Source organism: Hemitrygon akajei, unplaced genomic scaffold, assembly GCF_048418815.1.
Source record: "Hemitrygon akajei unplaced genomic scaffold, sHemAka1.3 Scf000096, whole genome shotgun sequence".
Classification (NCBI taxonomy): domain Eukaryota; kingdom Metazoa; phylum Chordata; class Chondrichthyes; order Myliobatiformes; family Dasyatidae; genus Hemitrygon; species Hemitrygon akajei.
The window spans coordinates 2,846,165-2,918,253 of record NW_027331982.1 but is presented as its reverse complement, the minus strand read 5'-3'; the positions used below and the strand labels follow the sequence as shown (position 1 = coordinate 2,918,253).

Genomic DNA, 72,089 nt, shown 5'->3' with positions numbered 1-72,089 from the left:
ACAACTTGACAAGTGTGACAGGTTCTGCAAAAGCTCACAACATCTTTCCTCAGATTAGGCCAGTAGAATTATTTCGCAATCCTGTTTACCGTTTTATTCACTCCAAAATGGCCACCTAAGAGCATACTGTGGGCCAAAGTTAAAATTTCAGTCCTATAAACTTAAGGAACTACAACTTGGTGAACAATTGCCCATTCCTCACTCGCTGGTATAGTAGGTGGCCTCCACTTCCGCATTAACACACCATCCTTGAGATAATACCCTGCTGGCACTTTCTTAATCTCATCATCTGAGAGAGCTGTTTGTTTTAAAGCTTCAATCTCAGGGTCTCGGTTCTGTTCTGCTATAAACTCCTTCCTAGACAGGGATAAACCTTTCTCATCAGACTTACGACCTGAATCCTGTTGAAACAATGAAAGCAGAAAAGTCCCTGACAAGTCATCATAACCTGAATCCCGATTTTGGCTATCAGGGGTATCAGAATCAAGGTGTACAGACCAACCCTGACTGTAAAGTTACCTTGTGCAATGGCACAGAAAGCATGCCACGCCCAATGCCTTTAATAAGATTTACCTCACCAGTGTTAGTCTCATCACCAAACTTTAGAACACTGTCTAATATAAGTGACTGAGAAGCCACAGTATCTCGAAGAATTTTCACTGGAACTGGGGTTCACCCTTCCTTTACTAATAAAAATCCATCTGACATAAAATGATCCAATCCCTTCTTAACTCGGTCAGACCTCTCAGACCTTAACTGAGCTTCAATAGAATTTTCAAGACCCTGTGGGTTTAGAGGTGCTTCAACATACAGAACACAGGCATTTGGGACTTCCTCCTTTTCCTTTTTCTTCTTCAGGACAGAACAATTAGCCATCACATGACCAGCTTTCTTACAATAGTAACAAGTAAGACCAGAATATTTCTCCTTCAACTGTTTCCCTTCATCCTTACTCTTGTCACTAGTCCCAGCTTTAATTTCTGGTTTACCCTGGTGATCCCTGCTACTCTTTTGGAAGCTCTTATTCGGGATAAACTTAACCTTATCAGTTAAAGCAAACTCATCTGCTAATCTAGCAGACTCCTGCAAAGTGGCAGCATCCTTTTCATCTAAATATGTCTTTATGTAATCAGGGATGCACCTTTAGAATTCTTCAATTAAAACCAATTCTTTCAAGCTGTTAAAATCATCATTCACATTTTTATATGTGTACCAGCGGTCAAAACACACAAACTTCTCATAAGCAAATTCCACAAAAGTCTGGTTCACAGATTTCCTCAAATTTCTGAACTTTTGCCTGTATGATTCTGGGACCAAATCATAAGCTTTGAGCACAGCCTGTTTCGCTATGACATAATCATCTGCTTAATCAACTGACAAAACAGAATAGGCTTGCTGAGCCTTCCCCTTAATTACACTTTGTAAAAGAATAGGCCAAACCTCTTCTGGCCACTTTAAACTCTGAGCAACCTTCTCAAAATGCTGAAAGTATTTATCAATCTCTGCCTTGTCAAATGGAGGGACCAAATTAACTTCCCAACTGCCCTCAAATTTATCACCAGAGACTAACGCTAGACCCCTTTGCTGCAACCTCTTTATCTTTTCCAGCTCAAACAGCCTCTGTCTTTCTGTTTCCTCCCTCTATTTTTCTGCCTCTTCTCTCTGTTTTTCTGCCTCTCTGGCCTCAAACTGCCTCTGCCTTTCCGCAGCCTCCAGCTTTAATTTTTCTCAGTTGTACTGGAGCTCAAGCTCACTAGGTTTACTTTCAGGAAACACCTCCAACTCCTCCACTTTAAACACACCCTCAGATACATAATGTTCACCTATTATCCTCTGCCTCTGTGCCCTCCTCATTGTCAATTTCATCTCAGCAAGTTTTAAACTTCTAGCAAAGCTCAACAACTCAATCCTTCTGGCATCCTCTAATGCCTCAGAGGTTGGTGCTTACAGACATCTATCAGCATCCATTGCTGCTGATTTTCCACACACAAAGAAATGAAAAGGGATGAAATTGATAATTAATGAATATGCCCCCAAATCTGTTCATATACTGGATGCAGGCCCCAATTTTGTTACGAATCGTAACGTTTTAGAAATGAACCAGCAGCAACAGACTATAACTGGAGTCTGTTTTTGATGCTAAAACTATCTTTATTAGAATCTACTTGTAATATAGTAACTTAAGCAAGATAAACAAAAGCTAACAGTGTTATGTGTATATGTGTGTTTAAATAAAACTCCCAGACTATTGAGCTCGGGGGAAACAAGGCTTGGAGTCTTGGGATGGTAAAGTATGAAAGTTCAGTTCATCCATGGAATAGGTGATGAGAGAGATATTTGTAATCCAAGGAAAATGTTGAGAGAAGGCAATTATGTCGAATTCCACAGGTTCCATGGTAGTAAAACGAGAGAACAGTCTCTGTAGATTTTATTTGTCGTCGTTCCAAACCCACATACGATTTATCACCGAAAGTGACTTGTCACAAGGTGTATCGTCTTCAAGTGAATTACCACACCACACCCAGGCAAGGGTTAACACATCAGTGGTCTTCACAGGACACCCCAAATCAGATCCATTCCTATGGATCAAATGAGGTGACAACTACACATTCAATGTACGGTGAATCGATAATTAACACACCCTTGTGGGCATAGGAAATTTCCAAACAGTGACGCTTGGCCACTAGTTCCCTAGTTTCAATCCTTCGATTTTGCCTCCTTCGTCTCCATCTGTCTCTGAGTGTCTGTGTCCTCGGTTAAATCTAAACAAGCTGCGAGCAATGTAAACAAGCTGCAAGTCAGACTGATTCACCTTCTTAATCTCTCTCGCTCTCTCTTAAAATGACAGTCCAAAGCAAACGCAACCCAGGGATTCATAACAACGGCCCGTCCCCACTGTGAACTGACTGGTGAGCAAGTAGTTGGGACGACTGAGTGAATCCCTTCCCACAGACTGAGCAAGTGAACGGCTTCTCCCCAGTGTGAACTTGCTGATGTCTCTGTAGGTTGGATGATCCAGTGAATCTCTTCCCACATTTTGAGCAGGCGAACGGCCTTTCCCCTGTGTGAACTCGCTGGTGTTTAAGTAGTTGGAATGACAGACTGAATCGTTTCCCACAGACTGAGCAAGTGAATGGCTTCTCCCCAGTGTGAATTCGCTGGTGTGCCTGTAGGGTGGAAGATTGAGTGAATCTCTTCCCACATTCTGAGCAGGTGAATGGCTTCTCCCCAGTGTGAACTCGCTGATGTCTCTGCAGGTGGGATGACTGAGTGAATCCCTTCCCACATTCTGAGCAGGTGAATGGCTTCTCCCCAGTGTGAACTCGCTGATGTACCAGTAGGCAGGATGAATCTGTGAATCCCTTCCCACATTCTGAGCAGGTGAACAACTTCTCCCCAGTGTGAACTCGCTGATGTTTCTGCCGGGTGGATGAATCAGTGAATCCCTTCCCACAGACTGAGCAGGTGAATGGCTTCTCCCCAGTGTGAACTCGCTGATGTCTCTGCAGGTGGGATGACTGAGTGAATCCCTTCCCACATTCTGAGCAGGTGAACGGCCTCTCCCCTGTGTGAACTCGCTGATGACTCAGTAGGCTGGATGACTGAGTAAATCCCTTCCCACATTCTGAGCAGGTGAAAGGCCTCTCCCCATTGTGAACTGGCTGATGATTCTGTAAGTTGCATAAGTGAGTGAAGCTCTTCCCACAGTCTGAGCAGGTGAACGGTTTCTCCCCAGTGTGAACTCGCTGGTGTCTCTGCAGGTGGGATGACTGACTGAATCCCTTCCCACATTCTGAGCAGGTGAACGGCCTCTCCCCAGTGTGAACTCGCTGATGATTCTGTAGGTTGGATAACTCAGTGAATCTCTTCCCACATTCTGAGCAGGTGAACGGCTTCTCCCCAGTGTGAACTCGCTGATGACTCAGCAGGTGGGATGATTTAATGAATCTCTTCCCACAGACTGAGCAAGTGAATGGCCGCTCCCTGGTTTGAACTCGCTGGTGAGCCATTAGGTCAGATGACTGAGTGAATCTTTTCCCAGAAATTCAGCAGATGACAAGCCTCTGCCTGGTGTGACCTGACTGGTGTGTCCACAGTGGGAAAACTGAATGAATCCTTTCTCACGCACAGAACAGGTGAATGGCCTTGCCCAGTGTGAACTTGCTGATGTACCTTCAGTTGAGATGACCGAGTGAATCCATTCCCACTGTCTGAGAAGGTGAACGGCCTTTCTCCTGTGTAAAATGACGGGTGTGCCAGTTGGTCAGTTAACCGAGTGAATCCATCCCCACTGTCTGAGCAGGAAGGATGGTCGATTGAATCCCTTGCTCCACTTCTGAAATACCTAGACAGAAACAGCAAAACTGGTGTGTCATGTTTGAGCTTCCTGGAGACAAATTCCTTCTCGTTTTTAACCTGTAAAAAGATTTGCAAAATCCATCAATGGGTTTAGGACAATATTTCAGTTGAAATTACTTGAGTTGCCAAGGTTTGATCTGGTATCACACTGTTACAGTGAGGTTCAGCCCAAGCTGGACAGAGAAATCATCTCCTGACTGGGCAGAGTGCTGGTATCTGGAATGACCATCAATTCTCTGATGCTCTTCCTGTCTCTATAGCAATGGGGCATTTTGGCCTTCTCCAATTTGAACCCTCACTCAGTTTGACTCTCTCCATTGGTATTATTCCCCCCTCCTGCTGAACTGCATGGGTGCCTGGCCCCACAGTAACAAAAACAGTCTCACACAAATAGTCTTTCTTGACGTGCATCTGGGATTTTCTTTTATGTATTATTAACTTAAAGTGCCACAGTTTTAACACCATATAAAAAATTCCTGCTGAGATGAATGGTTGGTCCGCACGTCGGTTAAAAGGATTTAGAGTGAATTTTTGTATTATTTCAGGTTCTTGTCACAGTCATAGAAAATTACAGCAGAGAAACAGGCCCTTTGGGCCATCTAGTTTATGCAGAACTATTTAAATTGCCCACTCCCAAACCCTTACCATCCAGGTACCTGCACGAACCTCTTAAATGTTGAAATTGTGTTTGCATGCACCACTTGTGCTGGCTGCTCATTCCACACCCGGATGACCGTCTGTGTGAAGAAGTTTCCCCTCATGTTCCCTTTAACGTTTCAACTTTCACCCTTAACCCATGGCCTCTGGTTGTAGTCCCACCCCCATCTCAGTGGAGAAAGCCAGCTTGCATTTAAACTATCTATGCCCCTCTATCACAATCAAATCTCCCCTTAATCTTCTACATTCCAAGGAATAAAGTCCTGATTTGTTCAATCTTTCCTTATAATCCAAGTCCTCCAGACATGGCAACATCCTTGTGAATTTTCTCTGAAATCTCTGAACTTCTTTTACATCTTTCCTGTAGGTAGGTGACCAAAACTGCACAGAATACTCCAAATAAGGCCTCACCAATGTCTTCTACAAGTCAACCATCTATTGTCAGTATATGGTTCATGCAGGCCAATGAACTAAAATCTTTCCTTCCATCTCTATCTAACTGTGATACCACTTTCAGTGAATTAAGGACTTGTATTCCCAGGTCCTTTTCTTCTACAACACTCCTCCGTGCCCGACCAGTCACTGTGAAAGACCTCCCTTGGTAGGTCATACCAAAGTGCAACAACTCACACTGGTCTGCATTGAATTCCATTTTCCATTTCTCAAACCATTTTTCCACCTGGTCCAGATCACACTGCAAGCCATGATAGTCTTATTGCAGTCCGCTGAACCCCCAGTCTTGTTGTCATCCACAAATTTGCAGATCCAGTTAACCACACTATCATCCAGATTACTGATATAGATGACAAACAACAACAGATCCAGCACTGATCCCTGTGGCAACCACTAGACACAGGCTTCCAGTCAGAGAGGCAACCATCTGCTACCACACTCTGGCTTCTCCCAAAGACAGTGTCTCATCCAATTTACTGTCTCATCTTGAATGCTGAGTGACTGAACCTTCTTGACCAACCTCCCATATGAGACTTTGTCAAGTGCCTTGCTAAAGTCCATGTGGACAACATCCTCTGCCTTGCCTTCATCCACTTTCCTGATAACTTCCTCGAGAGACTCTATAAGATTGGCGAGAGCCATGCTGTCTATCCTTTATCAGTCCACACCTATCCAAATACTTACAGTATATACTTGGTTACTGCACACACATTCCAATAACTTTCCCAGTACTGATGTCAAGCTCACCAACGTATAACTTCCTAGTTTATTTTTACAGCCTTTCTTGAACAGCAGAACAACATTGTCTGTCCTCCAATCCTCCAGTACCTCACCTGTCACTAAGGATGATTTAAATATCTGTGCTTAGGCCCCGATAATTTCTGCACTTGTCTTCCGCAGGGTCCTAGTGAACAACTTGTCAGGCCCTGGGGATTGATCCACACTAATTTGCCTCAAGACAGCAAATCCCTCCACCTCTGTAATCTGTACAGGGTCCATGAAGTTGATGCAGCTTTGCCTCACTTCTGTAGACTCTGTGTTCAGCTCTTGAGTAAATACGGATGCAAAAAAAATCTCCCCGTCTATGTTATCCCTTCTTATGGATTACCATTCTGATCTTCCAGAGAATTAATTTTTTCCCATGCAATCGTTTTGCTCTTAACATATCTGCAGAATCCCTGAGGATTCTCCTTCACCTTATCTGCTGGGGCAACCTCATGCCTTCTTTTATTTCTTTCATCAGTGTTCACTTGAATTTCCTGTATTTCATAAGTACCCCATTTGTTCCTATCTGCCTGTACCTGGTATGCACCTCCTTTTTATTGATCTGGGAGAGGAAAGCCAAAGGGGTGATAGAGCTGCATGCTGGGAGTTGGGGGTAAGGAGGATTAACCTAAAGTAGCAGGGGGAATGGGAGCCTGAATAACAGAACAGATAGTAGAGAGGTTGTGGAGACAGATGTTCAGGCCTCAGACAAAGTCAGGAAAGAAAAAGTTGAGCATGGTGCAGTGAATATGCTGAGCCCTGTATATTTCAATGGAAGGAGCAGCGTAGGAAAGGTGGATGTGTTCAGGGCATGGATCAACACCTGGAATCAACACTAGGATCTGGCAACTGTGGACTGGGACAGGCTGCTTTATGGCAAAGGTGTGCTTGGTAAATGGGAGGCCTTCAAACCAAAATTTTGAAAGTACAGAGCGGGTATGTCAGAATAAAAGGTAAAGATAGAAACTGTAGGGAACCTTGGATTTCAAGAGATATTGAGACCCTGGTAAAGCACAAAATGGAATTGCATAACAGGGATAGGCACTCAGTTTCTTATGGAGTATAAGAAATGCAAGAGAACACATAAGAAATAAATCAGGATGGCTAAAAGATGTCATGAGGTCGCTGTCACAGAAAAGGTGAAGGATAATCCTCAGGGATTCTAGTGATAGATTAAGAGCAAAAGGATTGCAAGGCACAAAGTTGGTCCTCTGGAAGACCGGAATGGCAATCCACGTGTGGAAACAAAGCAGATGGGGGAGATCTTAAATATTTTTCCATCTCTATTTACTCAGGAGATGGACAAAGGGTCTATGGGAGTGTGGAAAAGCGGCATTAAAATTGTGGACCCGGTAGAGTTTAAAGAAGAGAAGTTACTTCACTGTTCAAAATGGAACATAGAAATCTTCAGCATATTCCAGGCCATTCCGACTAAAATGTTGTGCCAATCATGTGACCTACTCTAGTAACTGCCCAGAATTTCCCCAGCACACACCCTCTATTTTTCTAAGCTCCATGTACCTATCTAAGAGGCTGTTGAAAGACCCTGTTGTATCTGCCTCAACAACCACAGCTGGCAGCACATTCCACGCACCCACCACTCTCTGTGTAAAAAACTTACCCCTGACATCCCCTCGGTATCTATTTCCAAGCACCTTAAAACTATGCCCCCTCATGTTAATCATTTCAACCCTGGGAAAAAACTGCTGGCCACCCACACGCTCAATACCCCTCATCATTTGACTCCTCTGCCAGGTAATTCCCCCCAACAGCTTCTAAAGTGGTCCACCTGTTGTTGTGGGGGATGGCCACTAGAGTACTCTGTGATGCCTATTTAACCTCATTTTCCTTCCTGACTCTCACCCAGTTTCCTGTGTCCTGCCCCTTGGGTGTAACTCACCTCTCTTCGTGTCAGATCTATCACCGCCTCCAACTGCTGGATGATCTAGAATTCACCCATTTCAAGTTGCAGCTCATTGAAGTGCAGGGTTACAAGCTGCAGCTGGATGCACATCTTGTAGGTGAGGGCATCAGGGCCACTGGAGGTCACCCCTCCTTCCCTCCAATACCCCTCTAATTTGTAATAATCTCCCCTCTAATTTGTAATAACCAGTGTGTAGATAAATCTTGTACTGTGCATTTTTTTACCCAGTGACAAGATGTGCACAGTGAATTTTATATAGAGAGGCATTCATTCTAACAGCTGGCAAATCACTGTCAATAGGAACTTTGATCTCCTCTGGGTTTGATCCAGTTCATCTGCACTCTCACACAACCTATGTAGCAGGCCTGGAACGGGTAACGGAGGATTTTCTCACCAAAGCTTTTGCACATTGTCCATATGTGGTTTGCTTGCTAAACTATGCTTTAAAAAGTCAGATTTCCAAATATCACGCCACTTCTTCCCACTTGCAAATTCTCCAGTAACTTTTGCATCACCAAAATGCAAACAGGGATCCCCAGTTTCTGTACTCTACATAAATATTCCCCCTGAACCCTCCCCCAATGACTGATGGTGGTGAACTCAGTGATGGTAATGCCAATGAATATGAAGGGAAGGGCAGTAGTTTGTCTCATCGGAGTCAGGCACATTTGTGATGTGAAAGCTACTTGTTGCCCAGGGCAAAGGTGTTTGATATCATTACATACCCAGAGAGAATGGGACAAAACATGTCGTCACGGGTAGAAAACTCCAGAGCAAGAGGAGGTAGAACAAGCAACACACACAAAATGCTGGAGGAACTCAGCAGGCCAGGCAGCATCTATGGAAAAGAGTACTAATGCTGAGTTCCTCCGGCATTTTGTGTGTTGCTTGGATTTCCATCCGCTGCAGATTTTCTCTTGCTGCGGTTGGAGGCAGAACAAAGGTGATTTCCTCAACAGCTGATAGAAAGATTTTGTTCTCTTTTTCCGAGTTCCTACTCTTTGCATTCAGATTGCTAGAGCTCAGCTCTGTCTGTGAGATCTATCTGCTCCCATTCTCTGATCAGCCGGAAGCTCTCCGGGGCCCGTATACAGATCGTGGGGCTCAGAGAGAGGAAAAAGACCTGCCTGTGCCGAGTTTGCGGGCCACAGTCTCCGGTTCTCACAGCAATTGTCACTCAATTAGAGTCGAAAAAGCCCTTACCTTTCCGCTCCTCCCGACATTTTGTATACTGCGCGCATGCGTAATTATCACAGCCGGCAGCAATCCTGACGCCTGCGCATTTGATCGGTGCTTCAAACGACAGCGAAATTTTAACCGCGGCGCTTTATGGGTAATCATGGTGCCATTAAAAATTTCTGCAAGCATCGGTTCCATGTCCATATCTCAGTTTTTTTGTGTGTGTAGAAAACTCAGCAGCTTTCTTAACGCAGAAAGCGGCTCCCATAAACGATACACTCATTATCAACATGCATTTCGTGTATCTAATGCCAAAGTACAATCCTCTTACAAATACAGATGTGAAACAAAAGAGATTCTGCAGTTGCTGGAAATACAAAGACACACACACACACACAATACTGGAGGAACTCTGCAGTTCAGGCAGCAACTAAGTAGAGGAGTACACAGTCTAGACATGCTGAAGGGGCTCGGCTTAAATGCTGCCATTTCTTCCTCTCCACATTTGCTGCCTGATCTGCTGATTACCTGCAATGTTTTGTAGAAATTAACCATTTTGTTTTTCAATTAACCAGTTTCCAAATGTTTCTCATCTTTCATTCATAGCCACATCCTGCTGGTCTTGTTCCTCTTCCTCCTCCTGTTCGTAACCTCCAGACCCCATCTCTTTCCAGAGCCCCAAAGCCCTGATTGGTGCTGGTAACTCTTTGGTTTCTGACTCTGCTCCACTGAAGATTCACTCGCTAGTCTGCTGTCAGGCTTTAGAGGTGCATTGCAGCAACCCAGCTGTCTGAGGCACAGTCCTTTGAAATTGGTGAAAATGACACAAAATTTGAAAAGAGCAGGGAAATAGGAGTTTAACCACCTTAGTCCAGAGCCCTGGGGAAGGTCAAATACTCACTGAGCTCATCGTGTTAATTAGCCTGGGGGAAATCATGCAGGAAATTCATGCAGGTGTACAAGATGATGAGAGGCATTGATCGTGTGAAAAGTCAAAGGCTTTACCCCCCCCCCCCCCCCAGGGCTGAGATGGCTAACACGTGGGGGGCATAGTTAAGGTGCTTGGAAGTAGTTCAATGGAGGTGTCAGAGATATATTTTTTTATACAGATGGTGGTGGGTGTGTGGACTGCACTGCCAGCGATTGAGACTTTTAAGAGAATCTTAGAGAGGTACATGGAGCTTAGGAAAATAGAGGGTTCTGTCGTAGGGTAATTCTAGGCATTTTCTAGAGTTGGTTGCTGTGGGCCGAAGGGCCTGTAATTTGCTGCAGATTTCTCTGATTCTAAGAAATTCAAGGGAAATCTCTTCTCCCACGGAGTGGTGACAAGTTGCAACAGGGAGAGTGAGAGATAATTTTTAAAATACGGATATGAAACAGAAACCTGGGCAGAGAGCAGATAGACCGAGTGGCCTTTCTGGTGTACATTGTGAGTTTGGCAGTGACAGTAAGTACCTGCGACATGGGATTTGATACAGAATTGATTTATCTTTCACAGATCCACAATATTAAACGCCAGTGGGGCGCTGTCTTCTCCCGCATCTCCAACTCCACATTCAAGGATCGGTGGCATTCAAACGCTGGGAAAGGCAACGCGTACAACACACTGGAGGAACTCAGCAGGTCGGGCAGCATCCATGAGAACGTTGTGTAGAGGGGGTTTCTTATTAGTATAAGAGGGTTTCTTCTTTGTGAGGGTTTATTTTTCTTTTTTGTTACTGCGTATGTTAATTAAATGGCTTCTTAGTTTTGTTATAAAAGAGTGCTGGAAGCTTGTTTGAGTTAAATTTACTGATAACGGGAATTGTATTCATTTGTTAACCAATTGGAATTAATGTTATTCTCTCTTCTGGGTCTGTAAGCTATTGTTGGCGGGCTTTTGGGGAGATCGCCGCGAGGGGGTGACAGAGAAAGAGGACGCGATGCTGTAAACTGGGTGAGGAACGAACCCCGAGTGGGGGTCCGAGGCCAGGATGTTCGGCGAGGAGAGAAGACGAAGATAGATTGGTTGATCACTTCGAGTGGTCCTGAGCTACGAGTCGAGGAGTTCGGAGGGGATCAAATAGTGGCCAGAAGACTTTGTTAATTGAGCTCCAGCGGTTGTACACGAAGTGGTTTGGACTTTGATAAGTCTTGGCGCCTTTTCTTTATTTTCTTTTCCTTTATATATATTGTATCATTATTAATCACATAGTTCTAGTAATATCTATAAAGTGTTATCATTTAATCGCATATGGTGTACTGTCTATTATTATTTATTAAACCCAGAGTTTCGAGCTGCTTGCGAGGACTTGTGTAATAGCCACGGGCCGGTACCGAATTCAAACGAGAGCCGGTGGTGGTACGGCCTGGGGCAAGTATCTGAGGGTGAGACCCTCTTAGTGGACGCTCCGAAATACCACGAGGGAGGGGAGTTGACCGCTGAAGACACCTCGGTGAGAGAGAGAGAGGTCGCGGCGACTGGGCCCTGAAGCCGTGTGTGTGGAGTATAGTGCGGTGAAGAGCCACACTGTCATTGATCAGAATACGGCCCTGAGGGCCGAAGAGGCGATGGCCTGTCTGAGTGGTGCGAAGTGGTTTAAGGTGCTGGATCTGAGGAGCGAATGTTGCCAGATCCCGATGAGTGAGGCCGACAAGGAGAAGACGGCCTTTATAGGTCCCCTAGGATTCTTCCCGTCCGGAAAGATGCCACAGGGCATATCCGGAGCCCTTGCAAACTTCCCGCGGGGCATGTGGAAGACCATGGGGGATGTGGAGGTGTTTGGAGTTTTGGCGTATGTGGATGTTCTCCTGGTATTTGGATTTGCCTCGGGAGAATCTGAAGCGAGACTGTTGCAGGAGCGACTGAGAACTAAAGAGCTAAAGCTTTCTCTGGTCACGTGTCAGATCTGGCGAAGGTCGCAGCTTGTGAGTGACTGTCTCTACGGAATCAAGTTTGATGTGGAGATGGAGAGGCCAAATTCTCATCAGAAACCGGCGAAAGAGATCCGGAATCAGTTGGAAGACCAAGAAAGTTATCTGATTAAGAGTAACAGCAAACCGAGAGCCCAGAGACGGGAGTTTGAGGAGGTGAAGCAATTGCGGACAGATCTTGGAAGAGGGAAGCGGAAGCTTGAAGGGAACCTGAAGATGACCATCGACAGTCCAAATGAAGTGGAAACCCTGAAGGTTGACCTTGAAGAAGTCATCAGGAAGGAAAAGCTGCAGATAAGCGCAGTGAATACAGAATTGTTGAGACTGTGGCGGGAGTTGGAGGAGCCAGAGGGGAAGCTGATCTCTCGATTGCGGGAGGCTGAAGAGGCTGCGGGAACAGTGCAGGCCACGTGCTTCCGTTTGGAGAAGATCAAACAGCAGCTACCGATCGCAGAAGTGAGGAAGAATACGGATTCGAAGGATGATGCGCTGCATGTGTGGTACATGCTGCCTTTTGCTAACCCCCTCGTTTGAGGAAGAGACCTTTGGTCCTTCTACCACTGAGTCAGGTGTAGTGGGGAGGGTTGGCCGTGGACAGCAGAGGGATCAGAGTTGCAGTGGGGGCATGAGTGAGAGATTGAGAGAGGAGTTGGCAAGCGGAGCCGAGGTATCCCCGGTTGTGTTCGAGCCTGGAGGGTTTTGCTGAAGGGGTACGGAGGTCTCGGAGGGTTAAGGAACTCCCAGATAAGTTGACCTATGTAGCGCCTGAGGAACAGGGCGTGAGGTCTACTGTTTGGGGAGCAATGTCACTGTTTGTGCCTGGGTTAGGGTGTGTATTGGCAGGAAGAGTTGGGGAGTTATTTAGAAGTCATGAGGACATGACTTTTATTTGGTGGGGGGAGAGTGTAAAGGGCGTTTCCTCTTTGTTACTCCGTCTGTTAATCGAAATGGCTTCTTTGTCTTGTTAAAAGTAAGAATGCTTCTTTGTTATAAAAGAGTGCTGGAAGCTTGTTTGGGTTAAAATTTACTGATAACGAGAATTGCATTCATTTGTTAACCAATTGGGATTAATGTTATTCTCTCTTCTGGGTCTGTAAGCTAGTTTTGGCGGGCTTTTGGGGAGTCGGCCCGAGGGGATGAGGGAGGGAGGACGCGATGCTGTAAGCTGGGTGACGGAACCGAGGCCAGGTTGTAGATGTACATCTGTACAAAAATGACAGGAAGAATATAAATGGACCGTGAGCAATGGCTACAACCGCGACAGCGCAGGGATCTACCTGCAAATTAACTGTGATTGTGCAGGTAGCTCATTGCATTAGTTTCCATTCAATAGTACCGATTACAGAAACAATTACAGAAACATCTCGATTTCAGACAAAACCTAGGTTCAGCAGCAGATTCTATTGGTGCCAGATATTGTTTCAATCAGAAACTATTTCTGCCCAATCAATTCTAAGTGCTGACTATAGACAGCGCAATGCGACAGATTATGTGAACACAGGACAGGGCCTTTCTGTGAAGTTTCTGTCCATATTCCACGTCAATCGACCGCTTCAACGTCGAAGTTTTGCAATTCCCGCGATGTGCTCTTCGGTGAGATTAAAGAATGTTACAGTGTCATCAGGGACAGTGAATATGGAGCACAGAAACAGATATAACGGCGGTCTGAAGTTATTTATTTATAAGTCAATTTGCCAGATATTTAAAATATTCATTTTAGTAATGCAGTGAATAATGTTCCATGTTTGCCGGAGCATAGAGAGCAGGTGTTAATGAGGTTAAAGTAATGGAGAGCCCTGTCTGTATACCTATGTCAGTAACCGAGGGATATACTGTGCCCATGATTGTAAGCAGGTTCCTCAAAGTCGTTCTGCACAGCAGCCGCTTCATGTGACGTCACCGCCGACTGTGCAGTGAAGCTCCTGAAGTTTTGAGAGGTAGTTATGTCTCTCAGAATGCAGAATTCTGAGCAGAGCCAGTGTGACCACGGAGTTAATGTTGCAATCCGCAGCCGCTTGCCATACTACAATTACCTATCATGGAGCATGAGAGTCTGTGGAACGCTCTGCTACAGTCTGCGGTGGAGGACAAGTCTTGCTTACATCTCAAGCGCAAGTCTATCGTTTCCTGAACGGTCAGAGCATCAAAGGATATAGTGTGAATACAGGTGTATGGAGTTGTGTGGAATCCGGGATCAGCCATGAACTGGCGGAGCAGTCTCGATGGGCTGAATGGCCCAATTCTGACATTTCGTCTTCTGATCTTATGGTTCTTTGGAGCTAGAACTGGAATATGGAGAGTCCTTCATATCCCTCCCGTCCATGTGTATTTGGTATTAGATTAATAAATCGGGAAGATGGGGAGTTAGAATCTCTGCTGAAATTAGAGAAAACACGTTCGACAATTTACTCCCACTCAACAGGAACAAATGTTGTCAATTATTTTCTCAGTGACTCTAGAACTAAAGGAGTCTATTCACGTTCATTATTTAACACAAACATTAAGCGATTATAGCCATACCATCCGGACAACTGCTGTCGCAAGAAACCCCCTCCTCCGCGGTAAACAGCGTGTTTTATTTCACAAGCAGGGGTTGTTGCCCCCACCCAACCGGAATCATTTGTGGAATTTGTCTCCCTGAAAGTCCACAAGACAAAATGACCATAAGACATCGGTGCAGAATCAGCCCATCAGATCCATCGAGTCTGCGCCGCCATTTCATCATGACTGATTCCGTTTCCGTCTGAGCCCCAGTCTCCTGCCTTCTCCGTGCATCCATTCATGCCCTGACCAATCAAGAGACGATCAAACTCTTCCTTAAATATACATAAAGATTTAGCCTCCACAGCAGCCTGTAACAAAGAATTCCACACATTCACCGCTTCCTGGCAAAATAAATACCTTCCAGAAGGACGCCTCTCCATTGTGAGGTTGTGTCCTCTCGTCTCAGACTCTCCCACCAGAGGAAACATCCTCTCCACATCCACTCCGTCAAACTCTTCAGTCAGGCTTCAATGACATCACCTCTTATCCTTCTGAAATCCAGTGAATACAGGTCCAGAGTCAAACACTTTTCATACGACAAGCCGTTCAATCGCCGAATCGTTTTCGTCAACTTCGTCTGAACTCCTTCCAGGTTCACAGCACTTTTTCTAAGGTAATGGCCTGAACTGCTGACAGTGCGGCCTCACCAGTGCTTTACAAAGTCCCAACAGGACATCTTTGCTTTTATATTCTATTCCTCTTGAAATGAATGCTAATATTGCACCTGCCTTCCTCACCACGGACTCACCCGGAAAACTAACCTTTAGGGAATCCTACACAAGGACTCCCAAGTGCATTGGCGCCTTCGTGTTTTTTCGTAATTTCCCTCCGTTTCGAAAAACTCAATCCTTCCACTTCTTCAACCAAAGTGCAGTACATTTGTGGACACTGTATTCCAACAGCCACGTCTTTGTTCATTCTCCTAATCTGGCTGTCCGTCCCCCCGTACCTCCTCAACTTCCTCAAAACTACCTGTCCCTCCATCCTTCTTCATCTCACCTGAAATTTTTCAACAAGGTAATCAGTTACATCATCCAAATTCTGGCGTACAACGCAAAAAGAAGCAGTCCCAGCACATGTCCCTGTGGAACACCGCTAGCCCTCGCCAGCTAACCAGAACAGGCTCGATTTATTCCCCCTCTTTGCCGCCTGCCAATCAGCCACTGATTTATCTATGCCAGAATCTTTCCTGTAATACCACGAGTTCGTAACTCGTTAAGCTGCCTCACTATAGGAAGGATGTCGAAGCATTCGAAAGAGTACAGAGGAGATTTACCAGGATGCTGCCTGTTTTAGAGCGTATGGATTATGATCAGAGATTAAGGGAGCTAGTGCTTTACTCTTTGGAGAGAAGGAGGATGAGAGGAGACATGATAGATGAAGAGATCAATACTCCCCAATGCCATTCGGCTTTACAATTCAACCGCCAGGAGTAAGACATGTTAAAGTGCCGGGGTTAGGACTCAATGTATTTAAGTAAACTACTTAAGAACTTTTTAAAAGCTATTATTAATGCTTTTTGAGAGAGTGATTTTAGATGCATATCATATTTTTACTGACTTAAGTATTGTATATAATTAGTTTTGCTACAATAAGTGTATGGGACATTGGAAAAAAGTTGAATTTCCCCATGGGGATGAATAAAGTATCTATCTATCTATCTATCTATCTATCTACAAGATATTAAGAGGAATAGTTAGAGTGGATAGCCAGCGCCTCTCCCCCAGAGCAGCACTGCTCAGTACAAGAGGATATGGCTTTAAGGTAAGGGGAGGGAAGTTCAAGGGGGCTATTAGAGGAAGGTTTTTCACTCAGAGAGTGGTTGGTGCGTGGAATGCACTGCCTGAGTCAGTGGTGGAGGCAGATCCACTAGGGAAGTTTAAAAGACTACTAGACAGGTATGTGGAGGAATTGAAGGTAGGGTGTTATATGGGAGGCAGGGTTTGAGGGTCAGCACAACATTCTGGGCCGAAAGGCCTGTAAAGTGCTGTACTATTCTATGTTTTATGTATGGAATCTTGTCAAAGGCCTTCTGAAAATCCGAGTACACAGTTTCGATCGATTCTCCTTTGCCTTTCCTGCTTGTTATTTCTTCAGATAATTCCAACAGATTTATCAGTCGAGATTGTCCTTTGAGGAAACCATGCTGACGACGGCTTATATTATCACGTGATTCCAAGTACCGTCAGAGCTACTTAATAATAGACTCCAACACCTTTCCAACCCGAGATCAGCCTAACTGGCCTACAATTTCCTTTCTTCTGACTCTTTCCCTTCTGGAAGAGTGGAGTGACACATGCAAACTTCCAGTGTTCCGGAACCTTTCCAGAAACCAGTGCTTCTTGAATGATCATTACTAATGCTTCCACAATCTCTTCAGATACCTCTTTCCGAATCCTGGGATCTACACCATCTGAATCCAGGTGACTTATCTCCCTTCAGACCTTTTAGTTCCCCAACAACCTTCTCTCTAATGATGGTAACTTCACACACTTCATGAACCATGACACCCGGAAATTCCACCATATTGCTCGTGTTGTCCACAGTGAAGACTGATGCAAAATACTCAATCAGTTCGTCCGCCGTTTCCTTTCCCCATTACTATCTCTCCAGCGTCTTTTCCCAGTGTCCGACACCTAGTCTCGCATATTGCTTCCGAATGTTTCGAAAGAAACCTTCGATATCCTCTTGGAATGTCGCTTATTCCAAAGGGCCAAATGATTTAACACGGGAAAGAGTGATGGGCTGATCCAAAATGGGAACCATGGAGCGAGTGAGGGAAGAACTTCAGTAAAAAAATTTTGTCAGAATGTCGTCTGGGAGGGAGAGATGCACTCACTGAAAATTTTCACCTGTGTTAAAATGCCCGAAGGGAGAGTATGACGACCTGATTGACTATCAGAGAAGGTGTGACCCGCGGATTGGAAATGGCCACCCGTGATGAAATAATGCACTGACCTCTTCAGGCTGTAGAGCGGTGAAGGTGTCTTCAATGGATTTCTGTGCAAACTGGAGGCGATGTTTAAAGGTGCAAGTTAGCTCGCGTCATTCGAGACCATCTTCTACAGGGGTCATGGAGAGCGGGAGAGGGTGATGGGAAGAGATTGGGTAAGAGAGTGGGGAAAGCGAAGTGTAGAAGAGGAGGAAAGGTGAGTGAAACCATCATCACCCCTGTGTGCTCCATCTCCACTTACCCTTCACATTTCTGTCCCTCTCTCCACCAGTCTTTCCACTCACTCTGCACTCTCTCAACCCCCTCGTTCTCCGCCAGCACTCTGGCCTCTAGCTCTGCACCGCTCCGTCAGCACCCCTCTCACCACCACTATACTCTCCTCTGCACATCCTTTGTCCTTCATTCCCCTTTCCCCCGGTCTATTCCTCTCTTTCCATCCCTCCGCTCCATTAACCCTACCTGTAAGCCTCATAATTTGTACAATTTCTATCAAATGTTCCGGAAATCTGCGTTCCAAGGAATAAAGTCCTAATCTATTCAATCTTTCCTTATAACTTAGGCCCTCTAATCGTGGCGTCATCCTTTTAAATTTTAAATGTATTCCTACAAACCTATTTACATTTTTCATGTAGTTAAGTGACCAAAACTTCAGACAATACTCTACATTAGACCTCACCAACTTCAACATAACATCCCATCTCCTGCACCCAGTACATGAAGTCCAATGCGTCAAAACATTTCCTTACGACCCTATCCACATAGGACGCCATTTCCAACGCATTGTGACCTTGTATTCCCCGACCCCATTGTTGTCCACGCTCATCAGTGTCCGACTTTTAATCTGTAGACCCTAGCCTCCTGGTTCCCACCGCAGGTATATTTGTTAATTTTCCAGCTGATCCAAATCCCTCTGCAAGGTATGATAGCCTCCTTCGCTGTCCAATATACCCCCACTCTGGGAGTCATCTGCATATTTGGTGTTCCAGTTGACCACATTATCATCCAGAACATTGATACAGATGACTAGAAACTACAGACTCAGCACCGATCCCGTCGGCACTACACTAGCCACAGGCCTCCATTCAGAGAGGCAAGCATCTTTACCACTCTCTGGAATCTTCCTCAGAGCCAATGGTTAATCTAATTTATTACTTCATCTTGAAAGCCCAACGACTGAACCTTCCTGGGCAGCGTTCCATGCGGGACCTTGTCAAATGCCTTGCTAAAGTCCAGGCCAACAACATCCACTAACTTACCTTCTCACTACCATGTCAGGTACAGAGGCCTTAAGTTTACTTGTTTATCTTTTGAACCTTTCTTAAAGAGCGGGACAACCTTAGACATCTTCCAATCCTTAGGTACCTCACCTGCCGCTAAGCATAACTTAAGTGTATCTGCATCCCTCAAGGTCGGATGAAACATTGGCCTCAATTTCTCTTGAAAACCAAGGTTCCCATAAACCGGTTATACTGACAGTACCTTTTATTCTGACATGCGCACACAAGCTTTGAACACTCAAAATTTCACTTTGATAGTCTCCCACATATCAAGTACACCTTTGACAGAAAACAGCCTATCCCAATCACACTTATCAGAATCTTCCAGATATCTTAAAAATAGTTTGTTTTCCAGTTTAGGGTCTCAACCCATGAGGCAGACCTACCCTTGGCCGAAAGGCGTTGTGATCACTAGGTGCATAGACTTTCCCTACACTAACGTCTGTCATGTGCAGCGTCTCAATCCCTGACAATTCCACGCTCCCACACTCTTGTTGGGACTTCACAGCACTGATTTAGAAATCTTTCCTCAACACATTTGACAAACTCCAGCACATCTAAACATTTTACCGTGCGGGTATCCTAGTCCATACCTGGAAAGTTAAATCACCTCCTGTAACAGTTTATGGTTTCTGCAACAGGGTACGATCTCTCTAAAAATTGTTCCTCATAGCCCCGCAGATACAGACTCACTAGACGAGTTCCCCAGTCTGTACTGACAAAGCAGTGGCGTGACATATTCCCGATACTAGAAACACCACAGTTACCCCTTTAATCGCCCTCGTTCTGTCGCGTCTAAAAGGAGGGAACCCCAGAATATCGAGCTGCCAATCCTGCCCTTCTTGCAGCCAAGTCTCACTAATGGCTACCATATCATTATCCCTTGTGTTGATCCAAGACTTGATCTAATTCCCTTTCCTTCAATACCTCTTTGCATTGAAATATACGCAGTTCGCGTTAGTCGCAACATACCCATCCTTTTTTAAAAAATTCCCGACTTTGTCCGAAGTCTTAAACAAGTTTATCACACATAAATTGTTAAGTACATGAATGGGAGTGCACGATCTGACGGATTTACAGTTCGGCACAGAGACCGGGTGCAGTGCGTGGAAATCGTAATACCCCAACCCCCGCCTCACCCCACAACTCCCCCCTCACCCCAGCGTCGGGTTGCAGAACCGGGGCCATGTGCGGTAAAAGTTTCGCTGTGGGATTCCGAGACGAGGGCCACAATCTCAACCATGACTAACATATTGACCACTCTGGATAAATAACTGGTTAGTCTAATCATTCTGACCAGACGCACCGCCTCTCACTCATCCATGACTCCTCACTGCCGATCCCCCTCACAATGGACTCTTCTTCCAGCCTCTCCCTCTTCCCTTCCAAATCGCTCCATTCTCCTCGCCACCCCAAACACTGAACCCTCCTTTCCACGAACCCGGTCAGTTTACCACACCCTTCGCACTGCACACATTCACTCATTTTGCTGCAAACTCTTCTCCCCCTCCCCTTTCTCTTGACGCCATTTTCCCTCACCTCTCCTTCCTCGCTGCCCCTATCGCTCACCCACACCACCTCGGTACACTGCACACCCATCCTCCCTCACCCCTTTCTGTCGCTCAACACACCTCCCCCCAATTCCGCCCTTCCCTCCCAACCTCGGCAAAAAAGACCTCCCACTCCCTTTCTCTTACCCCTCTACCCCTTTCTCTCTACCTCGCTCTCCTCACTCCAGCTCTCTCCCCTTGCTCCAACCATCTCTAAAGCCCTCTCTCTATATCCCCCGTGACTGTCCACTCAACATCATACATTGACAGGCATGATGTGGCCATCACTGAATCGTGGCTGAAGGATGATTGCAGTTGGGAGCTGAATGCCCAAGGTTACAGGTTATATCAGAGGGATAGGAAGGTAGGCAGAGTGGGTAGTGCGGCTCTACTGGTAAAGAATAGCATCAGATCAGTAGGAAGATGTTACATAGGATTGGAAGGTGTTGATGATGTGGCCATCACTGAATCGTGGCTGAAGGATGATTGCAGTTGGGAGCTGAATGCCCAAGGTTACATGTTATATCAGAGGGATAGGAAGGTAGGCAGAGTGGGTAGTGCGGCTCTACTGGTAAAGAATAGCATCAGATCAGTAGGAAGATGTTACATAGGATTGGAAGATGTTGAATCTTTGTGGGTTGAATTAAGAAACAGCAAGTGTAAAAAGACGCTGATGACAGTTATATAGGGGCCTCTAACAGAGGCTGGGAGGTGGACCACAGGTTACAACAGGAAATAGAGAACGCGAGTCAAAAGGGCAATGTTATGGTAGTCATGAGACATGTTTACATGAAGGTCAATTGGGAAAATCAGGTCGTTAATGAATCTCAAGGGAGCGAGTGTGTTGAATGCCAGAGGGATAGCCTTTTAGAGCAGTTTGTCGTTGAGCCTACTATGGGATCAGCTATACTGGATTTGGCTGCTATATAATGAACGGTAGGCGATTAGGGAGCTTAAGGTAGAAGAACCCTTAGGAAAATGTGGTCGCAACATTAGTGCGAGCAACTAAACATTAGAAGGAAAAGATGAAATATGAAAGCAAGCTAGCAAATAATATCAAAGTGGAATACAAAAGTTTTTTTCCCCAAGTCAAGTATGTTAAAAATAAAAAGATAAATTGGAGTGGATGAAGGACCGCTAGAAAGTGAGGCAGGAGAAATAATAACCGGGTACAATGAGATGGCTGATGAAACTAAATCAGTATTTTGCATCAGTCTTCACTGTGGAAGACACTAAGAACACGTCTGATATTGTGGTGTGGGAAGGAAGAGAAGTGGGTGCAGTTACTATTACAAGAGAGAAGGTGCTCAAAATGCTGAAAGACTGAAAGTTACACAAGTCACTAGGACCAGATGAACTGCACCCTGGGGTTCTGAAAGAGGTAGCGTTAGAGATTCTGCTGGCATTAGAAATTATCTTGCAATAATCATTAGACTCCAGCATGGTTTCGGAGGACTGGAAAACTGCAGATGCCACTCCACTATTTAAGACAGGAGGAAGGCAGCAGAAAGGCAACTATAGACCAGTTAGCCTGACCTCAGTTGTTGGGAAGATGTTAGAATCAATTGTTAAGGATGAGGTGATGCAGTACCTGGTGACACAGGACAAGATAATACAAAGTCAGCATGGTTTCCTTCAGGGAAAATCCTGCCTGACGACTCTTTTGGAATTTCTCAAGGAGATTACAAGTAGGTTAGATAACGGTGATGCATTGGATGCTGTACATTTGGAACTTCAGAAGGCCTTTGATCAGGTGCACACACATGAACTGCTTACCCGGTTAAGAGTCCATGGTATTACAGTAAAGTCACTAAGATGGTTAGAGAATTGGCTGATTGGCAGGAGGCAGCGAGTTAGAATAAAATGACCCTTTTCTGATTGGTTGTCAGTCACTAGTTCCACAGGGGTCAGTGATGGGACCGCTTCTTTTTATGCTTTATATAAATGATTTAGATGATGAAATAGATTGTTTTGTTGCCAAGTTTTCAGATGATACGAAGGTTGGTGGAGGGGCACTAGTGTTGAGGAAACAGGTAGGATGAAGGCTTTAGTTCAGGAGAATGGGCAAGAAAGTGACACATGAAGTACAAGGTGGGAAAATGTACGGTCATACAACTTGGTAGCAGAAACAAATGTGCAGACTATTTTCTAAACTGGGAGAAATTCCAGGAATCTAAGATGCAGGGGGAGATGGGCGTCCTTGTGCAGATCATCATGAAGGTTATCTTACAGGCTCAGTCGGTGGTGAGGAAGGCAAATGCCATGTTAGCATTCATTTCAAGCGGTCTAGAATACAAGAGCCATGATCTGATGCGGAGGTCTTATAAGGCACTGGTGAGGCCTCACCTTGAGTATTTTGAACAGCTTTGAGCCCGTCATCTTAGAAAAGATGTGCTGCCATTGGAGAGGGTCCAGAGGAGGTTCACAAGGATGATTCCAGGAATGAAAGGGTTATCACACGAGGAGCGTTACATGGCTCTGGGTCTGTACTCGCTAGAATTCAGAAGGATGAGAGGAATCTCATTGAATCCTTTCAAATGTTGAAAGGCCCGGACAGAGTAGGTGTGGGAAGGATGTTTCCATCGTGGGACAGTCTAGGACAAGAGAGCACAGTCTCGGGATAGAGGGGCGCACTTTCAAAAACAAAGATCCGGAAAAATTTCCCGAGCCAAAGTATGTTGAGTGTGTGGAATTCGTTGCCACATGCAGCGGTGGTGGCCAGATCATTGGGTATGTTTAAGGCAGAGATTGACAAGTTCTTGATTGGACATGACAACGAACATCACGGGGAGAAGAGCGGGAACTGGGATTGAGATGGAGGGGAAAAGGTTAAGTCATGATTGAATAGCGGAGCAGACTCGATAGGCGAGATGGCCTCATTCTGCTCCCATGTCTTATGGTCTCTCTCTCTCCTTCTCTCTTTTCCCCACCATCTCTCCACACACTCACTTTCATCTGCAGCTACCCGCTCTTCACTTTCCACACACAACTTTGTCAACACCTCTCTCCACTTCACACGCCTCCTATTCCTCAGCCTCATTCCATCTCTACCTCCACCCTCATATAAAGATCACTTAACAAGTCAGTAGCTCGGTAACCGCGAACGCTGCAGATTTCAGATTCTCGGTAATGTTCGTTATATTGAGGAAATCACAGTTAGGAACGCCACGGGCTGGTTTATGTATGTTGCCAGGGGGGGGGGTGGGGCTCTGGTAGCCGATCCAAATGCAAGACACAGACCCTGAAGTACTGGGAGCAGGGCTAAGATTAACCAGAATGCAACGGAAGTCAGGAGGAAAGGACGCTGGACATGGACACAGGCCCTGGACGAGACAAGCACACCGAGCCTGGTCTAGGACTCAGAATGTGAAAGCGGGATCTGGATGAGGAACTTGGAACTAGATGTCTGGACTAGGACTCCGAGCCAGAGACTGGACAGTGACCCGGAACATGGGTCTTGATTCGGGCTCGGAACCCGGATCCAGTCGAGGACTCGGGACTAGGAACAGACTAGACACAAGATAACACTGGGAACACAGGGACGTGGCTTGGACTAGACCAGGATCTTGGACGTGGCTAGGGCTGGACGAGGAATCTCCAGCACCAGGCTGTGCGAGGTACTCCTGGGCTCAGTGAGGCACCAGAACTGGATGAGGACACGAAGCTCAGACTTGGACGGGGCTGGAACACGGCGCCCTGACTTGATCTTGGAACACAGAGCCTTGGTCTTGGAGTACAGGGTGACAGAGCCGGGACCCCTCCTTGGAAACAGGTCTGAGAGCCGGGGTTCTACACAGAACACAGAACCAGGACCCCTCCTTGGGAACAGGACTTAGGGCCAGGGATCTATACAGAGTCAGGACCCTCCTAAGGCCGGGACTATTTCCTTGACGGATACTAAACACAGGGACACAAAGAGACAGATCCAAACTCAGTAATAGATACCTCCATATCTTGGCATGCCGAGGCTCCAGTGTCACTCCGGCGGTTGAACTTGACGGCGATACAGGCAAGGACGCAAGCGAGGTTACAGGCAAGGTAGCAGGCGCAGGAAACTGACGAAGGTTAGTGCCAAAATAACTGTTGAGATAAGATGCCGAACTAACTGCCAGAATTTCAAAAGTGCAGTGACAGGAAGAAAGGAGAGAACAGTCCAGCAGACGGAAGATGAATCCCGAAGCTATTTATGGAGCCAGCACAAAACGAGAATCAGGTGCCTCAATTAAGGCAGCCACTGGACCCAGGGAAAACAGGAAATCCCGGAATGAGGATCGATGAACCGGACCGTAAACCGGAATGCGGATTTCACGGACCGGACCATGACACTCACTCCAGTACAATCGCATGTTTATTGTAATTCTTTTTCTCAGTTAATCTGAGAGGGGGTAACTTCAAAGGAGATGTGAGAGGCAAGTTCATTCACACAGAGATTGGTGGGTGTCTGGAATGCCTGGGCTGAAGGTAGAGGCAGATATATTGGAGACTTTTAAGAGACGCTGAGACAGGCACATAAATGTGAAGAACAAGGAGGGAGATGGACATTGTGCAGGCACAAGGAATCAGTTTAGAGGCCATTTGGTTGCTAATTTATTTGGCTGAGCTAAACATGATGGGCCGAACTTTGTTGACGTACTTTGTTACGTCAGCAATATTTCCATGTTATTTTCAGTTCGGTGCATTGTTTTACCGTGCCGAGCTGCAGAAATCCTTTCAGCATTTTGTCCAACTTTGCAAACTCATTCCTGATTCCCACATCACTCTCTGGGACTGGGAGCCTTTCCCCATCACCAGGTCTGAGGAAAAGCGGGGAATCCCCTGTCGCGGTTTCCTTCTCTGTGAGTTCTGTGATTTCCTGTAAACATGGAAGGTGTTGAGTGATGGACTGAGTGAAAGAGAATGGAGAAGACATTATCTGCTCAGTGATGAAACGTCTCAGTGACTTTGATCACAGGAACAGTCACTGGGCAGCCTCTACACCCATTCTGTAAATTACTGGGTTCGATAATTAGCAGCAAAGCACATGACTGTGGAAATTACAAATCAGAATATTATTAGAGTCACAGAGCCCAGCAGCACTGGGACAGGCTTTTCGGCCCTTCTAGTCAATACGGACCCGTTTTTGTTTTTACTGCAAACAACCTGCATACACTTCCCATCCATGTCCTTACCCAAATTTCTCTTTAGTGTCTAACTCGAACCCACATCCACCACTTTCACTGGCAACTCATTCCACACTCTCACCAACCTCTGAGTGAAGAATCCCCCTTGAGATTCTCCAAAAATATTTCACCTTTCACCCTGAAATATCAAGTGTGACAGTGGGAAAGTGTGTATTGAACCGGAGGAAATAGCAGAGGTACTTAATGAATACTTTACTTCAGTATTCACTATGGAAAAGGCTCTTAGTGATTGTACTGATGACTTGCAGCAGACTGAAAAGCTTGAGCATGTAGATATTGAGAAAGAGGATGTGCTGCAGCTTTTGGAAAGCATCAAGTTGGATAAGTCGCTATGGATATGAACATTTGGAGAGGTATAATATGATTAGTAATAGTCAGCATGACTTTGTGAAGGACAGTTCGTGCCTTACGAGCCCGATTGAATTTTTTGATGATGTGACTAAACACATTGATGAAGGAAGAGCAGTAGATGTAGTGTATATGGATTTCAGCAAGGCATTTGATACGGTAACCCATGTAAGGCTTATTGATAAAGTAAGGAGGCATGGGATCCAAGGGGACATTGCTTTGTGGATCCAGAACTGGCTTGCCCACTGAAGGCAAAGAGTGGTTGTAGATGGGTCATATTTTGCATGAAGTTCCGGTGACCAGTGGAGTGCCTCAGGGATCTGTTCTGGGACCCTTACTCTTTGTGATTTTTATAAATGACCTGGATGAGAAAGTGGAGGGATGGGTTGGTAAGTTTGCTGATGACACAAAGGTTGGATGTTTTGTGGATAGTGTGGATGGCTGTCAGAGTTTACAGCGGGACATTGATAGGATGCAGAACAGGGCTGAGAAGTGGCAGATGGAGGTCAGCCCAGGTAAGTGTGAAGTGGTTCATTTTGGTAGGTCAAATATGATGGCAGTGAAAATGTCGGGACTGAGATGAGGGGAAATGTCTCCACGCCGAGGGTGGTGAATGTCTGTAAATCCACACCACAGAGGGCGGTGATGACTCGGTGATCGTCTTCACATAAAACAGAGGCTGGCAGATTTGTGGCGACCCAAGGGATCGAGAAAATGAGGATCGGCAAAAGCATGTGGCTGAGATGGGAGAGTAGCCTCCATCTTGCTGATGGTTAAAGGAGCCGAATGGCCTCCTCCTGTTGTTTCTCACTAAATGTTTCAGTGTTCCTGTCCAGTGAGGCCAGAGGAATGTGAATAGAAACGAGTGTTTATAAACATAGACTGATTTAAATGACAAACACGAGGAAATTTGCAGATGCTGGAAATTCAAGCAACACACACAAAATGCCGGTGGAACGCAGCAGGTTAGGCAGCATCTATAGGGAGAAGCACTGTCGATGTTTCGGAACGTTTCAGGACTGTCGAAGGGTCTCGGCCCGAAGCGTCGACAGTGCTTCTCCCTATAGATGCTGCCTGACCTGCTGCGTTCCACCAGCATTTTGTGTGTGTTGACTGATTTAAAAGAAACCTGCTCATTTTCTGTGTGGGTCTGAATTGTGTGTCGGGATGGAAAGTGAATCAGAACTATAACTCTGAGAACTCTGGGACCTGGGGCTGGAGGGAAAGGGATCGAGGAAGATATGGACGGAAAATCTAAATACGTATGGAAATGATATAGGGAAATAATGAAATAATGTGGGAAATGCGGCGGTGGGTAGGGCAGTATGTGAAGGGCGAGGAACAGTCACCGGTCACATGGGAGACCCTCCAGCGAAACGTGATCATGTTTTACCGCAGATAGGCAGCATTTGCGGGTTTGTTTCCGTGGCCCCGCCCACCGCCTGTGACGCAAAAGAAGCACATTGCGCATGCTCACAGGCCCAAGCTAGGCAGTGATGTTTTTTTCGTTCTTTGTGGAAGTGGGTCAGCGGTGGGTCCGGGTTCGGGATCGGGAGGGGGTCCTCGCCCCCTTGAAAGGGGAGCCGGAGACGGATTATTCTCTGCGGGGCAACACCAACAAATTTCCCTTCGGTGAGTATTGAAGCCGGTCCCGAGCGGGGAGGTCTGACGTTGAGTGGTGAGTTAACTTTCCCGAACTCAAACAAGAGAAAATCTGCAGATGCTGGAAATGCGAGCAACGCGCACAAAATGCTGGAGGAACTCAGCAGGCCGGGCAGAATCTAGGGGAAGAATACAGTCGACATTACCGGCCGAAACCCTTCGGCAGGACTGGAGAATAAAAGGTGGGGGTGGGGAAGAGAGAGAGAAACACAAGGTGATCGGTGAAACCTGAAGGGGGAGGGGATGAACTTTCCCGGACTGGCGGCCTCGCCTCGCTTCCTTCACAGAATCTGCCGGGGTCGGTCCGGGTTGTGAGACCTTCACACCGAACCGTCTGAGATGAGCCGCCGCTCAGCCCGTGTTGTTCTGGTCCTATTAGCCGGATGAAGTAAAACATGTTTCTGTATTGTTACTGACAGAGAATTGTATAATTGCTGTTCTGTGTGTTATCTGAATGTACTTGCCTGTGATGCTGCTACAAGTCAAGTACACTGTTAAATGCAAAACCCTGAACAGTGTTGATAATCAGAGGGATCTTAGACTCCAAGTTCATCGCTCCCTGAAAGAGACTGCAGAGATTGATCGGGTGGTTAAGAAGGCAAATGGCATGGTTGTCTTTATCAGTTTAAGCATTGAGTTCAAAAGTCGGGAAGTTGTGTTGCAGATTTATAAAACTAGTTAGACCACATCTGGAGTGTTTCATTCAGTTCTGGTCGCCCCCATTCTCGGAAGGATATCGGGGCTTTGGAGTGGGCGCAGAAAAGGTTTACCAGGATATTGCCTGGATTAGAGGGCCTGAGCTTTAACGGGAGGTTGGACAAAATTGTGTTGTTTTCTCCGGAGCCGTGCCAGCTGGAGTGAGACTGGATGGATGTTTATAAGATTACCAGAGGATTAGAAGCCATGTCTCAGAAAGGCAGCGTCCATTATCAAGGACCTCCAGCACCCAGGGCATGTGGTTTTCTCAATGTTACCAGCAGGTAAGGAGGTACAGAAGTCTGAAGGCTCACACTCAGTGATTCAGGAACAGTTTCTTCCCCTCTGCCGTCCGATTGCTAAATGGATATTGAACCCTTGAACACTACCTCACATTTAAAATATATAGTATTTCTGTTTGTTGCACGATTTTTAATTTATTCACAGAAACATAGAAAACCTACAGCACAATACAAGCCCTTCTGGAGATCTGCACTAAAAACTGAAAATGTTTGAAGTCATCCTGACAAAATGTTATTAACCTGAATTGTAAAGATTGTTCCTCTCCCCACTGCTGTTCCTTACATGCTGAGCAGTTTGGGAATTCCAATTTCTTTTTATTACATTCACTCTGGATTGGTTTATGTTTCCTGAAATGTACCGGTTTTAATGTGGAAGTGGAAATGGCTCACTCTGTGACAGTTGAACAATAAAGTAACCACAACTTTTCCCTGCGAATTACCCTGGTGCCAATTAGTTTGTTATTCCTAGAAATGTGTTCAGTACAGTTGTTGTGAACAAGGTTTACAAGAATAATCTCAGGAATGTTCGGCGTTATGTATGAGGAGCATTTGATTGTTTTGGACCTGTGCTCAATGGAGTTCAGAGGGACAGTGGGGGTGGTGGAGGGATGTATGGTTAAGTAAACCTGCCGAATGCTGAAAAGCCTGGATACAGTGGACATGGAGAGGATGTTTCCATTAGACAGTGATCTGACAGCACAGTCTCGGAATAAAGAAGCTTCCCTTTAAAACTGAGTGGAGAAAAAAATTTGGCCAGAAGATGTCTGATCTGTGGAATTTGTTGCCACAGAGGTTGGTTGAGGCTGCGATTTGGGTATATTTATGACAGAGATTAATATATTCATGATTGGTGAGTAGCTCAGGGTTACAGGATGAAGGCAGGAATATGGTGTTGGAATGAAAATCAGCTGTGGTTAAATGGTGGGGCAGACCAGATGGACCAAATCACCTAATTCTGTTACTGACTGAATGATGGCTCCTCCTTATCCCATATTGTTTTGTTCTTAGTAACATTAACCAGAAATGTTTGGTTCTCCTTTTTATTGTTATTGTGCTTCATTATCACTCTGGTTCAAGTTAGACCTGCGGTAAGAGGTTTATTGGAAGAAAAACCCCAACTAGAAGCAAACCACGGCTGAAGACGAGGGAACAGCAACAAGTGAACCAGCCTGAGGACTGAAAGCATTAACTGGAGAGAACAGCTCTGCCTCAAGAGACTCTGAGATTCCATTGATTCAGTCAGGAGAAAGTTTGGTGAGTCTCATTTACTCAAACACTGATCCTTTAGACATTACATACCTGTGTAAGGGAAGGTGGGATATAGTTGGAGTGAGACTGAATGTGCCCAGAACAACCAGTTATGCCTCTGTCAGACCCAGTTGCAATCACTCCAGGTCTGGTAATGAGCTTCCAGCAGCCCAGCCCTTTAAAACCACTCCTATTCTGTGGAAGTCGAATCCGGATAAAGTCACTCAGAGACCGTACAGTACAAACTCTTTATTCCAAGCACCCGGGGCTTACTTAGTTAGTCGCTCAAACAGGAACAGTCTGTGACTGTTCCCACCCAATCCACTAACTGACTAACAATTCCCCTTACACCACAGATATATCCGTCCAGATACCCCCACACAAGACAGGCTGGAGCCAAAGATATTTACTACATGACAGGCTGAAGTCCCTAAAGACAAACTACAAAATAGTCATAATGGTTTACACACACTGAACAGACTGAAACTATCCTATCTCTACATATGAATGTGCAAGGAGATAAGCATCTTGAAACTCTAGCTAGCTACCTGCAAGAAGAAACATGGCTCAGCACATCGGTTGATCATCAGCAGTTTCTTTCAGAAAAACAGGCTGCTATTGTTTAACGAAGTGTTTTAGCATTTTACAGACTTTATCCTTCCCTCCTTTTGATCATTACATTATCAACAACGCAGTAACTTTTTACAGAGAAAGCAACTGACGACAGCATTGACTTATCAGTGGGTAAAGACAGTGTACAACAGTAATTGTAACAAAGATATGTACAAATATTAGGACATAATGCAGTATCATGCCCCACATATTACCAAACAGGCCTTCAAAGATCACCATTTCGACCCTTCGGTGAACCTGTGTAAATCCTGCCCTACTTTCTTGATGCTGTCAATCTCGTTTGCAGTGTGCTCGGAGAGGGGTGTAATGTTAGTAGATTCATCAGGGATATATGTGAAGCATTCTGCGTCAATAACAGCACAGGTTCCCTATTTTTCAGCTGGGATAAACTCTAAAGATGTACGATTCTGTATGACTGTTTGCCAGATTGCAATCATTTCAGTGGATATTTCTGTTACTTGGGCCTGTGTTTCTGTCAGGGCCCCTGCAGTATTGTGGCCAGCTCCTCAAGTGCCTTATCCAAATTGATTATCTCTCGTGAATTCCTGGCTACTCCATAGGAGAGAAAAGTAATCATCCAAAATCGATCAGTCTCAGTTATTCCTCTCGGCTGCTGGGCAGCTGCAAGTATGGCCAGGATGCATGTTTCCCAGTACAGGAAGTTCCGTTTGGTGGGGGACTGAGACACCATTCCTCAAAACACTGACAGCCACAGTCATCTCTGACTGGACCACAGGTCCTCATCTCACTTCCCCGGATGTTATTTGCGAAAGCGCAGGCTGAGAGTTCTTCACTCTGGTTGAGCAGGATTACTGACATTGGAACCATAGTTTTACAATGCTGTGGAATTTCAGCACAAACCCAGCAGGCCCCTAGTTCTACCTGTTTGGTATAGGTATGACAGAAAGACGGAAATGTGTTAACATGGGGGCCCCCGGATGCTGGGGTGAGCCCTCGCAAAGACATAAACAAGAACACCACTAGCAACCAATACATTTTCCATTAGTCCGAGAGAGACCTTCTACTCAGTTCCTTCAGTAACATGTTTGGCACCTAATGATGTATCCACCGAGATTGCCCCTTCAGTTTCACACCCATGTGAGTGGTCGGCACACCTAATATGGTCCTCTCCACCGAGGTCCAAGATTCCCTCAATCCCAGTTGTTTGTCAGGAAAAAAATATCCCAGGTTCCATCGTGGGATAGTCACTCCTCTCTGCGGAATAGTTCTCTTCCTTGTAAGCCTGTCATACCTGTGAATGTATACTTGGAAAATTTTGGTTAGTTGGCATATATATTTCCCCATGTCTTCCCCTCGGGTATGAATATCCAATTTTGCTGGTAGACTTTCTGGGAGCAATGGTACACAAGGTCTTAGTCCCCAGGGTGTCTTCATGGACCATCCATAAATGATTTCAGCTGGTGACAACCCTGTTTTCCCCTGTGGGGTAACCCTCATGTGGAACTGAGTAACGGTAGGACCTTCAACCAAGTGAGTCCAGTCTCCACTGTTAGTTTGGCCAGTTTACTCTTCAGAGTGCCATTGGCTCTCTCCACTGTGCCAGCGGCCCGTGGGTGGTGTACACAGTGGAATTGTTGCTTGATAGCTAGTTCGTTACGTATGCCTTTGTTTACTTTCATCACGAAGTGTGGGTCATTGTCAGAGCTCAGCATCTCTGGCAGGCCGTACCTGGGAATTATTTCCCGTAAAAATACCTTCACAACAGTCATAACAGTATTATTGGTAGTTGGAACAGCTTCAACCCATCTACTAAACACATCTATAATATCTAAGCAGTATCTATAGCAATGTACTCTAGGCAATTCAATAAAATCAACTTGTAGACACAAAAATGTCCACCTGGCAAGGGAGTCATACCCGATGTGCAGGGTACAGGTTACCAACCATTCCCTCCTTTCCCAGGTGTGTACAATTATGTATCTAATCGACCAATATTGGTAAAAACTCTGTAGGAACACAAATCTGTCCCACTGGGGTGATCCAAAAAGCTAGGTCGGGGTCTTTGGCACCCCATCTGGGACCACAGTTTTCACTCCTCCTCAGAGGTGTCCCCCTGAGAAGAACAAAACTCGAGGTAGCTGTAGAGTGGTGAGTAAGTTGTTTACAAAGGTGGCATTACTAATGGGGTGGCCAGAGGAAGTCAGGAATCCCCATGTTCCCAGAGAGCCTCATAGTCATGTACAATTCCAAATGCATAACGGGAGTCTGTGTAAATGTTCCCACTTTAGTCTGTTGCTAGGATACAGGCATGAGTCAGAACAAACAGCTCAGCCTTCTGGGCGGAGACAGCTGCTTCAAAAGAGGCCTGCTCAATTACTTCACTGTCTGTTACTATCGCATCGTTTTCCTGCTGGATCCACAAAAGAGCTTCCATCCTCAGAAAACGTTGCCTTGGGATTGAGGGGCTATTGCTAAATGGATGGGAGAGTCTGACCTTCTTTTGTGGTGATCCAGACAGGGGGCAGTTGGTGCGACAGACTTCTTGGCCTGAAATTGCACAGAGATGGGGTACAGCGTCTTAGGATCGGTCAATATTAAAAGGTTGCCTTACCAGATATCCCGTCTTCACCTCAGACTCCCTCCCGTATTGGACTAGACCCACGGCCAAGTCTTGCCAGTCTCCCTCGGTGCTGGAGACTTGTTTCGTTAGGGTGTATGCCAGGAACCCTGGGCTCTTTGGCTTGAACCCAGTGCAAACCCTAATGGTGGTATGGGGAACTACCAGTTCTGTCTGTCGCCAAAGGAAATCTGGAAATTCGGCCAGTAATGCAATACAGTCTCATCCTTTAACCTGTCTAATCACCGTGACTGGGAACTTCTGTCCGTTGAGGGGTGCATAATATTGGCTTTCCTCTGTGGCCCACCCTGTAGGGTCAAAGCACAGAGTCACAAGAGGGTCGGCTGCTGGCAGAAGGAGTGGAGTCCAAATTAAGTGCCCTCCACTTGGGGGTCGGAAACTGGGGAAGCTGTTGGTTGTTCACCTGTCAAGGGTGACAGCATTGTCTGTGCAAAGAATCTCGATTTCCAACAGACAGAGCAAGTCTCTCCATGCTAGATTACACCCCCTGTCTGGTGGTGACTGTAAATGAAACCTCACACTGGCTCCCCTGGAAATCCACCTGCAGTGGCTGGGTACGTGAATACGTACGTTCCATGCCTTCAAACCCTGACAGAGTGATTATAACGTCTGATAGCTGGAATCCCTTTTCCGATACTATTTCCTGATCAAGAGTGGTTGTGGTTGCCCTCATATCAATCATAAACGGAACTGGATTTCCAGCAACTTGCAATATTACATTGGGCTCTTCCTGAGGGTTGGCACTCATGTTTGGAAGCATCTTCTTGTCAATTTCTAAACGGGTAGTTGCCCCCACCTGTCCCTTGGTAGGTTTTTGCTCCCATTTCTGTTCCTCAGATATAGCCCGCTCGCGTCCTTCTTCCCGCTGAGCATATTCACCCTTAATATTAGTTCCCTTCGGGGTTGATCGAGATTCGAAAGTTGGGTCCTAATGATATATCAAAGCTCGTCGCATTTGATTTCGGTCATTGTCAGGCCAATCCATATTATTTGTTTTAATCATGTTGGCTAACTTAGTTGGTAAGCATTGGAGCAGTAGGGCATTGAACTGGGGGGACAGATTCCCATCATTAAAGTCTTGGTCTCCTGCGAAGGTGCCGTAGCAGGCCACAAATCGCTCTCAATAGTCTGGTCCCGATTCCCCAGGCTTAGGTTTGCATTCAGGTACTTTAGTGATGTTTACAGGTTGCTGGAGAGCCCTTTACAAAGCTTGAATGATCTGGTCTGTCTGTTCATTCTCATTATGTTTTCCCACCTGTAACTCCTGATAGGTTTCGTATCTCAATTCTGCCTTCCATTTCCGCCCCTCATCAGCTGAGAGAATCATGCAGGAGAGACCGAATAAATCTTGCGGAGTCGCATTAAACATTTGTATAGTACTGTGGACACACTGAGCAAACTGTGCTGTTTTTCCTTTCTATCTGGGGCCTGATTCATGATTATTATCATTTCTTGAGGCTTCCAGGGTGCATACACAGGAATCACTGAGGGCTGTCCCTCCTGCTAGTCCTAGGGGGAGTGTTTGCTACTGCTGTTCAGGAGGATTTAAACTAATGTGGCAGGGGGATGGGAACAAGTGCAGAGAGACAGAGGGGGCCAAAATGAGAGTAGAAGCAAAAAGTAGTGAGGTGAAAAGTAAAACTGGCAGGCAGTCAAATCCAGGGCAAAAATCAAAAAGGGCCACTTTTCAACATAATTGTATAAGGGCTAAGTGTGTTGTAAAAACAAGCCTGAAGGCTTTGTGTGTCAATGCAAGGAGCATTCGTAATAAGGTGGATGAATTGAATGTGCAGATAGTTATTAATGAATATGATATAGTTGGAATCACAGAGACATGGCTCCAGGATGACCAAGGATGGGAGCTCAACATCCAGGGATATTCAATATTCAGGAGGGATAGACAGGAAAGAAAAGGAGGTGGGATAGCGTTGCTGGTTAGAGAAGAGATCAACGCAATAGAAAGGAAGTACATTAGCCTGGAGGATGTGCAATCGATATGGGTAGAGCTGCGTAACACTAAGGGGCATAAAACGCTGGTGGGATTTGTGTACAGTCCACCTAACAGTAGTAGTGAAGTTGGGGATCGCATTAAACAGGAAATTAGAAATGTGTGCAAAAAAGGAACAGCAGTTATAATGGGTGATTTCAATCTACATATAGATTGGGTGAACCAAATTGGTAAGGGTGCTGAGGAAGAGGATTTCTTAGAATGTGTGCAGGATGGTTTTCTGAACCAACATGTCGAGGAACCAACTAGAGAGCAGGCCATTCTAGACTGGGTATTGAGCAATGAGGAAGGGTTAATTAGCAATCTTGTCATGTGAGGCCCCTTGTGTAAGAGTGACCATAATATGGTGGAATTCTTCATTAAGATGGAGAGTGACATAGTTAATTGAGAACCAAATGTTCTGAACTTAAAGAAGGGCAACTTTGAAGATATGAGACGTGAATTAGCTAAGACAGACTGGCAAATGATATTTAAAGGGTTGACGGTGGATAGAAACATAGACACATAGAAAATAGGTGCAGGAGTAGGCCATTCGGCCCTTCGAGCCTGCACTGCCATTCAGTATGATCATGGCTGATCATCCAACTCAGAACCCTGTACCTGCATTCTCTCCATACCCCCGATCCTTTTAGCCACAAGGGCCATATCTAACTCCCTCTTAAATATAGCCAATGAACTGGCCTCAACTGTTTCCGGTGGCAGAGAATTCCACAGATTCACCACTCTCTGTGTGAAGAAGTTTTTCCTCATCTCGGTCCTAAAAGTCTTCCCCTTTATCCTTAAACTGTGACCCCTCGTTCTGGACTCCCCCAACATCAAAAACAATCTTCCTGCATCTTGACTGTCCAATCCCTTTAGAATTTTATACGTTTCAATAAGATCCCCCATCAATCTTCTAAATTCCAGTGAGTATAAACCTAGTCAATCCAGCCTTTCTTCATATGAAAGTCCTGCCATCCCAGGAATCAGTCTGGTGAACCTTCTTTGTACTCCCTCTATGGCAAGAATGTCTTTCCTCAGATTAGGGGACCAAAACTGCACACAATATTCTAGGTGCGGTCTCACCAAGGCCTTGTACAACTGCAGTAGAACCTCCCTGCTCCTGTACTCAAGTCCTTTTGCTATGAATGATAGCATACCTTTTGCCTTTTTCACCGCCTGCTGTACCTGCATGCCTCCCTTCAATGAGTGGTGTATAATGACACCCAGGTCTTGATGTACCACCCCTTTTCCTAATCGGCCACCGTTCAGATAATAATCTGTTTTCCTGTTCTTGCAACCAAAATGGATAACCTTACATTTATCCACATTAAATTGCATCTGCCATGAATTTGCCCACTCACCTAACCTATCCAAGTCACCCTACGTCCTCTTAGCATCCTCCTCACAGCTAACACCGCCGCCCAGCTTCATGTCATCCGCAAACTTGGAGATGCTGCATTTAATTCCCTCATCTAAATCATTAATATATATTGTAAACAACTGGGGTCCCAGCAATGAGCCTTGTGGTACCCCACTAGTCACTTCCTGCCATTCTGAAAAGGTCCCGTTTACTCCCACTCTTTGCTTCCTGTCTGCCAACCAATTCTCTATCCACATCAATACCATACCCCCAATACCGTGTGCTTTAAGTTTACACACTAATCTCCTGTGTGGGACCTTGTCAAAAGCCTTTTGAAAATCTAAATATACCACATCTACTGGCTATCCCCTATCCACTCTACTAGTTTCATCTTCAAAAAATTCTATAAGATTCGTCAGACATGACTTTCCTTTCACAACTCCATGCTGACTTTGTCCGATGATTTCACCTCTTTCCAAATGTGCTGTTATCACATCTTTGATAACCGACTCTAGCATTTTCCCCACCACTGACGACAGACTAACTGGTCTATAATTCCCCGGTTTTTCTCCTTTTTTAAAAAACAGGGTTACATTAGCCACCCTCCAATCCTCAGGAACTATTCCAGAATCTAAGGAGTTTTGAAAAATTATCACTAATGTATCCACTATTTCTTGGGCTACTCTGGGATGCAGACCATCGGGCCCTGGGGATTTATCTGCCTTTAATCCCTTCAATTTACCTAACACCACTTCCCTACTAACATGTATTACCCTCAGTTCCTCCATCTCACTAGACCCTCAGTCCCTTACTATTTCCGGAGGGTTATTTATGTCCTCCTTAGTGAAGACAGAACCAAAGTAGGTATTCAGTTTGGTCTGCCATGTCTTTGTTCCTTATGATCAATTCACCTGTTTCTGACTGTAAAGGTCCTTACATTTGTCTTGACCAATCTTTTTCTTTTCACATATCTGTAAAAGCTTTTACAGTCAGTTTTTATGTTCCCTGCCAGCTTTCTCTCATAATCTTTTTTCCCTTTCCTAACTAAGCCCTTTGTCCTCCTCTGCCAGTCTCTGAATTTCTCCCAGTCCTCCGGTGTGCCGCTTTTTCTGGCTAATTTATATGTTTCTTCTTTGGACTTGATACTATCCCTAATTTCCCTTGTCAGCCACGGGTGCACTACCTTCCCTGGTTTATTCTTTTGCCAAACTGGGATGAACAATTGTTGTAGTTCATCCATGTGATCTTTAAATGCTTGCCATTGCATATCCACCGTCAACCCTTTAATTATCATTTGCCAGTCTATCTTAGCTAATTCACGTCTCATACCTTCAAAGTTACCCTTCTTTAAGTTCAGAACCTTTGTTTCTGAATTAACTATGTCACTCTCCATCTTAATGAAGAATTCCACCATATTATGGTCACTCTTACCCAAGGGGCCTCGCACAACAAGATTGCTAACTAACCCTTCCTCGTTGCTCAATACCCAATGTAGAATGGCCTGCTCTCTAGTTGGTTCCTCAACATTCCTATGCAATGGCAAGCATTTAAAGATTGCATGGATGAACTACAACAAGTGTTCATCCCAGTTTGGCAAAAGAATAAACCAGGGAAGGTAGTGCACCCGTGGCTGACGGGAAACTAGGGATAGTATCAAGTCCAAAGAAGAAACATACAAATTAGCCAGAAAAAGTGGCACACCTGAGGACTGGGAGAAATTCAGAGTCCAGCAGAGGAGGACAATGGGATTAATTAGGAAAGGGAAAAAAGATTATGAGAGAAAGCTGGCAGGGAACATAAAAACTGACTGTAAAAGCTTTTATAGATAAGTGAAAAGAAAAATATTGGTTAAGGCAAATATAGGTCCCTTACAGTTAGAAACAGGTGAATTGATCATAGGGATCAAGGATCTGGCAGACCATTTGAATAACTACTTTAGTTCTGTCTTCACTAAGGAGGATATAAATAATCTTCTGGAAATAGTAGAGGACCGAGGGACTAGTGAGATGGAGGAACTGAGGGAAATACATGTTAGTAGGGAAGTGGTGTAGGTAAATTGAAGGGATTAAAGGCAGATAAATCCCCAGGGCAAGATGGTCTGCATCCCAGAGTGCATTAGAAAGTAGCCCAAGAAATAGTGGATGCATTAGTGATAATTTTTCAAAACTCCTTAGATTCTGGATTAGTTCCTGAGTATTGGAGGGTGGCTAATGTGACCTCACTTTTTTAAAAAATGAGGGAGAGAGAAACCGGGGAATTATAGACCGGTTAGCCTCACATCGGTGGTGGGGAAAATGCTAGAGTTGGTTGTGAAAGATGTGATAACAGCACATTTGGAAAGAGGTGAAATAATAGGACAACATCAGCATGGATTTGTGAAAGGGAAATCATGTCTGGCGAATCTTACAGAATTTTTTGAGGATGTAACTAGTAGAATGGATAGGGGAGAACAAATGGATGTGGTATATTTGGATTTTCAAAAGGCTTTTGACAAGGTCCAACACAGGAGATTAGTGTGCATTCTTCAAGCACACGGTATTGGGGGTATGGTATTGATGTGGATAGAGAATTGGTTGGCAAACAGGAAGCAAAGAGTGGGAGTAACTGGGACCTTTTCAGATTGGCAGGCTGTCACCAGTGGGGGACTGCAAGGCTCAGTGCTGGGACCCCAGTTGTTTACAATAATGATTTAGATGAGGGAATTAAATACAGCGTCTCCAAGTTTGTGGATGACACGAAGCTGTGTGGCAGTGTTAGCTGTGAGGATGCTAAGAGGATGCAGGGTGACTTGGATAGGTTAGGTGAGCAGGCAAATTCATGGCAGATGCAATTTAATGTGGATAAATGTAAGGTTATTCACTTTGGTTGCAAGAACAGGAAAACAGATTATTATCTGAATGGCCGATTAGGAAAAGGGGAGGTGTAACGAGACCTGGGTGTCATTGTACACCAGTCATTGAAAGTGGGCATGCAGGTACAGCAGGCAGTGAAAAAGGCAAATGGTATGTTGGCATTCGTAGCAAGAGGATTTGAGTACAGGAGCAGGGAGGTTCTACTGCTGTTGTACAAGGCCCAGGTGAGGCCACAGCCGGCGTACTGTGTGCAGTTTTGGTCCCCTAATCTGAGGAAAGTCATTCTTGCCATAGAGGGAGTACAAAGAAGGTTCAACAGATTGATTCCTGGAATGGCAGGACTTTCATATGAATAAAGACTGGATCGACTAGGCTTATACTCGCTGGAATTTAGAAGACTGAGGTGGGATCTGATTGAAACGTATAAAATTCTAAAGGGATTGGACAGGCTAGATGCAGGAAGATTGTTTCCGATGTTGGGGGAGTCCAGAACGAGGGGTCACAGTTTAAGGACAAAGGAGAAGCCTTTTAGGACCAAGATGAGGAAAAACTTCTTTACACACAGAGTGGTGAATCTGTGGAATTCTCTGCCACAGGAAACAGTTGAGGCCGGTTCATTTGGCTATATTTAAGAGGGAGTTAGATATGGCCCTTGTGGCTAAAGGGATCAGGGGTATGGAGAGAAAGCAGGCACAGGGTTCGGAGTTGGATGATCAGACATGATCATACTGAATGGTGGTGCAGGCTTGAAGGGCCTAATGTCCTATTCCTGCACTTATTTTCTATGTTTCTATGTGTGGAAAATTAAAATCTCCCACAATCACAACCTTGTGCTTACTACAAATATCTGCTATCTCCTTACAAATTTGCTCCTCCAATTAGGTTGTTTATAATACACCCCTATAGGTGTTACTATACCTTTCCCATTCCTCAATTCCACCCAAATAGGCTCCCTAAATGAGCCCTGTAATCTATCCTGTCAAAGCACCGCTGTAATATTTTCTCGGACAAGCATTGCAATACCTCCCCCTCTTGCCCTTCTGATTCTATCACACCAGAAGCAACGAAATCCAGGAATATTTAGTTGCCAATCACACCCCTCCTGCAACCATGTTTCACTAATAGATACATCATCATATTTCCAGTTATCAATCCATACTCTAAGCCCATCCACCTTTCTTACAATGCTCCTAGCATTAAAATAGATGCATTCAAGAAACTTTCCACCTCTTCCTCTCTGTTTATCCGTAACGGTGCAAATAACTTTGTTATCTCTTTTCTTGCCTTCTCCCCTACATCTTCAGTCTGAACGCTCCTACATCAGGGAGGAAGTTCAAATCATCTGTGTGTTAAAAGTTCAGCCATCATGGTGACTGAAGGCAGCTGTAGGTTCATGAGGGACTGTTACTGTCAGATTCTGCAGTTCTTGCGGCTGCTCATCGCACCCAGGACTGAACCCTGGTCACAGAGCATTGGAGGTGTCCGTTCTGCTGATGTTAGCCTTAAACTAGACAGGCGTTTAATATTGTGGAGCTGTGATATATAAATCAGTTCTGTGTCAAATCCCGTGTCTCAGGTACTTACTGTCTCTACCACACTCACAATGTACACTAGAAAGGCCACTCAGCCCATCTGGTTCCTGCCCATGTTTCTGTTCCATATCAGTATATCAAAATCTACCCTTGCTGTTCCCCTCTCACTCTCCCTGAGATGACAGGTTGCAACTAGTCACCACTCCGTCGGATAGGAGATTTCCCATGAATTTCATGGAAACATATAAATGCACAACACATTACAGAAGCTTTGTCCCACATTGCCGTGCCGATCATGTAACTTACTCTAGAAACTGCTCAGAATTACCCTGCCACATAGCCACCTATCTTCCCAAGCTCCATGTACCTATCTGAGAGTCTCTTCAAAGACCATATTGTATCCGCCTCTACCACCGTCGCTGGCGGTGCACTCCACACACACACAACACTCTTTGCTTAAAAAGTTAGCTCTGACATCTCCTCTGTACCTACTTCCAAGCAGCTTAAACCTATTCCCCTCATGTTAGCCATTTCAGCCCTGGGAAAAAGCCTCTGACTATCCATATGACCAATGCCTCTCATCATCTTAGACACCCGCATGATTTTCCTGCATGATTTTCTCCAGGCTGAATAAGACTATGAGCTCACTGTGGTTTTGACGTTCTCTCTCTCTCTCTCTCTCTCTCTCTCTCTCCTTGTGTCTGACGTCACAGCCCCGCCTCACTCAGGCACTTAAAGCGACACTCACAGTAAACGAACCCGCGGTCTCGCAACACAATGCACATCTAAAGTCTGACAGCAGACTAGCGAGTGAATCTTCGATGGAGCAGAGTCAGAAACCAAAGTGTTGCCAGCCTGAGTCAGGGCTTTGGGGCTCCAGTGAGAGATGGGTTCTAGAGTTTACCAGGAGGAGGAGGAATCAGACCAGCAGGATGTGGCTATAAAAGAAAGGTCAGAAACATTTGGAAACTGGTTGACCGGAAAAAAAGGAGGTTAATTTCAGGCAGCAATTGTGGAGAGAGGAATAAATAGAAAACGCTTAGGCCGAGCTCCTTTCAGCATGCCTAGACTGTGTATTCCTCTGCTTAGTTGCTCTCTGAATTGCAGAGTTCCTCCAGCATTTTGTGTGTGTCCGTCTCTGTATTTCCAGCAACTGCAGAATCTCCTGTGTTTTATATCTGCATTTTACTTTGGCGTTAGATACACGTTGGTATTGAGTATATTGTTTATGGGAGCCGCTTTCTGCGTTAAAACAGCTGCTGATTTCTTCTATACACACAAAAAAAAATGAGGTATGGGCATTGAAGAAAGCTTGCAGAAATGTTTAATGGCACCGTGATTACCATAGGGCCATGCATTAAGAATTTCACCGGTGCTGAAGCGCCAATGAAATGCGCAGGCGTCAGGCTGAGGACGTCCCTGAGTTTCATGCATGCGCGCAGTACACAGAAGGCCTTGAAAATTTCGGTTGCAGGTAAGAGCGATTCTCCGTTTTTTTATATTAAACACTGACTTCGGGACAATTCCTGTGAAATCCGGACACCGTGGCCAACAATCCCAGGGCTGTCCTGCTCTCGTCCCTCTCTCTCAGCCCCACGATCTGTATACGGGCCCCGGGGAGCTTCCGGCTGATGAGTGAATGGGAACCGATGGATCTTTCAGACAGAGCTGAGCTCCAGCTATCTAAAGGCAAGGATTAGGAACTCGAAGAAAGGGAACAAAATCTTTTACATCACCAGTTGAGAAAATCACCTTTGTTCTACCTCCAATCACTAATAAGAGAAAATCTGAAGATGCTGGAAATCCAAGCAACTCACACACAAAATGCCGGCAAAATTCAGCATTAGTACTCTTTTCCGTAGATGCTGCCTGGCCTGCTGAGTTCCTCCAGCATTTTGTGTCTGTTGCTTGTTCTACCTCCTCTTGTTCTGGACTTTTCTACCCGTGAGAGCATGTTTTGTCCCATTCTCTCTGGGTACATGATGATATCAAACATCTTTGCCTTGGGCAGCAAGTAGCTTTCACATTACATATGTGCCAGACTCCAGTGAGACAGACTACTGCCCTTCCCTTCATATTCAGTGGCATTGCCATCACTGAGTTCACCACTGTCAGTCTTTGTCTGATGTGTGTATTGTGGCGATGCAAACAGTGCTGGAGAATTGGGGGAGGCTTCAGGGGAATATAGAAACTGAGTTCACCACTGTCAGTCATTGAGTGGGGGAGGGTTCAGGGGAAATATTTATGTAGAATACAGAAACTGGTGATACTTGAGCCCCCTGTCTCTATTGTGGTGTTGCAAAAGTTGCTGGAGAATTTACAAGTGCGAAGAAGTGGAGTGATATTTGGAAATCTGACTTTTTAAAGTGTAAATTCGCAAGCAAACCACATATGGACAATATGCAAAATCTTTGGTGAGAAAATCCTCCATTACCCGTTACAGGCCTGCTACATAGGTTGTGTGAGAGTGCAGATGAACTGGATTGAACCCAGAGGAGATCAAAGTTCCTATTGACCGTAATTTTGTAGCTGTGAAAAATAATACCTCTCTATAAAAAATTCACTGTGCACATCTTGTCACTGGGTAAAAAAAATGCACAGTGCAAGACTTATGTACACACTGGTTATTACAAATTAGAGGAGGTATTGGAGGGAAGATGGGGAGACCTGTAGTGTCCCTGATGCCCTCACTTACAAGAAGTGCATCCAGCTGCAGCTTGTAACCCTGCACTTTAAGGAGTTGGAACTTGAAACGCATATGGGGATTGATGGTCATTCCAGATACCAGCACTCTGCCCAGTCAGGAGATGATTTTTCTTCCAACTTGGGTTTAACCTCACTGTAACAATGTGATACCAAATCAAACCTTGGCAACTCAAGTAATCTCATCTGAAATGTTGTCCTACACCCATTGATGGATTTTGTAAATCTTTTACAGGTTAAAAACGGGAAGGAATTTGTCTTCAGGAATCTCAAACACGACACGCCAGTTTTGTTGTCTCTGTCTAGATATTTAAGAAGTGGATCCAATTGACCATCCTTCCTGCTCAGACTGTGGGGAGGGACTCATTCGGTTATCTGAGCAACTAGCAAGCCCGGCATTTTACACAGGAGAAAGGCTGTTCACCTGCTCAGACAGTGGGAATGGATTCACTTGGTCATTTCAACTGAAGGTACATCAGCAAGTTCACACTGGGCAAGGCCATTCATCTGTTCTGTGTGTGAGAAAGGATTCTGCCGGGCATCCCACCTGTGGACACACCAGTCAGATCACACTGGGCAGAGGCTGGTCATCTGCTGAATTTCGGGGAAGGGATTTTCTCGGTCATCTGACCTAATGGCTCACCAGCGAGTTCACACTGGGGAGAGGCCGTTCACCTGCTCAGACTGTGGGAAGGGATTCGCTCGGTCATCTGACCTAATGGCTCACCAGAGAGTTCACACTGGGGAGAGGCCATTCATCTGCTCAGACTGTGGGAAGGGATTCATTTCATCATCTAAACTGAAGATACATCAGAGAGTTCACACTGGAGAGAGGCCGTTCACCTGCTCAGTCTGTGGGAAGGGATTCACTCGGTCATCCCACCTACAGAGACACCAGCGAGTTCACACTGGGGAGAGGCCATTCACCTGCTCAGAATGTGGGAAGGGATTCATACTGTCATCCTACCTAATGGCACACCAGTTTGTTCACACCAGGGGGCAGCCATTCACCTGCACAGTCTGCGGGAAGGGATTCACTCAGTCATCCGACCTACTGAGTCATCAGCGAGTTCACACTGGGGAGAGGCCATTCACCTGCACAGTCTGCAGGAAGGGATTCACTCAGTCATCCAACCTACAGAGTCATCAGCGAGTTCACACTGGGGAGAGGCCATTCACCTGCACAGTCTGCGGGAAGGGATTCACTCAGTCATCCGACCTACTGAGTCATCAGCAAGTTCACACCGTGGAGAAGCCGTTCACCTGCTCAGTCTGTGGGAAGGGATTCACTCGGTCATCCCACCTACAGAGACACCAGCGAGTTCACACTGGGGAGAGGCCATTCACCTGCTCAGAATGTGGGAAGGGATTCATACTGTCATCCTACCTACAGAGACACCAGCGAGTTCACACTGGGGAGAAGCCATTCACCTGCTCAGACTGTGGGAAGGGATTCACTCGGTCAACCCACCTACTGAGACATCAGCGAGTTCACACTGGGGAGAAGCCATTCACCTGCTCAGTCTGTGGGAAGGGATTCACTCAGTCATCTAACCTAAAGGTACATCAGCGAGTTCACACTGGGGAAAAGCCATTCACCTGCTTAGACTACGGGATAGGATTCACTCAGTCATCACAACTACTGGCACACCAGTCAGTTCACAGTGGGGACTGGCCGTTGTTATGAATCCCTGGGTTTCATTTACTGTGGACTGTCATTTTAAGAGAGAGAGAGAGATTAAGAAGGCGAATCAGTCTGACTTGCAGCTTGTTTACATCGTTCGCAGCTTGTTTAGATTTAACCGGGGACACAGACACTCAGAGTCAGACGGAGACGAAGGAGGAAAAATGGAAGGATCAAAACCAGGGAACTAGTGGCCAAGGGTCACTGTTTGCAACTGTCCTATGCCCAAAAGGGTGTGTTAAATATCGTTCACCGTACATCGTATGTGTGGTTGTCACCTCGTTTGGTCCATAGGAGTGGATCGGATTTGGCGCATCCTGTGGAGACCACTTATGTGTTAGCCCTTGCCTGGGGTAATTCACTTGAAGACGATACACCTTGTGACAAGTCACTTTCGGTGATAATTTGTATGTGGATTTGGAACGATGACGGATAAAATCTACAGTGACTGTTCTCTCGTTTTACCATCGTGGAACCTGTGGAATTCTACATATTTGCGTTCTCTCGCCATTTACCCTGGATTACAAATCTCTCTCTCTCATCGCCTATTCTGTAGTTGAACTGAACTTTCATACTTTACCATCTCAACACTCTAAGCCTTGTTTCCCCCGAGCTCAATAGTTTGGGAGTTATATTTACTCACATTTATAAACTTAACACTGTTAACTTCTGTTTATCTTGTTTAAGTTGCAATATTACAAGTAGATTCTATTAAAGATAGATTTAACATCAAATCCAGACTCCAGGTGTAGACTACTGCTGCTGGCTTGTTTCTAAAGCATTATAGTTCGTAACAAATTTGGGGCCTGCGTCTGGGATATGAACAAATTTGGGGGCTATTGATCGATTAATTATCGATTTGATTGGGAAAATCCCTTTTGATTTATTTGTGTGTGGAAATCAGCAGCAGTGGATATTGATAAATTTCTGTAGGTTGGATGACTGAGTGAATCCCTTCCCACGTACTTCCTCATCCAGGTCATCCACTCTTGGTCTTCCTGGAATCATTCTTTGAAACTTCTCCGGACCCACTCCAATACGAACACATCTTTTGCGCAGATAATAAGTCGGAAGTACAGGTCGGACTCTGCTCACCATACACCAACAGTGATCTGCCCAATGCGTTATAAAGCTATAGTATCGCATCCTTGCTCTTATATTGCTAACATTGCAGTTGTCATCCTTAATCAACTCAATCTGCAAGCAAACCTTTAGCGCCTCTTGCTCAAGGACTCAAAAGCACTTATGCACCTCTATTTTTTTTCAAGTTTCTCCCATTTATTTTTTTTCTACACCCAATTACTTCTACCAAATGTACATGACTTGCATACACTGTATTTCAACTGCTACTTTGCTGGCATTCTCCAGACCTATCGAAGTCCTTCTGCAGACTCCCGCTTTGCTCTAAACTACCTGTCCCGTACCTATCTTTGTATCAACTGCAATGTTCGTCACCAAGGTATCAATTCCATCATCCATATCATTCAGATTTAACATGAAACGATGCGGTCTCAATACTGACCCCCTACAGAATAGCATTAGTTACCGACAGCAAAACAGAATTGCCCACATTATTCTGACTCTTTCTCCCTTGTCAGTACAAGTTTCTTTCCTGTAATTCCATGAGCTGTGATCCTGTTAAGCAGCCTCACGTGCAGCACCTTAGAAACATAGAAAACCTGCAGCACGTTACAGTCCCTTTGGCTCACAAAGCCAAACATGTCCTTGCTCTAGAAATACCAAGGGTTACCTACAGTTCTCTATTTTTCTCAGCTCCGTGTACCTATCCAGGAGTCTCTTAAAAGACCCTATCGTGTCCGCCTCCACCACCATTGCCGGCAGCCCATTCCAAGCACTCACCACTCTCTGTGTAAAAAAACTTACCCCTGACATCTCCTCTGTACCTACTTCCAAGCATCTTCAAACTATGCCCTTTCGTGCTAGCAATTTCAGCCCTGGGAAAAAGCCTCGAACTATCCACACGATCAATGTCTCTCATTTTCTTGTACACCTCCATCAGGTCACCTCTCATCCTCCATCACTCCAAGGAGAAAAGACTGAGTTCACTCAACCTATCCCTATCCAAACAACATCCTCGTAAATCTCCTCAGCACCCTTTCTATAGCTTCCACATCCTTCCTGTAGTTTGGTGACCAGAACTGAGCTCAGTACTCCAAGTGGGGTCTGATCAAAGTCCGATCCAGCTGCAACATTACATCTCGGCTTTTCAACTCAAGCCTGCGGATGATTAAGGCCAATGCACAGTATGGCTTCTTAACCACAGAGTCAACCTACATAGCAGCTTTGAGCCTCCTATAGACTCCGTCCCCAAGATCCCTCTGTTCCCCCACACTGCCAAGAGGCTTACCATTAATACTATATTCTATCATATTTGACCGAAGAAAATGAACCACATCACACTTCTTTGGGTTGAACTCCATTTGCCACTTCTCAGCCCAGGTTTGCAGACTATCAATATCCTCCTGCAACCTAACCCAACCTTTGTGTCATCAGCAAATTTACTAACCCGTACCTCCACTTACTCATCCAGGTCATTTATAAAAGTCACTAAGGGTAGGGGGCCCAGAACCGATCCCGGAGGCAGACCACTGGTCACCGACCTCCATGCAGAATATGACCAGTCTACAACCACTCTTTGTCTTCTGTGAGCAAGCCAGTTCTGGATGCACAAAGCAATGTGCCCTTGGATCCCATGCCTCCTTACTTTCTCAATCAGCCTTGCATGGGGTACCTTGTTGAAGATCATCTGAAAATCCAAGCAAACAACATACACTGCCTCTGCTTTATCTATCTTGCCTGTTATTTCCGCAAAGTATTCCAAGAGATTTGTCAGTCAAGATTTCCTCGAAACAATCCGGCTGACTTTGGCCTGCTTCATCATGTTTCCCCAATTACCGTACCCAAAAAACACACACTCTTAGTACACTCTACCACCTTCCTGACCACTACGGTCAGACTAACTGTCCAATATTTTTTTTTCTTGTGCCCTCTCTCTTCTTAAAGAGTGGAGTGACATTTGCAAATTTCTGGTCCAACAGAACCGTTCCAAAATCTAGTGATTTGTGATAGATCATTACTCATCACTTGAAGAGAAAACTAAGGGGGAACTTCTTCATTCAGAGGCGGGGAGAGTGTGCACCGAGCTGCCAGAGCAAGTGGCAGGGACGATTATAGTCTTTAAGAGAAGTTTGCTTAGGTCACTGGATGAGAAGCATATGGAGGGCTATGGTCCAAGTGGAAGTTGTTGGAACTCGGAAGATTAATGCTTTAGCACGGACTAGACTGGCCGAATGGCATTTTCCTGTGTTGTAGTGTTTTATGACTCTAATGCCTTCACAATCTCTTCAGCTACCTCTTTCTGAACTCTGCGGTGTCTTATCTACCTTCAGGCCTTTCAGCTTCAAAAACACCTTCTCTCCTTGGTAAAAGCATGTATCCTCACTTCTGCCCCAGGTACTGCTGAATGTTTGGCATTTATGTAATAAATTTAACGACACAACTGTAGTGGGTGACTTCAATCTGCAGGAGGATTGGGAAAGTCAGATTGGCGTGAGATCGCAAAAGAGGGGATGTATTGAATGCAAACAAAATGGCTTTTTAGAGCAGCTGATGGTTGAGCCTACTCAGGGAACTGCTATCTTAGATTGAGTGTTGTGTAATAACCCAGGTCTTATTAGGGAAGTTAATGTAAAGGAACCATTAGAAGGCAGTGATCATAATATGATTGAACTCCTACTGCAATTTGTGAGGGAGAAGCACAGGTCACATGTGTAGTATCGCAATGGAATGAAAGTGAATTACAGAGGCATGAGAGAGGTGATTCCCCAGGTGGATTGGAGGATGCTGGTGGAGATGACGCCAGAGCAGAAATGGCTGACGTTTCTGGGAATAGTTCATAATGTGCAGGATAGATATGTCCCACAGACGTAGTTCTCAAGCAGTGGGGCTAGGCTGTCGTGGCTGACAAAGGAAGTTAAGGACTGTATAAAAGCATATAAGGTAGCAAAAGTGAGTAGTAGGTTGGATAATTGGGTAGCTTTTAACATCCAACAACAGGCAAATTTAAAATAAAAGCTATAAGGGGAAAGGTGAAATATGACAGCAAACTATACAATAATATAAACCAGTTATAAAATATACGAAAGGGAGGCGAGAGTTGATATTGGACCACTGGAAAGTGATGCTCATGGGGTACAAATGGGGAAGAGCTGGTGGATGAACTTGATAGGTACTTTGCATCCGTCTTGTCAGTGGAAGACACCAGCAGTGTGCCAGAGATTCGTGAGTGTCAGGGAGCAGGAGTGAGTGCCATTGCTATTACAAAGGAAAACGCGCTAGGCAAACTCAGGTTCTTAAAGTGGATAAGTCACCTGGAGCAGATGGACTACATCCCAGAGTCCTGAGAGAGGTTGCTGGAGAGATAACAGATGCATTGGTCATGACCCGTCAAGAATCACTTGATAACACATGAGGTTTTGGGGTACTAGGAGACTAATGATATAATAAGTCAAAGCCAGCATAGGTTCTGTACAGGGAAATCTTGCCTGACAAGTCTGTTAGAGATCTTCGAGGAAGTCATAAGCAGGATGGACAAACGAGAGGCGGCGGATATCATTTACTTGGATTTTCAGAAAGCATCTGATAAGGTGTCACACATGAAACTGCTTAACAGGATAAAAGTCAGAAGTAATACTGGCATGGATAGAGGAATGGCTGACAGCCAAGAGGCAGCGAGTGGGAATAAAAGGGGCCTTTTCTGGTTGGCCAGCAGTGACTTGTGTTCTTCAGGGGTCAGTATTCGGTCCGCTACTTTTCACATGATTTGTCAGTGATCTGGATAATGGAACTGATGGGGTTGTGTGGCTCAGACTGTGGGAAGAGATTCACCACATCATCTCACCTAGTGACTCACCAGTCAGTTCACACTGCAGTGAGGGATTTCACCTGCTCAGTTTGTGGGAAGAGATTCACTCATTCATCTAACCTACAGAGACACCAGTGAGTTCACACTGGGGAGAGGCTGTTCACCTGCTCAGACTGTGAAAAGGGATTCACACAGTTAGCTAGCCTACAAGCACACAGCCAGTTCACACTGGGGAGAAGCCGTTCACCTGCTCAGACTGTGGAAAGGGATTCACCACATCATCTCACCTACTGACTCACCAGTCAGTTCACACAGCAGAGAGAGATTTCAACCGCTCAGATTGTGAGAAGGGATTCACTCAGTCATCTGATCTGCTAGCACACCACTGAGTTCCACTGGGGAGAGGCCTTCGACCTGTGAATGTGGGAAGGTATTTACACGATCATCTCGTCTACTAAAACACCAGCAAGTTCACACCAGTTAGAGGCTGATCGTCTGCTCAGACTTTGGGAAATGATTCTCTCAACCGTCTCCACCAAGGCTCCATCATTGTGTTCCCCTGGGGAGAGGCCGTTCACCTGCTGTGAATATGGGAAGGCATTCACTCAGTAATCTAACCTTGTAACACACGACTGGGTTCACATTGGGGGGAAAGTTTGAATTAGCTGTAGGCTGGATATTTGTCCATCCCCGTTGCTGAATGCAATTTCGAGAGTGACTGGGGAATCTAGTACAAGAGGGCATGACATAAGTTTTGCAGGGCGCCCATTCAGAACAGAGATGCGGAGAATTTTTTTTAGTCAGAGGGTGGTGAATCTGTGGCATTTGTTGCTATGGCTAGCAGTGGAGGCCAAGTCATTGGGTTTGTTTCAGGCAGAGATTGATAGGTATCTGAGTAGTCAGGGCATCAAAGGTTATGGTCAGAAGGTGGGGGAATGGGACTAAAGGGCAGATTGGATCAGCTCATGATGAAATGGTGGAGCAGACTCGATGGGCCAAATGGCCGATTCTGCTCCTCTGTCTTATGGTCTTATGTGATTGTTTTCTCATGTGTGTTATTCCTGTTCCTCCTTCTGTCCAAGGTCGTGTTAATCTCAGTGGGTTTGAGTGTAAATAGTCTTTTCTAAACTTGTCATTTCAGTTCTTACTTATCTTTGTAAATTTTACTGATTGAAATGGGACTAAGATATTTTCATTAAAAAAGTCACTGTCGGTATTGATGGAAGTGTTTATTGCCTTTGTTGTAATTGTTAACTATTGAGCTCTGTTCGGCAGTTTTTTAAAGCCTTGAAATAAATTTTGTCAAAGGTTTTCCCAATATTGCACAACTTTCTGTTGCTTTTGCTTGTTGATTTTCCAGATACGTGGTTATCACGAGTCCCAGTGAAGGGTCATGGCCGGAAATGTTGATTCCCATCCATAGATGCTGCCTGACCTGCTGAGCTTCTCCAGCACTTTGTGTGAATTGCTCTCGATTTCTTGCATCTGCAGGTCCTCCTGTTTCCCAGATATTTATATGTTTAGTGAAATAACAAGCCGGCCGTGCGGTTGTGTGGCTCTGTTGGTAAAATATTAAATAAAATCATTAGATATACAGCATATACAGTTATACAGCAGCTTTATAACTGCCTGGTTCGGAAATTGCACCATCTCGGATCGCAAGACCCTGCAGCGGATAGTTGGGTCAGATGAGAAGATCATCAGGGTCTCCCTTCCCGCCATCACGGACATTTACACTACACGCTGCATCCGCAAAGGAAACAGCATTATGAAGGACCCCATGCACCTGTCATACAATCTCTTCTCCCTCCTGCCGTCTGGGAAAAGGCTCCGGAGCATTCAGGCTCTCTTTTGTAATGCCAGTACTGTTTTGTGCACTTTGTGCAGTCCAGTGTAAGTCTGTAGTCTAGTGTAGCTTTCTCTGTGTTTTTTATATTACGTAGTTCAGTCTAGTTTTTTTGTTCTGTGTCATGTAAACCATGGTCCTGAAAAACTTTGTCTCATTTTTACTGTGCACTGTACCAGCAGTTATGGTCAAAATGACAATAAAAGTGACTTGACTTTAATAATAATAATAATAATAGAAATAATAATAATAATAATAATAATAATAATAATAATAGAAATAATCTCCCCATCTATTTTGTCTCCTCATGTGGATTACCATTCTGATCTTGCAGAGGATTAATTTTTTCCCTTGAAATCTTTTGGCTCTTAACATATCTGCAGAATCTGTGAGGATTCTCCTTCACCTTGTCTGCTGGGGCAACCTCATGCCTTCTTTTATTTCTTTCATAAGTGTTCACTTGAATTTCCTGTATTTCATAAGTACCCCATTTGTTCCTCTCTGCCTGTACCTGGTATGCATCTCCTTTTTATTGATCTGGGAGAGGAAAGCCAGAGGGGTGATAGAGCTGCATGGTGGGATGTGGGGGTAAGGGGGGGGGGGGGTTAAACTAAATTTGCAGGGGGAATGGGAGCCTGAATAACTGAACAGATAGTGGAGAGGTTGTGGAGACAGATGTTGTTCAGACCTCAAAGTTAGGAATGAAAAAGTTGAGCATGATGCAGTGAATATGCTGAGCCCTGTATACTTCAATACAAGGAGCAGCGTTGGAAAGGTGGATGTGTTCAGGGCATGGATCAACACCTGGAATCAACACTAGGATCTGGCAACTGTGGATTGGAACAGGCTGTTTTATGGCAAAGGTGTGCTTGGTAAATGGGAGGCCTTCAAAGCGAAATTTTGAAAGTACAAAGTGGGTATGTGTGTGTCAGAATAAAAGGTAAAGACAGAAACTGTAGGGAACCTTGGATTTCAAGAGATAGTTTAAGAGCAAAAGGATTGCAAGGCACAAAGTTGGTCCTCTGGAAGACCGGAATGGCAATCCACGTGTGGAAACAAAGCAGATGGGGGAGATCTTAAATAATTTTCCATCTCTATTTACTCAGGAGATGGACAAAGGGTCTATGGGAGTGTGGAAAAGCGGCATTTAAATCGTGGACCCTGTACAGATTTAAGAGGAGAAGTTATTTCACTGTTCAAAATAGAAGATAGAATTCTACAGCATATTCCAGCCCATTCAGACTAAAATGTTGTGCCAACCATGTAACCGACTCTAGTAACTGCCTAGAATTTCCCTAGCACACAGCCCTCTGTTTTTCTAAGCTCCATGTACCTATCTAAGAGGCTGTTAAAAGACCCCATTGTATCTGCCTGGACCACGGCTGCTGGCACTGCATTCCACGCACGCACCACTCTCTGTGTAAAAATCTTACCCCTGACATCCCTCAGTATCTATTTCCGAGCACCTTAAACCTATGCCCCCTTGTGTTAACCATTTCAACCCTGGGAAAAAACCTCTGGCCACCCACATGCTCAATACCTCTCATCATTTTATACACCTAAAAATGTCTCGAAATATAAACAAGGAAATTATACATTGCACAATCTACTTTCCACGATTCAGTACATTTACACAGACAGGTGTGTAAAAAGGGCACAAAGAATATCGGGGACAAACAGGCCCAATTCAGCACAACCACAAACTGTTCCTGCTGCTACCATCCAGGAAACAGTACCACAGCAAAAGGAGCAACAGGCTCCAGGACATCATCTTCTACCAGGCCATCAGACTGATTAATTCATGCTGATACAATTGCATTTCGATGTTATATTGACTGTCCTATGTGCAAATTATCTATATAAATTACACATTGCACATTCAGATGGAGATGTAACGTAAATATTTCTACTCCTCATGTTTATGAAGTATGTATCTAATAAAGTCAATTCAATTCACCCTCTTCACTATCTGTTCTGTCATTCTGGCTCCCATTCCCCCTACAAATTATTTTAACCACATCACCCCCTCCCCTGCTCACTACCACTAGCAAGCCTTACCACTAGGATATTCGTCCCCTCTTGTTCTGTTCCTCTAACTAACAAATCCCCTATCAGCCTTTTGACTTTCCTCTGCCAGGTAATTCCCCCCCCCAACAGCTTCTAAAGTGGTCCATCTGTTGTTGTGTGGGATGGCCACTAGAGTACTCTGCGATGCCTATTTAACCTCATTCCCCTTCCTGACTCTCACCCAATTTCCTGTGTCCTGCACCTTGGGTGTAACTCACCTCTATGCATGTCACATCTATCACCCCCTCCAACTGCTGGATGATCTGGAATTCACCCATTTCAAGTTGCAGCTCATTGAAGTGCAGGGTTACAAGCTGCAGCTGGATGCACATCTTGTCGGTGAGGGCATCAGGGATACTGGAGGTCTCCCTCCTTCCCTCCAATACCTCTCTAATTTGTAATAATCTCCCCTCTAATTTATAATAACGAGTGTGAAGATAAATCTTGTACTGTGTATTTTTTACCCAGTGACAAGATGTGCACAGTGAATTTTATATAAAGAGGTATTCATTTTAACATCTAGCAAATCACTGTCAATAGGAACTTTGATTTCCGCTGGGTTTGATCGAGTTCATCTGCACTCTCACACAACCTGTGTAGCAGGCCTGTAACAGGAAATGGAGGATTTTCACACCAAAGCTTTTGCACATTGTCCATATGTGTTTTCCTTGCTAAATTACGCTTTAAAAAGTCAGATTTCCAAATATCACTCCACTTCTTCCCACTTGTAAATTCTCCAGCAACTCTTGCATCACCAAAATGCAAACAGGCATCTCCAGTTTCTGTACTCTACATAAATATTTCCCCTGAAGTCTCCCCCAATGACTGACGGTGGTGAACTCAGTGATGGCAATGCCAATGAATATGAAGGGAAGGGCAGTAGTCTGTCTCATTGGAGTCTGGCACATTTGTGATGTGAATGCTACTTGTTGCCCAGGGCAAAGGTGTTTGATATCATTATGTACCCAGAGAGAATGGGACAAAATATGTTCTCACCGGTAGAAAAGTCCAGAGCAAGAGGAGGTAGAGGAAGCAACACACACAAAATACTGGAGGAGCTCAGCAGGCCAGGCAGCATCTACGGAAAAGAGTACTAATGCTGATTTTCGCAACTGCTGATGTAAAAGATTTTGTTCCCTTTCTCCGAGTTCCTAATCCTCGCATTTAGATAGCCGGAGCTCAGCTCTGTCTGAGAGATCCATCGGTTCCCATTCCCTCATCAGCCGGAAGCTCCCCGGGGCCCATGTACGGATCGTGGGGCTGAGAGAGAGGGACGAGAGCAGGACTGTCCCGGGTTTGCTGGCCACGGTAACCGGATTTCACAGGAATCGTCCCGAAGTCGGTGTTTAAGATAAAAACACAGAGAATAGCTCTTACCTGCATCCGACATTTTCAAGGCCTTCTGTGTACTGCGCGCATGCGTGAAACTCAGGGACGTCCTCAGCCTGACGCCTGCGCATTTCATTGGCGCTTCAGCGCCGGCGAAATTCTTAACGCATCGCCCTATGGGTAATCACGGTGCCATTAAACATTTCTGCAAGCACCGGTTCAATGTCCATACCTCATTTTTTTAATCGTGTGTATAGAAAAATCTGCAGCTGCTTTAACGCAGAAAGCGGCTCCCATAAGCAATATACTCAATATCAACGTGTATCTAATGCCAAAGTAAAATGCAGATATAAAACACAGGAGATTCTGCAGTTGCTGGAAATACAGAGACACACACACACAAAACGCTGGAGGAACTCTGTAGTTCAGAGAGCAACTAAGCAGCGGAGTACACAGTCTAGGCATGCTGAAGGGGCTCTGTCTAAACGTTTTCTATTTATTCATCTCCAAAATTTCTGCCTCATCTGTTGATGTCCACTAGAATTTTGCAGAAATTAACCACCTTTTTTTCGATCAACCAGTTTCCAAATGTTTCTGATCTTTCTTTTGTAGCCATATCCTGCTGGTCTGATTCCTCCTCCTTGTAAACTCTAGACCCCATCTCTCTCTGGAGCCCCAAAGCCCCGACTCAGGCTGGCAACTCTTTGGTTTTCGATCACCTTTTTTTTCGATCAACCAGTTTCTAAATGCTTCTAATCTTTCACTGTTGACCACATCCTGCTGGTCTTATTCGTCCTCCTCCTCTGGACCCCATCTCTCTCTGGAGCCCCTGACTCAGGCTGGCAAATCTTCGGTTTCAGACTCTGCAGATTTTTCAGATACGTGGTTATCACGAGTCCCGGTGAAGGGTCATGGCCGGAAATATTGATTCCCATCCATAGATGCTGCCTGACCTGCTGAGCTTCTCCAGCACTTTGTGTGAATTTCTCTCGATTTCTAGCATCTGCAGGTCTTCCTGTTTCCCAGATATTTATATGTTTAGTGAAATAACAGGCCGGGCGTGAGGTTGTGTGGCTCTGTTGGTAAAATATTAAATAACATCATTAGATAACAGGTGGCATAGGGTTGGGCAGTGTAGAATCTGTGGGTAGAATTAAGGAACAGCAAATGTACAAAAAAAAATCCTTGATGGGAATTGTATAGTGACCCCAAAACAGTAGTAAGTATGTGGTCCACAAATTACAATGAGAGATAGAAAATGCCTGCCAAAAGGGCAATGTTACAATAATCATGGGGGATTGTCATGCAGGTGATTAGGAAAATCAGGATGGTGTTGGTCTGAACAGGAGGAATTCCTAGAATGTCTACAAGATGCTTTTTTAGAGCAGCTCGTGGTTGAGCCCACTTGGGGATCAGCTATTCTGGATTCGGTGTTGTAATGAACGGGAATTAATTAGGTCACTTGAGTTCAAGGAATCCTTCGGGACAAGTGATCTTAATATGATCAAATTCACCCCGACATTAGAGAAGGAGAAACTAAAGTCAGATATGAATAAAAATAGAATTAGAGAGGCCTGAGAGAAAAATTGGTCAAAATTGATTTGGAAAGAACACGGGCAGGGATGAAAACAGAGCAGCAATGGCTGGAATTTCTGGAAGCAATCTGGAAGTGACGGGATATACACATCACAAAGAGGAAGTAATATTCTAAAGGTAAGGTGACAAAACCGTAGCTGCTAAGAGAAACCAAAGACAACATAAAGACCAAAGAGGGCACAGAACAAAAATTACTAGGCAGTTAGAGAATTGGGAAGTTTTAAAAATGAACAGAATGCAACCAAAACCATTAAGAAGGAATAGATAAGCTAGCCAGTAATATTAAAGAGGATACCATTTTTAATTTCAGGTACATATTGTGTAAAAGAGAGACAGAAATGGATACCAAACCACTGGAGAATGATGCTGGAGAGGGAATAATGGGGTGAGGGTGAAAGGTGATGGCTGATGAACTGAATAAGTATTGTACTCACTCTTATCTGTGGAAGGCACTGGCAGGAATATGAAAGTCCCAAATGTCAGTGGTCAGAATGTGTAAAGTTACGTTACTCGGGAGTAAGTAGAAGGAAAGGCGATGGGCTGTGATTTTTTTTTACTGGAAGGAGAAATCGATATTCATGCCTTCAGGTTGGAGCTACGCAGGTGGAATATGATGTGTTTCTCTTCAACCCTGAGGCTGTCAAGTGGAGCAACTCCAGCCATTGCTATTCTGCCATCATCCCTGCCAGTGTCCCCTTCCAATCAACTTTGGTAAGCTCTTCTCCAGTGCCTCCGTAGTTCCCCTCACTCCACTAATAATGATGCAGCTTGTTTTACCTTTCCTCTCTCAAAGTGAAGGGTGAATTCAGTCATGTTATTATCACTGTATTCACATGCTCCCTTTACCAAAAGCTCCCCAATCAAATTTGGTTCATTCCAGAATTAACTTTTCCCTAGTGGGCACAATTGCAAAGGGAAGGTAGGTCACATCCGGAATTTTCAACTTAGCAGGCGATTTCCTCTGACGTATTGGGAAATCGTGTGCGAGGCTAGTTACAGCAATGGCTTGCCATTGTTGTATTTGCCTTCTGCCGGGTGAGATTTTTTTTTAAGAGATCACCAGCTCTTAACCCAGCACAGATGGGTGCCGGCTGGATTCAAACTCAGGACCTCCCGCCACTGATGCCACTACGCCACCAGCCAGCTACACAATTCCAAGATGATCTAAAAGGCATCTCATTGGTATTTTCCAAATTCCCTCTCTTGAGATCAAGCACCAACCTAATATTCACAATCTACCTTCACCCATCACACTCATGGACTATTTGTCTCACTCCCATCGGGGGTAGATACGCAGCGTCCTCACCAGGACTACCAGCCTCTGGGGCAGCTCCTTTTCCCAAGCAGTAAGGCCGATAAATATCTCTGCCCACTAACCCATACTTCCACAACACCAAACACCTCTACTTTATCATTTCCTGTCTGTCATCTTATATGCAGGCATCCTATGCCGTGCGTCACTTTATGAACATACAATCAATCCGTGCACAGTATATAAGCTGTGGATATATGTTGTTACTGTTGTGTTTCTGTGTTGCATTGGAGCCGGAGTAATAATTATTTCGACCTCATTTACACGTGTCTGCTGGAAATGGAATTAAACAACCCTGAATCTTGAAGAAACATTTCAGCAGGCTGCAGCGTCACATTTCTGTCTCTCAGCGTTATTGCGACAGAGCGCCACCTGGTGACAATGGAGTCCACAAATCAGGGGGTCCTGTTATTGTGGTAAATCACCATCAAGTGGCAGTGTTGTCCACAAAAGGGAGAGGTTTACAGCGATAAGAAGGGGTGTAGGGGCTGGAAGCCAACTGCAAGTGGATGAAGTGCCAGAGATGCCCCAAAACCACTCTCCTCACCACTAGTCAGGGTCCTAAACAGTCCTTCCATATAAGGCAACTTTTCAACATCGTGCTTGTTGGGGTCATCTACTGTTTTCAGTTTTCCAGGTGTGGCCTCCTCGACATTAGTGAGACCCGATGTAGTCTCTGCATTCTGCACTCTGTCCCGATGAGATTCTGCAGATTTTGGAGATGCAGAGTAACAGACACAAAATGTTGGAGGAAGTCAGGAGGTCAGGTAGCTTCTATAGAGGGGATAAAGCAAAACAGAGATTTCCTGCCGAGACCCTTCATCAGGACTGGAAGTGGGGAGAAGCCGGAATAAGATGGTGTGGGGACTGGAAAGAGTCCAAGCTGGTAGGTGATAGGTGAAGCCAGATAAGAGTGAAGGTGAGTGGGTGGGGGAGGTGGGAGATGAAGTGAGACGAAGTGAGATGAAGGTGGAAAATGCAAAGGACTGAAAAGAAGGAATCTGATACGATAAGAGAGCGGGCCATGGGACAAAAGGAAGTAAAAGAGGAACCAGAGGGAGACGATCCGCAGTGGGGAAGAGAGAAGTGTGGAGACAGAATGGAGGAGACGGGCCTGTGGGTTGATGAAAAAAAAGGTAGAGGTAGAAGTTAAAGATATCGATGTTCATGCCATCAGGTTGTAAACTACCCGGATGTAATATGAGTTGTTGCTCCTCCAACCTGACAGTGCACTCATCGTATTAGTTAAACAATGAACCGGAAGTGAGAGTGGATTAATAATTGTCCCCCGGATCACTATTAAATCAATTCTCTCTCACCTTAAACCGGTGCCGTCTGGTTGTTGATTCCACAAAAATGGGGTAAAAGAAAAGTAAACATAGAAAACGTACAGCACAATACAGGTCCTTCAGCCCACAAAGTTGTGAGGAACATGTCCCGACCTTAGAAATTACTGGGCTTACCCATAGCCCTCTATTTTTCTAAGCTCCATGTACCTATCCAGTAGTTTCTTAAAAGACCCTATTGTAGCCGCCTCCACCATCGTTGCCGGCAGCCCATTCCACGCACTCACCACTCTCTGTGTAAAAAACTTACCCTTGACATCTCCTTTGTACCTACTCCCCAGCAACTTAAACCTGTGTCCTCTTGTGGCAACCATTTCAGCCCTGGGAAAAAGCCTCTGACTATCCACACGATCAATGCCTCTCATCATCTTATACACGCCTATCAGGTCAACTCTCATCCTCAGTCGCTCCAAGGAGAAAAGGCCGAGATCACTCAACTGCGCACATTCCCCATTTCTGTACACTCATAGTTTGGAAAACCTGCATAAGGTCAGCTTAATCTCCTACACTTCAAGGTGTGAAGTCCGAACCTGCCCGACCTCTCTCCAGAACTCAGTGCCTCGAGTATCGGCAGCATTCTCGTAAATCTTTTTTGCACTTATTCTAGCTTAGCGTCCTCTTTCCTATAACTGAATACAATAATCCAGGCGTGGATACCCTAACAATACCCTAACCCTAATGCAACCTCACCGGCCTCTTCAGACCATGAGCCATGAGATATCAGACAGGGGCTGGTCAGTCAATCGAGTCTCCTCCGCCATTCGTTCCTGTCCAATTGATTATCTCTCAACCCCATTCTCCTGCCTTCTCCCCATAATCTTTCAACATCCATTTAAAATACACTCAATGACTTGGCCTCTACTCCGTCCGTGGCAATAAATTCTAAAGATTTACCACTCCCTGATTAAAGAAAATCCTCCTCATCTCTGCTCTCAGTGGATGTCCGGTACATTGAGGTTGTGACCTGTGGTCCCAGACTCACACAGTATAGTGTGCATCTTCTTCAGAGCCATGCTGTTGAGGCCTTTCAATATTTAACAGGTTTCAATGAGATCCCCTCTCTTTCTTCTATACCAGCGAGTACAGGGTCAAAGCTATCTAACGCTTCTCATTCATTAGCCCTTTCGTTGCTGGAATCATTCCCGTAAACGTTCTCCGGACCCGCTCCAGTATGAGCACATCTGTTTTTGCAGGTTGTAAACTGTTCACAATACACGAAGAGCGATCTGACCAATGCGTTTTAAAGATACAGTGTCACATCCTTGTTCTTATATGCTAACATTACAGTTGTCATCCTTCATCAACACAATCTGCAAGCAAACCTTTAGGGACTCCTGCTCAAGGATTCCCAAGTACTTATGCACCTCTGGTTTTTGAATTTTCTTCCATTTATTTATTTTTTCTCTACGCCCTTATTCCTTCCACAATTGTACATGACCGTACATTTGCATACACTGCACATTTCCGTACATTTCATCCACGACTTCGTTGTCCATTCTCCAAACCTATCGAAGACCTTTTGCAGACTCCAGCTTTGCTCTAAACTATCTGTCTCTTATCTGTATCAACTGCAATGTTCTGTGGATGCTGGGAATCCAAGCAACACAAATACAAAATGCTGGAGGAACCTAGGAGGCTAGGCAGCATATATGGGAAATAGTAAACACTCGACGTTTCGGGCCGAGACCCTTCGTCAGGACTAGGGGAAAAAAAGATGAGACGTCAGAGGAAGAAGTGTGGGGGTGAAAAGGGTAGAAGAAGTGGTCGGTGATAGGTGAAACCGCGAGAGGGGGAGTAGTGAAGGAAAAAAAAACTTGGGATTTTATTTCCTTAACGATTCTCGAAAAATCATTGCTAATGCCTCCACATCTCTTCAGCCACCTCTTTCAGATCTCTGGGGTGTACACCATCTGGTACAGGGAACCTATTTACCTTCAGACCATCTCTGTTTCCCAAGAACCTTCTAGCGAGTAATGTAACTTCACACATTCAGTCCACTGACATCTGGTACTTCCGTATTCCTGCCGGGGTCTTCGAGAGATAAGAATGATGTACAATACTCATTCAGTTCATCTGCCATCACCTTACACCCCCAACCCATTACTACCTCTCCAGCATCATTTTTCAGTGTTTCGATATCCGTTTCCGCCTTTCTTTTACACTATAATTACCTGAAGAAACATTTGGTATCCTCTTTAATATTACCGGCTAGCTCACTTAAGTGTTCCATCTTTTCCTTCTTAATTATTTTAGTTGCATTCTGTTGGTTTTTAAAATCTTCCCAATCCTCCTACGTACTAGTGATTTTTGCTCTATGCCCTCTCCTTGGTTTTTATGTTTTCTTTGGTTTCTCTTATCAGCCACTGTTTTGTCACCTTAGCTTTAGAACCCTACTTCCTCTTTGTGATGCATAGAGATTTGAGGGGCGAAGAACATCTCAGACAGAACTACAGTCAGCTCGACTTCTTCGCTCTGCAGAGAATTCAAGGGAAACCTCATCGCCCACAGAGTGGTGACTATTTGGAACTCATTCACAGGGACAGTGAGAGGTGAACAACAGGGGAGGATTTGAAAGATCTGCTGTGGAACAGAATCAGGTCCAGCCGGCCTGAGTTGACTCTCTGCTGTACACTAGTTGTGTTATAAATTCACTAAGTACCGGAGACAGCGTTTAATATAGAACTGATTTATTTGTCACAGATCTTGGCCCATTACAGGTGAATATGCAGCAGAAGAAACCCCTCTCATGCCCAGTGACCAGGGTGCAGAACTGGGTGTGGTGAGCAGCACCAATAATTGCAGAGTTCAGCACCGACAGTCACTCTCGAAATTGCATTCAGCAACGGTGATGGACAAATATCCAGCATGCAGCTCATTGAAACTTTCTCCCCAGTGTGAACCAGGTAGTTTGTGGTAAGTGTAACACGCTGTAAGGTTTCACTGCTAAAGTAACGGCCTCTCTGTAATGTTTCGCTGCTGAGGTAATGGTTTCTCTGTAGCAGCAATGTTTAGGTCACGACTAGAGGAAATAGGGTTCTCCAGTGTGGGGCTGTGCAATGACAGAAATATTCTTCTTTGTGAGTCTGGAAGAGAGATTTTCACGGTTTTTTGCTGGCGAGACATGAGAAGACATGAATGGAGAGAGCGGCTCTTTTTTATTTTTTTTCATTTTCTTTACTAACCCTATAGTCAAAGTCAGAATTATAGAGCTGAATCGTTTAATTGCATATTGTGTATCGTTTGTAATATACTGATCTGTAACATGGGACACATCACACAGCATCCACCCAAATGAGATTTCTGAAGTTTGGTCGGGTTGGCTGGGAGCTATCAGCCCGTATATTAAACTGCCAGCTGAAGTGAAAGTTACGTAAGGTTAGATGACTGAGTGGATCGCTTCCCTCATTCACAGCAGATGAACAACCTCTCCACAGTGTGAACTCAATGATGCACTTTTGGTTGATTTGGCTGTGAAAATCTCTCCTAAAGTCTGCGCAGGTGATCAGTCTCTACCCAGTGTGAACTCGCTGGTGTCTCAGTAGTTGAGATGACCAAGTGAATCCCTTCCCACACACTGAAGCCTGAATTATTCTTCTCCGTCCAGGCTACGCCGTAGGCTCTACGTAGCCGCGTACCCGACGCTGCACCCTAGGCTGTACCGTATGCCGTAGCCTAACGCGCACATTCCTAAAAATGTAACTACGCGTCGCAGCGACGCAGACGACAAGAACTGTGATTGGCCCACCTGGTAGCAGCCAATTTCCTTTTCTTTTTCAATCTTTTTATTAAGTTTCAAATTTAATAAGCAGAGCAATAATAGTAATGATATAAAGAGATCGGGATTACATTAATAACGGTTAACATGTAAAAACACCAATTCCAAATGACAAATATAGTTTACCCTCCCAATCTCATAGCAACTAACCATGAGAAAGATATTCTATAAGGGGAAAACACCCTAAACTAGAAAAAGAAACACTAAACTAAATAAAAACAAATAGACAAAGATTGGGCTGTCATATCACAATGGCTGCAATTATTATTTGTCATTAACTCCGCTCCTCTATAAATGAACAAAACCTTATTACACAAGATTCAAAGGGTCAACTTACATCATATGAATATATTGAATAAATGGTCTCCGAGTCTCTTCAAATTTAACCGAAGGATCCACAGTACCACTCGTATTTTTTCCCAAGTTTAGACATGCTAAGGCTTGGGAAACCCTTTACAATGTAGCAGGGGGATTGGAATCTTTCAAGTAAAATGGGTCTTCTGGCTATTAATGTAACAAATGCAATTAGACGACAAGCTGATGAGGATAGTTGACTAGAGTCTATCACTGGTAGTCCAAATATTGCAGTAATAGGATGTAGTTGTAAATCAATACGCAGAACTACTGAGATAATATCAAATATATCTTTCCAATATTATTTTTAGAAGAGGACTAGACCAGAAAAGACGTTTCAATGAAGCTACCTCGGAATTACATCTATCACAGACAGGATTTATATGGCAGTAAAAATGAGCTAACTTACCCGTGGTCATATGAGCTCTATGAACCACCTTAAATTGTATGAGGGCATCTCTGACACACACTGAAGAGGTATTTTCTAATTGAAGAATTTTCTCGCATTTCTGTATAGGTAAAGGTATCCGAAGTTCTCTTTCCCACCCATTCTTAATTTTATCAGAATTATCTAAGCGTATTTTCATAATTAAATCATAAATAAATGATAATAAACTCTTCTGATATGGATTTGAACTTTTTTTCCCGTAACTTCATTTTGATGCGATATCGGAACAGAAGGTAAAATAACATTCAAAAAGTTTCTAATCTGTAAATATCTGAAAAAGTGTGATCCAGGCAAATTATATTTATTAGAAAACTGTTCAAAAGACATAAAACAATCATCCATAAATAAGTCACGAAAACATAATTTTCCCTTTGTTTTCCATAAAAGAAAAGCTTGATCAATTTAAATGGTTGAAAGAAAAAAAAGATTTAATAGAACTTGACAGTATATATTTATTCAGTCCAGAAAATTTACAAAATTGAAACCATATTCCTATTGTACGTTTAATTATTGGATTTACCATTTGTTTATTCAATTTAGTAAGTGCAAAGGGGAGAAAAGCCCCTAAATTAGAAGCCAATGAAAACTCCTGTACAGACTCACACTCGAGGTTCATCCATCCTGGACACTGAGTTTCATCCAACTCTTGTGTCCAAAACGTTAAATATCGAATATTAATTGCCCGATAGTAAAATCTAGGTTCCGCCTTCCTTTTTTGACTTCTGTAAATATTTCTTCCTTAAGCAGGAATTTCTATTCTGCCGTATATATGAATAAATTTTAGAATCAATAATATCAAAAAGAAAGATTTAGGGATAAAAACTGATACTGCATAAAATAGATACAGAAATTTAGGTAAAATAATCATCTTAATAGCATTAATGTAACCAATCAAGGATAAGGACAATGGGAACCATTTAGTAAACAATTGTTTAACATGATCAATTAAGGGTAAACATTAACTTTAAATACATAGTTGTGCTTCTTAGTAATTTTAACACCCAAATAAATAAAATAATCAGCAACCAATCTAAATGATGACTGTCTATACATTGAGACTTGCATATTTAATGGATAAAGCACACTTTTATTAAGATTCAGTTTATAAGCAGAAAAACTACTAAACTGAGCAAGTTGTGTTATTATTGCAGGAATGGATTTTTCTGGATTAGAAATATATAGCGACAGGTCATCTGCATATAGTGATACTTTACGCGTCCCATTCCCATGAGTAACAGCAAATATATTGGGTGAATCACGAATAGCAATTGCAAAGGGCTCCAGGCCAATATCTGTTAGTAAGGGGCTCAAAGGGCAGCCTTGTCTAGTACCTTGGAAAAGCCTAAAGAAAGGGGATATCTGATCATTAGTGAAACAGAAGCCAAAGGTATATGTTATATCAATTGTATCCAAGATATAAATTTTGGGCTAAAATTAAATTTCTCAAGTATTTTAAAAAAAATATTCCCATTCAAATGTATCAAACGCCTTCTCGGCATCGACCGAGATAACACACTCTGGTGTCTTAGATAAAGTAGTGTATACAATGCTCATTAACCTCCAAACATTAAAATGTGTATAATGATTTTTAATAAATCCTATCTGATGCTTGGAGACAATTTGTGGCAATATCTTCACCAATCTAATTGCTAATATTTGAGAAAGGATTTTAGATTCAACATTCACAAAGATATAGGTCTGTCTGATGCACATTCAGTGAGATCTTCACCACTTTTAGGAATTAAATAAATAGATGCTTCATAAATTGTTTCTGGTAACTTACGTACAAATAAAGCATCTATAAAAATTTTACCTAACCAGCGAGAAAGTAAATCGGAAAAAGATTTTAAAAATTCAGCTGTATACTCATCCAGACCAGGTGCTTTACCAGAATTCATTGAATAAATTGCATTCTTTATTTCCTCTTCAGTAATGGGTGTGTCTAATACTAAATGTTCATCAACTGATAATTTCAGAATATTTAATTTCCTTAAAAAATCATGCATTATGGTAGAATCATCAGGAAATTCTGATTGGTATAAATTGGTATAAAATTCTTGAAAAAAAATTGTTAATTTCATCATGGTCAACCGTCAAAGTGCCATCCTGTTTAAGAACCCTATTAATCTGAAGTTTCGCCAAAGCAGTTTTTAATTGGTTAGCCAATAATTTACCCAATTTATCACCAAATATATAAAATGACTCTTAGTTTTAAGTAACTGATTTTCAATCGGGGATGTTAATAACAAATCATGTTGCATCTGAAGTTCAACTCTCTCTTTATAAAGCTCCAAATTGGGAGTAATAGAATATTTTCTATCAATTTCTTTAATCTTATCAACCAATGTACGTATTTCATTATTAATTTGTTTTTTTCAATCCAGCAGAGTGTGAAATAATTTACCCTCGGATATATGTTTTAAAGGCATCGCGTGATATCCCACTGAAAAATTTCTCCCGTTGAGGTAGTTGAAAAGAAAAAGGTAATCTGTCCTTTAATGAAATTAATAAAATTTAAGCTCTGAAGTAAAATAGAGTTGAACCGCTATTGTTTGGTACCAAAGGTTACATCAGTTAACTTAACTGATAATTTCAAAGGTGCATGATCGGAAATGGCAATTGTATCATATTCATAGGCAGTGACAAATGAAACTAATCGAAAATCAATAAAGATGTAAAGGATTCTAGAGTAATTATGATATACATGAGAAAAAAGAGAACTGTTTTTCATTAGGATGTAAAAACCTCCCAATTTCTAAAATTCCAGAGTCAACTAAGAAGGAATTAATAAAAATAGCAGATTTGTTTGTAAGTACCTGATTAGGCACAGCCTTATCCATCATACGTTTCAGACAACAATTAAAATCTCCACCCATTATTACCATATATTCATTTAAATTGGGAAGAAATGCAAAAAAGTGCTTAAAGAATTCAGGATAGTCAGTATTTAGTGCATAAATATTAACCAAAACTAATTTATTGCCATAAAGTTAACCGGTGTTTATAGAAGTCTATCAAATTGGTCTGAAATTATATCATAGTGAACAAATTAAATCTAGGAGTCTATAAAAAAAAGAGACACCTTTCACCTTAGTCGATGAGTTAGAGTGAAACTGCTGGTCTTTCCAAAACCTAAAGAAGCACTGATTATCCTCCTTACTCACATGAGTCTCCTGCGCAAAAATAATCTGAGCATTCAGTCTATGAAAAACTCTAAAAATCTTCTTCCATTTAATTGGATGATTCAAACCGTTCGTATTACATGAAACAAAATTAATAATGACAAAATCAATTAATAATATCCATTTTCCATAAATAAACCATGTAGTATGTAAAGGGTTAACCATATTGCATAGGAAACTCACGAATCAGGAAGAGGGAAAATAGTTTAAAGAGGAAACGGAAGTTACGACAATACAGACACGTTTGTAGTGTCAATTCAGCCCAAAAGAAAAATACTAGACTAAAAATAGCCTTACCGCCCCCCCCCCCACTCAAAGACCGAAAACCTGGCCAATAGACAGTCAGACAACTATCTAAGAACCACCCTACCCCCATCTCCCTTGAGGGCAAATCTCCAAATTAAAAAAAAAATAAAAAAAACAACCACCCATAGTCAAAATATTATGAGAGGAATGTCAAGCAGATGTTAGAGAAAAACAGCCAATGGCAGACCATTTTAAAATAAAAGGTCTTAAAGAATGACACAAAATACAATCTTAATAATATTTCAAGAAAAAGGAAATAATCAGCAAATCAAAGTCTTAATGATTTTCAAAAGCAAACAATTAAAAATAAAAAAAGTAAAACAATGAAGGAAAAAGAAAGAAACTTTAATATGGAAACATCATAAACATCCGAACGTCAAAACACAGTACGACTGTAATCAACCCAAGGGCAAAGTTCCAAAGTTCCAAATCTATAAGCTGGTTGTTAACTAATAAACCAGATACACACAGACATAAAGAAACGGTAAATTTCATAGACATCCAAGCTTAAATGTTGATCATCAAAACATTAGACATCCGCATTCAAGCTTAGATCTTCGAGAAATTGTTTTGCTTCATCCACGGATTTAAACCATTTGAATGATTCATTGGGCAGAGCAAACCTTAGGTGAAAAGGATGTAACAAAGCTGGACAAAGATTCCTCTGATATAACTCTGACATCACCATTTTAAAATGCAATCTTTCTTGCATAACCTCAGGTCAAAAATCTTCAACAAAATGAAACTTAAGATCCTTCTATAAGCTTCACAATTGTTTCTAAAGTTATCGGTTCTTTCGTCTGTTTCGATTCTTTTGCTCTAGACATTTCAGCAAGTTGAGAATAATTCAAATAGTTAAAAAGAAAAATTCTGCATGTTTAGACCCCTTTAGAATAAGTATAAGAAGATCCTTTAAGGGGTGTTTGTAGGTTAAAAAGACGTAAAAGGTTTGGAGCAAAGCCTAGAAGCGGTTTACTCCATGAGCGCCATCTTGAGACTCCCCGAAACTTAAGATTCTGATGCTCAGTAACTGCTTTCTGACGAGCAATCCGAATGAATTGCTCCTTAGTATTCAGATTGTGACATCGAAGAATTACATGACGCGGTTTTAACCCTTTTGATCGTTTTGGTTTCAGCGCCCGATGTGCGCGGTCGAGCGCAGGAAGAGAAGAAAAATCCTTCGAGCCAAAGACCTCCATTGAGAATTGAGAAAAAACTGAGTAAGATCCCGGCTCTCAACGTCCTCACTGAGTCTATTATCCGCAAACTCAGTCTGTGGCTTCGACTCTCCAAATCAATAATCTTGACTTTATTCTGCTCCAATGTATGAGTGGTCAAAGTTCATTTCTTTTCCAAAGAATTCAATTTGTGATCTATCTGTTTTTCAGCTTTAATAAGTGCTGAAATTTGTCGCTGCTGTTTTTCGTTCTTCTTTTCAAGTGTTGCCAAACCACCTTCGCTCTCCTTTAACCATACTTCCAAGGTAGTAAACCTTTTAGCAAGTTTTTCATCCAAAAGATTCGAGATAGCCGGTAAAGTAAGTTGAAAATTTTAGGCTGTTCAAAGACATCTTCTTTCTTTCCATTTCCACTGCCGGTTCCCTTGCCTTCGGCTAATGCCTTTCTTTCTCTGTAAGCCATTTCAGTCGATTAAAATTCAAATTCAAACATATAAAAGTGTTATAAACACTTTGATAAAGATATTAATGGGGTGGTAAGTAAATTTAAAATGAACGGAGCAAAGCCAGAAAGCGACACCATGTAGTGCCTCCAAGAGAGTCTTTTGCCTAATGTAGCCTAACGCACACATTCCCAAAAATGTACCTATGTGTCGTGGCGACACAGACCGCAAGAACTGTGATTGGTCTACTTGGCAGCAGCCAGTTTCCTCCTACACATTTCCTGTTGCTTCGAAGTTGGAAAGTGGAACAAATTGAGGAGAGGGTAAGTGAGGAAGTCAGAAAATATGTACATTTGCACGACCCTTCGTCGGCCAACAATAAAGACTTGAAAATGGCATCAAATTTGTGGAAAGAAATTTCTACAAACATCGATTTGGTTGTTGCGTAATGCACAAAGAAATGGAAAAACTTCTCTCTTTTCTGCGCTGCAGTAATTTCAATAAAAGTAACTCTTGTTCAAAAGCTATTTGCTCCAACTCCAACAAGATGAACTCAGCAGTCGCCATCGTTCCCAACTCCTCATGGGTCAATTCAATACAGTGGAATAGAACCCCAACACCAACTAGCGTTTTGACAGAGCGACGTAGACACACGAACGCACAAGTAGAAATGATCACAACCGTGTAGATGACATGCATGGGCTACTGCGTATGCTACGTCATAGTGCCTACTCAGAGGTATAATTCAGGCTTGAGCAGGTGAATGGCTTCTCCCCAGAGTGAACTGACCTGTGTGCTTGTAGGTGGGATGACTGAGTAAATCCCTTCCCACAGTCTGAGCAACTGAACAGCCTCTCTCCAGTGTGAACTCGCTGATGTACCTTCAGTTCAGATGAGGAAGTGAATACTTCCCACTGTCTGAGCAGGTAAACGGCTTCTCCCCAGTGTGAACTCGCTGGTGTCTCAGTAGGTGAGATGACAGACTGAATCCCTTCCCACATTCGGAGCAGATGAACGACCTCTCTCCAGTGTGAACTCGTTGGTGTACCTTCAATTCGGATGAGCAAGAGAATCCCTTCCCACAGTCTAAGCATGTGAACGGCCTCTCCCCAGTGTGAACTCGCTGGTGTACCTTCAGATGAGATGACCGAGTGAATCGCTTCCCACAGTCTGAGCAGGTGAACGGCCTCTCTCCAGTGTGAACTCGCTGATGTAGCTTCAGTTCAGATGAGCGAGTGAATCCCTTCCCACAGTCTGAGCAGGTGAACGGCCTCTCTCCAGTGTGAACTCGCTGATGTACCTTAAGTTTAGATGAGCAAGTGAATCCCTTCCCACAGTCCGAGCAGGTGAACGGCCGCTCCCCAGTGTGAACTCTCTGATGTACCTTCAGTTGAGATGACTGAGTGAATCCCTTCCCACAGTCTGAACAGGTGAACGGCCACTCCCCAGTGTGCACTGACTGGTGTCTCAGTAGCTGAGATGACAAAGTGAATCCCTCCCCACAGTACGAGCAGATAAATGGCCTCTCCCCCGTGTGAACTGACCTGTGTGCTTGTAGGTGAGATGACTGAGTGAATCTCTTCCCACAGTCCAAGCAGTTGAACGGCCGCTCCCCGGTGTGAACCCGCTGGTGAGCCATTAGGGCGGATGACCGAGTGAATCCCTTCCCACATGCTGAGCAGGTGTATGGCTTCTCCCCAGTGTGAGCTAACTGGTGTCTCAGCAGCTGAGTCGACAAAATGAATCCCTTCCCACAGTATGAACAGGTAAACAGCCTCTCCCCAGTGTGAACTGACCTGTGTGCTCGTAGGTGGGCTGACTGAGTGAATCTCTTCCCACAGTCTGAGCAGGTGAATGGCCTCTCCCCAGTGTGAACTTGCAGATGTACCTTCAGTTTAGATGACTGAGTGAATCCCTTCCCACAGTCTGAGCAGGTGAACGGCCGCTCCCCAGTGTGAACTCTCTGATGTACCTTCAGTTCAGATGACTGAGTGAATCCCTTCCCACAGTCTGAACAGGTGAAAGGCCGCTCCCCAGTGTGTACTCTCTGATGTACCTTCAGTTTTGATGAGCAGCTGAATCCCTTCCCACAGTCCGAGCAGGTGAACGGCCTCTCCCCAGTGTGAACTCGTTGGTGAGCCATTAGGGTGCATGACTTAGTGAATCCCTTCCCACAGTCCGAGCAGGTGAACGGCCTCTCCCCAGTGTGAACTCGTTGGTGAGCCATTAGGGTGGATGACTTAGTGAATCCCTTCCCACAGTCTGAGCAGGTGAACGGCCGCACCCCAGTGTGAATTCGTTGGTGAGCCATTAGGGTGGATGAATTAGTGAATCCCTTCACACAATCTGAGCCGGTGAAAGGCCTCTGCCCAGTGTGAACTGACTGGTTTGTCCACAGGAGGGAAGACCTACTGAATCCCTTCTCACACAGAGAACAAGTGCATGGCCTTGTCCCAGTGTGAACTTGTTGATGTCCCTTTAGTTGAAATATCCGACTGAATCCATTCACACCGTCTGAGCAGATGAATGGGAATTGCCTGTTTAAAATGACAGGCATGCCAGTTGGTCAGATGTTAGAGTGAAACCCTCCCCACAGCCTGAGCAGGAAGGATGATCGAGTGAATCCCTTGCTCCACTTCTTAAATATCTGCACAGAGACA

The 72,089-nt window shown here is 44.3% G+C and overlaps 2 protein-coding genes across 4 annotated transcripts; one reads left to right on the top strand and one right to left on the bottom strand.

The window, feature by feature from the left end:
• Positions 1 to 2,144: 2,144 nt before the first annotated feature.
• LOC140723013 (uncharacterized) lies at positions 2,145 to 4,323 on the bottom strand. Its single transcript, XM_073037648.1, has one exon. The coding sequence runs from the start codon at positions 4,008 to 4,010 to the stop codon at positions 2,874 to 2,876; it is 1,137 nt and encodes a 378-aa protein (XP_072893749.1). The 5' UTR covers positions 4,011 to 4,323; the 3' UTR covers positions 2,145 to 2,873.
• A 23,299-nt stretch (positions 4,324 to 27,622) lies between these two features.
• Positions 27,623 to 52,292, top strand: LOC140723014 (uncharacterized). Of its 3 annotated transcripts, none has more exons than XR_012097789.1 (3): positions 27,623 to 27,734; positions 29,840 to 30,016; positions 51,609 to 52,292. XR_012097789.1 is itself a non-coding variant. In XM_073037650.1 (3 exons), the coding sequence occupies exon 3, from the start codon at positions 44,314 to 44,316 to the stop codon at positions 45,364 to 45,366; it is 1,053 nt and encodes a 350-aa protein (XP_072893751.1). In that variant the 5' UTR covers positions 27,623 to 27,734; positions 29,844 to 30,016; positions 43,915 to 44,313; the 3' UTR covers positions 45,367 to 46,087. The 3 variants fall into 3 exon arrangements, 2 of the variants coding, with proteins under 2 accessions (XP_072893751.1, XP_072893750.1); XM_073037650.1 differs by lacking the exon at positions 51,609 to 52,292 and adding an exon at positions 43,915 to 46,087 and having other exon boundaries at positions 29,844 to 30,016; XM_073037649.1 differs by lacking the exon at positions 51,609 to 52,292 and adding an exon at positions 43,915 to 46,087.
• The last annotated feature ends 19,797 nt before the right edge of the window (positions 52,293 to 72,089 follow it).

Coding starts and splice junctions, on each gene's coding strand:
- LOC140723014 (XM_073037650.1), top strand. CDS start 44,314: ATGGCTCACCAGCGAGTTCACACTGGGGAGAGGCCGTTCACCTGCTCA.
- LOC140723013 (XM_073037648.1), bottom strand. CDS start 4,010: ATGGCTCACCAGCGAGTTCAAACCAGGGAGCGGCCATTCACTTGCTCA.